This window comes from Harpia harpyja, chromosome 5, assembly GCF_026419915.1.
Source record: "Harpia harpyja isolate bHarHar1 chromosome 5, bHarHar1 primary haplotype, whole genome shotgun sequence".
NCBI lineage: Eukaryota > Metazoa > Chordata > Aves > Accipitriformes > Accipitridae > Harpia > Harpia harpyja.
The window spans coordinates 45,157,219-45,229,307 of record NC_068944.1 but is presented as its reverse complement, the minus strand read 5'-3'; the positions used below and the strand labels follow the sequence as shown (position 1 = coordinate 45,229,307).

General features: G+C 38.8%; 1 protein-coding gene across 1 annotated transcript; it reads right to left on the bottom strand.

Annotated features, from left to right (window-relative positions):
• Nucleotides 1-28,163: 28,163 nt before the first annotated feature.
• Nucleotides 28,164-70,168, bottom strand: HNF4G (hepatocyte nuclear factor 4 gamma). The gene is made up of 10 exons (XM_052788460.1): nucleotides 70,065-70,168; nucleotides 52,022-52,190; nucleotides 50,322-50,416; nucleotides 46,622-46,728; nucleotides 35,655-35,810; nucleotides 33,349-33,436; nucleotides 31,090-31,242; nucleotides 30,672-30,908; nucleotides 30,061-30,183; nucleotides 28,164-29,670 (listed from the first exon to the last, which is right to left on the bottom strand). Exons 2-10 carry the CDS (start codon nucleotides 52,165-52,167, stop codon nucleotides 29,552-29,554), a joined length of 1,224 nt encoding a protein of 407 aa, XP_052644420.1. The 5' UTR covers nucleotides 52,168-52,190; nucleotides 70,065-70,168; the 3' UTR covers nucleotides 28,164-29,551.
• Between the last annotated feature and the right edge of the window lie 1,921 nt (nucleotides 70,169-72,089).

Here is a 72,089-nt window from a genome sequence, read left to right as displayed (position 1 = left end):
GAATAATAGATGCCTGTCTAGACAACCCTAAAATTGTTTTAGTTACTGATGTATGGATGACTGATAAATGTCATCTTTTCTGCCTGCAGTGCATTTTGCATCCAGTCTAGTGACATTTGTCTATAGCTGACCTGAGTCTGCATTTTTCATTTGCATTAAGCATTTAAATTTTACAACTCTGGAGCTTGAGGATTCACTGTTTACCAGAAAATACAATACCATTCCCTCCTCCCCCCTCCACCCCAAAGGAGAGATGCTTTCTTTGCTTGTCACATGGCCATTTTTAATTAAACCAGCAGGGAAGATTCTAATCAGACAAAGGCAATGGAATTTGCTTCATACCTTTCCAAGTGAAATAATTATTAATTCCCTAGTTTCACATTTCTCATACAGATAAAATGAAATATGTAGCATGGGCAGTGAAAGGAGGTTTTTATTTAAATATGGACAGTTTTTTTGAAACAAAGCAAAAACATTTAAGTATTTCATGGTAAATGACAAACACATGGAGATGTAAGAAATTAATAGGTTTACGACTTGCTTTTAAAATATCCTTTATGCTATTAACATCTTTAGGCATGTAATTGCAAGATGGTAGAATTACCTCATATAGAGATTTCCATTGCAAAACAGATCACTGTATTTTTGCACGCTTCTACTGAGAAATGTTTGTTGCTGCCTACTTTGTAATACAGATGGTTCCAATATTTTACTGTGTGTGAACCGTATTCTCCAAGCCACCATTGCTCAAACAAGGCATGATTTTTGTGATATGTCACCTTAGAGGACTGAACTCAGTCGAAAATCTTTGCAACCTATAAGCAGTCCCCCCTGATTTTGACCATGGCTTGTTTTGTAAAGACCATGCAAATCTGGGATTGCAGCAAGCTTTTGCTGTTCACAGTTATTGCAGGCTTTTAAGCTCTGGGCTTCTTAAAAAGTCACCAAAAAATAATTCCACAGAAATTACAGTTTTCTATTAATGTTTTTTGGTGACAAAACTAGAACCTTTTTCATTATAAACATTCAATATCATTTTTTCGTTGCAGTACTTCCTACCAGTACTTTCACAAGTGTTACCAAGGTAAAAGCTGGAGGAACTGCTTTGCTTTTTTGTTAACTAACAACAGAATGGCTTGGGTGGAAGTAACAGAAACCTAAAGCATGTGTCAAACTTTACATACATGAATAGTGCCATAAAGGCCAATGGATTTGCATACTTTCCACTAAGGGTGTACATAAGTAGTCCACAATAGACTTTTTGTTCGACTGATAAAGCTACATGCGGGTATATGCCTTACTACAAAACCCTTGGGCAAACATTTTGCCCCGCTGACTGGGCACAGTTCCTCACAGCTTTGGGAAAGTCTCACTCCCATATACCATTTTCTTTGACAGGATTATGAAAACGTTTCTCTTTGGTGTAAACCTATCAGGACTGTTCAGCTAATATAAGGAAAGGCAACTATTTCTCCTATGCCTTCCCTACCTTTGACAGAAGTACATCAATGTAAGAGAGAAGCAGGGGCTTGTACAAGCACCTATGTTAGCCAAATCTCACCCTACCTGGTAGGAGACTCCCTATAGTTCCTTTGGTCTAGGCAAATTTTCTCTTGGCAGTTTTTGGTCAAGCTATACCTCATTTGCTCTCCATTCTACAGAGCTGGCTTTAATATTTTCACCTCTCCAGCACAAAGCAGCACAGAAAACCATCAACCATCAAGCACCCCCAGCAGTCAGTCACAGCTACAGTGGGAAGAAGCATTTGGGGCATGTATTTTTCTACTAACCACCCCTGCTAAAAATACAGCCAGATCCTAGAAAGCAGAGCAAGTGGAAAAGATTGCTGTACATTTTTAACAAGCATAGAAGGTACAATTTTAAAATGGGACTTTTCACCAGGTCTAGTCCAATAACGCCCCCCCAAAGGTTCTTTTGAAATAGTATCAAGAAAGCATATGCTCTGAGCTCAGAGGAAGTTGTAGCAAAAGGAAAACAGAAAGCAGTTAACCTCCACTTTGTATATAAATCAGTGCAACAGATGTAAAAGTAAGTGTACATTTGGCACCTACTGACCCAGAACACCAGCGCTGAACCTTTGTTTTCTCTCCTCTCCAGTATGACTCCATCCTGTGACTTTTGCTCACAAGGTACAGAAGACAGAGTAGTTTTGTTCTTTTGCAGGATTCACTGAGAGAAACATTTCTGCCTTGTCTTCTAATGCATCTCCTTTCCTCAGGAGAGGTGAGGAAAGGTGTCATCGTAGGACAACATCCAGCATTCAGGCAAGCTAAGCCACCTGCCTGGTATTCTTAAATGCAGGGATCAGGTACTGCCAGACCTGAAGAAAAAAAAAAAAAACAGTAACACAAAATCACTCTAGGATTGGCCTAAGTACTCCTCATCAACATTCAGCAGCAGTGCAATAGCAAAGAGGAGAAAAAAAAACACCCCACAGACACATGAGAAGGAGAAAAGATAAAAGGAGTCCTGAATGAAGAAAAATGTGTTATTTCTTAACTGAGCTGTGGATTAGGAGGAGGAAAGGGGCTCTGACATGGCCTGCAGCTCTTTGTTTATAAGAACATCCTTCCAGTGATCTGAACCAACATCAGATGGGAGCACAGAGGTACTCTTCATCTGTTTTCAGCACTCTGGCTCCTATGCAAACTTAGGGAGATACTAAGTGTAAATTTGTGTGAAAAGGCTTGTTATCAAAGGCTAGGAACAGATTTTATTTCAACGCTTCACGCAGAATCTTTAAATTCAGTGCTAGGAAACACACTAGAGGTTTGCAGGCTTCTCAAGAGTGAAGCTCTCTTACAAGAGCTCACACGTACTATACATCAAGGTCCCAATCCTGCAGTTAAGCCTCTGTGAGTAGTCCTTTGCAGCCCATCCCAACTTCAGGAAATCAGAGACCTATGGAAAGATGAACAGCACAGCAAGAACAGTTCAGACACTGATTTGATTTCTAAAGCAGGAGGTCTGCAGAAAGAATAATAATAATAATAATAATAAAAACTACTTATAAATGCATATATAATTTATTTTTATATATAAGTACTTATAAATACGTATACATTCTAGTCAACAGAAAATTGGAAAAGCTCTTACAAGCCTTCATTTATTTCCTTTCATTAGGAAGGCCTTCTCAAAATCTTATTTCCTTTTTAAAGGACTAAGTAGGCATTTTTCTTTGAGAGTCTGATACACTCTACATTGCAAACTAAAACTCTTTAATTTGCAAAAAAATTTCAAAATTGTCTTCTTGTGACATAAAAATTCTCTCTCCATAAGAGTAGATCCTTATCAGAAGGCTTAGGTTTTAGGATCCAGCTTGTACATGAAAATTTCTTAGAGACCAATTGTGCTAAAATGAAAGTGAATGCGCCTGTATTGCTTTAAGGATCTGGTTTTATATCACTGACACAAGCTGAAAATCATTCTTCTGAAACTGCTTGTGTTACATCAGTACAAAACTGATCCCAATTTGACCATGCAAGCTTTTTCAGGAGAAATGGAATAAATGTGTGTCCTTCTACAAGGGGCAGATTATTCTCTTTCCTTGGGCTTTTTTTGTTGTTGTTCTGACTGCTGAAGGAGACAATTATTAGGACTGTCCTCTATAAATCTCTCTGTTTATCATTTTTATTTGTTTATTTGTCTATTTTTAAGCCATCCTTCTATTTCACTTGCCTTTATAATAACAATAGGGTTTGCTTGACACCTACAGGGAGATTCTTCATGAATTTCTGCATACCATGCATCCATTTATGTATATAATGTGGCATTTAAATACAGAAATAGTGCCATGCTATATTGGAGAAGATTGCATCCACCAGATATTTGCCTGGGAGAGATAGGAGGCTAGATAGATGGAAGTTTGGAAATGACATTAAAGGAAGGACAGGTTGCAAATTGTTTGATCAATACAGTGGAGCAATGGAGAGAAGAACTGAAAAAGTCTATATCCTATAGGGATAAAGAGGAATATGGGTCAGTGATGAGAATTCAATTGCCATAATAAAAGAGATGGAAATGAAAAAGCACAACTTTCATGCAGGGGCAATAATTGCCTTTGCATCCAATGGCTAGTGCTCAAAATAAAAAACAAAGCTATAAAAGCAGAAAAATAATATGGAAAATAATAATGAACAGTTGGGTCCCACCGCGTGCAACTGCTCTCTCTGTGCCTGTTCTGCCTCTGCAAATCTCTGCCTGTGCCCAAACACATTTCTGGAGCTGGTCCACACAGGTTTTAAAACCTGCTTCTAACAGTGCTGATATTTGGTTGCTTATATTTGGGGATCTTCAAGGGCTGTGGAAGTGGCATGGATTAGATGTTCTCTGTTTGCAAATGGGGAAATTGAGAAAGCAGAATTTGCATATGGTCTCATGGGGACTCAGTGGCAGGGAGGAAAAGCTGCTGCAGGAGCCTCCTTAACAGCAGGCTATCTTCAAGCCCTCTCTCCAGTGACCAGCCAAGTCCGTATCACCAGATGTGAAGCTTGTAGGAGGGTTTTCTGCCATAAGATAGAAAGCAGCATGCAATGCAATTCCCGGGCAAGGAGGTACCGTAACCCTTGGCTCTGGTGGGCGAAGGGCTGCCCCTGCAAGCTATGAGGTTTCACACAGTCCCTCTCTACAGCTGAGTGTTCTCACCCTTCCCTGCCATTTGACTCCACTGTTAGCTGTGTCCTTTAACATAGGCTCTCACGTAGTGTGGTCTCTACAAGCAAAGCAGTGAAAACATGAGAGTTCTGGCTAGAAACACGACTTAGCTCTGTATCTTTTAACTCTTAGCTCCAGACACTGTTCTTTTCTCCCAGAGAAATTCCTATACATCCCCCATGCTCAACTGCATGACTGTAACACATCTCTGTCTTCAAGAGTGTGTCTTTCTTGCCATCGTATGAATCAGATGTATAAAACATGAGCCTTCCTTCTCAGCATGGGAGACTGTTGGTACAGACACCATTACAATACAGCATCAGTTGCAACCCTTTTCACGTTCATCATATCAAATTCAGACCTTCATAACGTCCTGACATACCTATCTTGTGGGCTGAAATTACATGAGTGTAGGTTCTTCCTAAAATGAAATTATTTAGGCTGTAAAAGTTTTCCAGCTATTTCCAAGTGTTAGTAGAAAGACACATAAAAAGGAAAAAAAAGTCCTGTAAATCTAAATGTTGAAGAGATTGAGAAACAAAATAGCTCTTGATAAAAGTTGAATTTTGGCCTAAGTGACAAACAGCATATAGATTAGTCCCCAAACTGCATATTAAAAAAAAAAAAAAATTGTTAGCCTTTTAAAATTGTAAATTGGTCATACTGGGGTGGGGGGGTGTGTGTGCGCATTTTAAAAAAGCCTATAATGCATAAGCTTTTCACACTAATGAATCTTCTATCTTACCTTATAAAAGACGATAAAGGGTGCTTTACCATATAAAAGATGATAAAGGATGCCATCCTGAATGAGATTCACCAATCTCACGTGAGATCATGATAGTAATTTTTTTCCTTACTATAAATCTCCTCCTTTCCAAAGGATGTAGTTAAGGTCTTCCACAAAGTTTTAAAATGTAATTTTTATGTGAAACTAGCAACACTGGAGTTCCTAATTTCAAAAATTCTGCCTGCTAGCAGCACATTCCAGTTTGTAGCAGACCAGAAGACCTAAATGCCTAATTACAGGTGACTCCACAATCCCTCATGTATTATTTTCATCACCAACACATGCTCAGTTCTGTTGTGTTGGGGAGGTTTTATTTCTGATGGGGTTTTTATGGGATAATACCAACCTTGTTTCTCTCCCCTCAGTTTAACAGGACAGTCAAGGAGCTCTACTTTCACCTCCCCAGAATACAGGAAAATCAAGTTGCTTGCTCCCAGAAAAGGAGGATGTGTTAGTGTCATGGCAGTAAAGTCAATGGGAAGCTGTACCCCAGCTCCAGTGGGGTCTGGATCCCACATCTTAACCAATCTGCATTTTACCCCTCTCTAGATTCTTAAATATCCTTGACAGCATTGCATGGTAACTAGCAAAGCCCTCGAGTAGCATTTAAAAGAAGTAAGATTTGATTATATTTTGTTCAGTGAGAACTCTGCAGCCTTCTTACAACTCAAATACGAGTTAATGTCACTTCATGGAAAAAGAAAGAAACCAGATCATTCGAATTACAAGATTGTTGATGGATTAATTTGTGACAGAAGAAAGTGAAAGTGAGGTGGTGACAAGGGGATTAGTTAACAAGATGCAGTAAGAATGCTAGGAGAGCTGCTCTTGCTTTACAAATACACTAGACTTTTTGAAGATATTGCTAGCATGACAGATAAAGGGAATGTAGCTGCATTATATATTTAAATTTTCCAAAGGCATTTGTAAAGATACTGCACAAATGGCTTATTTTGAAAATAAAAGCCCATGTGATGCAAAATGAATTAAAAGGTAAGAAGAAAGGAGGGGAAGGAAAGGAATAATGAATATAATACATTTAAAATGGAAGGTATTCTCCTGAGAAGTATCACAGAGCTCTGCAGGCTTAAACCAGGGCACCTGCACCTTGTTATTTAATCTATGTAATGCTTTGCTTATAAACTCTTATTTGTCTGAATTGATGAAAATAGTTTATGGGAATGCTGATGTAAAAATATTTTTTTCCCTTATTTGTAGTATTTATACTATATTTAAAGTATTAAGCTCCTTTCTTGCTATCACAGAGGTGGAAGAAGAGATTAGCAAAAGCCTTATCCTTACAAAACTCACATGTTACGGGCTTAATTGTTACAGAAATCCTTTCCCCCTTCAGATATAGAAATGACTTTTCTGTAGTACCTCTGTTACAGCTCATCTTATACTGAATACCTGGAACCTCTAGAAAAGAAGTGCCTAGTGGACTCCATAACCCAGAGGTGTTTCTTCTTAACTAGTTTCTCGTTTCAGCCTTTGTGAATCACTGGCTCATTATCTTCATGCACTATTGTGTTCTTAGATATCAATGCACAGAATTTACATGGTCCCATTAACCTTGTTCCTACAATTTTATAATTATACTCATAGGATGTGAGAAGCACCAATATCCCATTTTTATGGACGAGGAAAAAGAGACAGGGAGAAACTTAAAGGGTTGGGCCCTTAAAAGTAACAACATGCAGTACTGCAAAATTTAAGCCATCACCTAATGGAATCCTCAGTCATTAACCCTCTGTGAGATTCATGAATCTAACCCTGTTTTGCCCTTTTGAAAAGAAAATGACACAAAGAGCATAGAGTAAACTCAAGTCTAAAGCACTCACACAGAGGTAGGAGATCTGCATTCAAGTTCTGCCTCTGCTGGAGCTAGACCAAGAATTTTCAGCATAGCTCTGCCAGCTTCCATGTCAGTACCATGTGTGAGACTGTCTCTTTAATCCAGCAATTTTCATCTATCACATGGAAGGTCTTGTGTTAGCTCACTATCATGAAAAAAGCAGAACGGGGATCTGAATCCGGTTTTCCCCACCCCAAGGAAAGTGATCTTAGCACATAGTCTTGTGTTGGACGCACAAGTGAAAAATATTGTTCGAGAAACATCTATTTCAGATGCATGTTTCATTAGCTCTAATTCTAAGCCATGTGTCTGTTCTGGGCAAGTATTAGCTCTTATGCACCTCTGTCCATATTCTACATGGCCTTGGACAGTGATACTGAGTATGGTACCTAAGAATTATTTAAAGCCTATTTTGAGGAACCCAAGAATTGCCAGGGCCAAGACATTTGCCAAAAGACACACAGGGGAAAAAATGGAGAAACTGAACCCATTGCTCATAAGTCCACTGCCTATCTATGAGACCTTCTTTTGCTAAAATGGAAAAAGGGAGAGCATGTTATGGCATTGGTCACAATGCAATTTGTCTCCTGCCACCTCAAAATTTTGGTATTGTACCATCTTTTCACATTTGCTAGGTAATTTGGTCTCCTTCGTAGCCATAGTTTTGAATAAAATGCTGTAATTTGCCTAACAACATAGTGAAGTTGTTGTTTTAGTGATGGTACTTGTAGAGAAGGACATTTCAGAGGCCATTGAATCAGGTTTAGCAGTTTAGAACTTCCAACCTGCATGCCATCTTCTCCTTCCAAGCCATGTTGCTGCAGGTTAGATCAGCAGAGGTGATTAAATTCTCTGGGCCCTGATCCAATAGAAAAACTCCATTGACTTGAACAAAGCTGGGGCAGACATATAAATAAGAAAAACACCCGCTGTCAAGGATGTTCTTGCCAGCCCAGTTCAGGATAAATCATTCTACACATGCTCAAATTTAAACTCCTGCTTAATTATTCTCAAATCAAATATTGCATGCAGATATGAAGAAATTTCTCGGAAGGAAAGTTGTATCTACAGTAAATTTTGACTATGTCTAATATTAAGTTTTACTGCTTGCTTAGGGCATCTGGACTTCAGTTCTTCTCCAACATGAATCATATAACCTCTTTATTGTTGATATCCAGGCATCTGCAAAATCCTTTGGAGGACAGGAAATTATGGAAGTACTTTGACTCAGAAATTATGAAGAGAGAATTTGCCATGAGAGATTGTGACTTCTAATACATTTTGGAATGGGTTTTATTTTATAATTGGGACAGGATATGCTGTTACTTTGGGTTCTTAAAAATTTTGGAGTTTTAGCTTGGAAAGTCATGAATCGAAGTACATAGGCCCCACTAAGGCATGCTTAAATTTGTACTCTACCTCCAAATAAATGTGCCCGTACCTGAGAGAAAGAGAAAACATACATATAGTCCACAGTGAGTTTTTGACATGTCTTTAAATGGCTGTTTACTGTGACCTTTAGCAATTGGAAGAAATGGTTCTAGTCTGCTATGGACAGCTATATTAAAACCAATAATACTCATTTGGCCATGAATTAAATAGGAAAATAAACTGTGCAAAAACCCAACAGCAATTGGAAGGAAAAAAAATATCAGGAAATGAAGAGATATGAAGTGAATTCTAGGGACGACAGGATAATTCAGAAGATATTTCTGATGTGTTCTGCTCTCCTTAAATTTCCTGATCTGTCTTCAAGGTCATTTATGTATAATGTCAAACATATTGCACTTGGTTTAATGAAGGCTATCATGTTCATCAGCACGGTTTGAAGAAGAGTCACAGCCTCACTGCAAACTAAAGATGGAAAACATTGTTGACTACTACTTCTGCCTAGAAATTCAGAAGGAACAAATACTCCAAGACTCAAAATCTAACTAGCAGAATAACAAACCGCAGGCTGTATGTCTGTTTGATAGCACATGTTGTATTTTGATTCTTTCCTTGTCTCTCTCCCCTTTCCAACTCAAGAAAGCCTGAAGGTGGTATGATTCCCATGAACCTGTTCTACTGTGCACTGAGGATAGGTTCAGGAGTAAAGTAGCACGGCCTTTGCATAGATCTCTTGCACAGAAATTCACTGAGGGAAGACTGAAAACTTGTGGGAAGGCAGAGCAAGCCCTCAGTGGAAGAACTGGCAGGAAACTATCCACCCATAGGCTTTACCATTAAAGCATCATTAATGAAAGAATAAAACAAAAAGCTGGTGTTGGTTGGGGGGGGAGGGGTCCCATTCTGGGTTGCTGGCTCTGCCTTTGATGCTCTTGGTCATAACATGCATTTTAATTGCCTGTTAGAGTCCACTGGCATCTTAGGAAAGAGAACCCAAACATCAGGCCTATCAAAGCTCTTTCATAACAAACTGCAAATGTGCATTACAAGGCAGAAGGTGTATCAGTTTCATCAGGTTTTATTTTGGAATGTGGGGAGTATAGTAGGCATGGAATGGCTTTGTTGTTAGGGAAGATGTTAATTACTGAATAGAAATAGAAATAGGATTGGCTAATTTTCACATCAGTATAGATGCAAAATTGTTGATGCTGGCTTATAGCTACAGGGAGGTGTTAGCTGTCAGATCCTATTGATTTCAGCTTAGATGTCTTAATTAGTCAATCCTATTGATTTCAATGAGGATGTCATGAAAAGTAATTACTCTACATTCAGCATAGTCATTTTTCTATTTTAACTTCTCTTCTCTTTCAAAAAGCAGACTTTTTAAATTGCTAACAGCACTAATACCAAGAAGGCAGCCAGATTATTTGGTTTAAGAATCAAACCAGACTCCTAAGACCACTTATCATCGTTTTGACAGTTTTTGAAACAGACCACCAGAGCTACACTCAAAACTGTCAAAAAAAGTTGTGTTTCAATACTGGTTCTTCCCCAAGGCCTGACTACAGTTTGGTATTTAACTTACTTATTGAATTTTCCCTCAAGTAGTCTTTGTGCCTGAAAATTGTTGAGCTGTTCCATCATATTAGCAAGAAGTGCTTGTTCTAGTATAGTACAGCAAGGACAACAAAGCTCAACCAGTGTTATGTCACTTCATTCATTTTTCACCTCTTTTCACTTCTGTATTTCATCTCTGACAAGATCTTCTCTATGTCTTTGTATGATCAAAGTCAGGAAAGTTCGTTTTTTGGTACACTGAAAATGGATCAAAGAGTCCTTTTATCTAAAAAGCTTGCATTTGGTTAAAATCAATATACATATTTTATAAAACATTTCAGTTTAATCTCAAGTGCTGTTTGGGTCATTCTTTAATTTAAAATTAATCACATTTTACATACAGAAGAGCCCAAGTAAAAGTATTAATTCATGGAAAAATACTAACCACACTTGCATATGAGTATATTTATACAAACTGTAAGAAAAGTTCTCCAGAACTAGGACAGCAGAAAACATTTCTTCTGCTGCTCTGATTTAAATAATACAAAAAGAATAAAGCCAGCAACTCCTTGTGAAAGGTACCAAAGATCGCTAGGAAGTCTTTTTAACGTACAGAAGTAGAGCACAAAATTTTGACCACACAATGCTGTGTGACTCTGACTGCCTGTGCAAGTAAGGTTAACACGTCCTTTCAGTTTTTCTCTTTTACTGAGCCTTCCCCAAAGTATTCCAATTAAGGCCAGTTGTATATCAGTGGCTTTGCAATGTGAATATCAAAAGCAGACCCTGAGTTTTAGAGTTGGGTAGATTATTTTAGGGGTTAGGAATACTAGTTTTGGAAGAAGAACTACAAAGAGATTATGAATATATATTACAAATAAAAAGCAGCAGCCTGATGTCATGAAGTTTGATGACAAACAATGGAATCCAGTTTCAGAGGAAATTTTAGACTTAAAAAGGAAAAGTTCCATACTACCTTGCCCATTCCTAAATTGCTTTTCCCTTCATAATGATAGGATTGGGGAAAGTAAAACAGAATATAAAATGGGCATGCAAGAATCAGAGAAATTTTTTCTCAACAGGTTGGCTCACTGTAACAGACTGCTCTCTGCATAACCTTAAGGCTCCTTGGTTGTCATCTGATCAGTCCTTAGAGGCTCATTGAAATAAAACCTCATCCCTTCCTATTAGTCCAGAAGTAACACTGATGAGCTGCAAGGCTGTTTCATGTACTCTTCTTGCAGTGTAACGTGGTTGTTTTGAGAAGTAAGTGGTGAAACAGTCTAAGGAGAGTCCCTGTAGCTTATATCCAGGACATTGTGATCTTGTGCACATGCCGTGCTTTCACGCATTTTTAGGCATAATTTTTCAAATTATTTATTCAGAAGACTAATTAGTTGATGATAGTTCATGGACTGATTTCCAACACTAGAAGAAGAAACATTATTTTAAAACCTTCTTCATTTAGACTAGATGCTGGTACTTAAGAGGATAACACTTCATTCACATAGTGGTCCTGAATGCATATCAAAGATTCTGGGAATCACAGAGTCTACAATAACTGCCAAGACAATGAACATCCTGTAAAGTATGTTGGACCAGTTTTATATCAGCAGTAATTGTCTGACTATGTAAACCTGTGCCACATCTATTATATTAAATACTGGCTTATCATAGAACTGGTATTGATTTCCTAAAGTATAAACTTTTATAAATTCACTGTTCAAGCATCATTCATTTCAATGTTTGAATGTGATGTGTTATGTAATTGTATTACTGTTTTATTTTATTATGAAATCATCAATTGGCATATTCTGCTTGCTTAAGTATGTATGTTTCCCTCTTGAAATCAGATGGCTTTTGTTTTTCAGACCTTCTGAGCATCTGCTGCTTTCATTGGGATGGGCAGGACTGGTACAAGAAGTACCAGTACCTCAGTATCTCAGAAGATAAGGGAAAAAAAAAACCAAAAAACCCCAACCCTGAGAATACCTATAGGAATTAAGTTCTGATAGAAATCTATAGGAACTTGTTTTGTTTGGGATTTTACATTTTGATAATCTACAAGTTTATTTTGTGGCACTTTTTCTGAAAGCCATTTTTGAATCTTGCTATATTTGTATTCTATTTCTGTATCAGCTTTTTCTTCCTTGAGATGTCAAATCTTCCCCTTTCTCTCTGTGCCTTAAATGTTCAGATTTCTCCCCAAAGTCTAAGTTGTGGAAACTGGCCATGAAGTTCAATGATACAGTAAAGCAATTCTCAGCGAGCTTTGTGGCTACCATTTTAATACACTTTATATCTATTTTTTATTCTAGTGCACAAGTTCAGTGTAATATGGTCACTTAGATCTTTACAGATATTGTGACTATTGTATTTATAGTGTGCAAGTTCTAATAAGCAATAGAAGACTTTTTGCATTTTAATACACTCTCCTGATTAACAAGAGTATTTGTTTATATCTGTGTCTGCAATGAACAGTGCTACAGAAATGGAAGATCTCTTATTGCAAAATGAGTAGGCCAGAAATAGCTTTCTGTCTATTACCTCCTGAGTTCCTTTAGGATCATCCTCACAAATTTGAGTCTAGTTCAGTGTGCAAATTAGGGTGATTGTCTATAATGTGCTAAACTTTTATGATTATGAGGGGAAAAAAACAGTGTCTTCAGATGGTATAGTAAGCTGGAGTTTCCATGGAAGAAAGAAGAGACACATTTATCTTATGCTGAATATCTAAGTTTGGGTATACATAAGACATAAAATGATACTGGTCCATGCAGGGACCAGTTTCTTCCTAAAGCTGCTGAAACAGTTGGAATAATTCAATGTTCATTGTATAATTGGCAGCGAACTAGGAAGTTGAATCTGCTAAGAATTCCTAAAACATTGTGCCAGTCTTTATGTGCATATGACAGTTGATCAATGTAATATAAAAATAGATATAAATATAATTCATATGTGTATGCACCATTATATGCATACTTTATTTAAATAAAGTCACAAATATGCACATTTAAAATAAATAAATATCTAAAAATGTTGCAATGGAACCTTTTCTATAAAACATAATTCTGAAGGGTCTGAACATCAATATACATCAGAGTTCAATTTTTTCTAGTAATATGAAGTTGTTTTTATTTCTCTTTTAGATTGCTTTTGCCCCACTAAAGTGAATTGGAGCTCTGGGTTATTTTGTGTGTTGATGTGTATGAGGGCTACATGTTAGAAATACGGCATCTCAATTTCTTATTCATCTTCTATACAAATCTCTGGCCTGTGGAGTTCTTATGAAACATTTGGGTCGTAACATAAAAAATTAGGTTGCTAATATCCATCTGATGCCTTTTAATGAACAAGTCAAAGATCAAAAGCAGCAACTTTTAAAATCTCCATTTTATCTTTGGTCAGAAAGATACTATAAAAAATAGGGACTGTCAAAGGTGACACTGAGCTAATGAGCAAAGTCAGAGGCAAAATAATGTAGGACTGGAGGCAGGGGCTGTATGCATCCCGCCGGTCCTGGACTTCCCTAATTATTGCAATTGCATGAAATTTTTAGGAATATATTAAACAAAGTTTGAAGTAAGGAAGACTATGTCTTACATTAGGGTTTTGCTGTGTGCTGGGCTCCAGCATGGTTCGACACTCCATGGCCACTGCACCGCTACAGCCCTCCCCAGGCTGTGGGATCCCCCATAGCTGCTGACCTGCAAGGCAGGTGACTAACAAGTGTGCTGAGTCCTGGAGATGAAAAGTGGCCATCACATGGAGGTGAGATGGGAGACAAATAGGTTTAGAGAAAAAATTTCCTGCTCTCATGGGCGGTTCCTCTTTTCCCTCAGGGAAAACTTTTTTCATTTTACTACCATAGGTTCCAAAGATAATAATTACAGTCGTCTTCCTCTCCTCTGCTCCCATTTTCACATCACCAGTAAACATGAGCAGTGGTTTCTTACTTGTCCTTTTAACTGTGCTGATATTCACTTGTTCATTCCGATTTCTCTTTTTTGTCTCTAACTGAGAGAAAGACTGTGTGTTACCTTCACCCTTATAACTTTTAAGTTACTTAATAGACTAAAAAGGTTTTTGGAAGACCAAATATATTTCTACTTTCCTTTTCTAGTATTTTGTTAGTATGCTCAGGAGAACTCTAGTATATAAAGCTCTGATTTGTCAGATCACTTAATCCCAGGTTTAAATCTTTTTGAAACACACAATTAGGTGGGTGTTCTACTGAGTCAGTTCTTCAAGATGCGATTTTCTTTTATGAAAGCAATGTGGGTTATAATAAAATGAAGGGACCATCGAACTGGTTCAAAATTGTGCATTTAATTTCTGTGGTGGTTTTTTTTACTTCACTGTGCCTGATAAGATTAATATACCTGTAAGTCTCAATATCATTTTATACAGTTTATTCAGGAGAAGGACATATATTTTCTTTTTGTCAATTATGTAAGACCTAATACAAAGAACAACAGATTTTCTTCATTATAGTTCAAGTATCTGCATGTCAGTGCATTAAGCGGATTGACCTCAATGTGTCTATCTTTCAGTTTGTGTAATCCTTATTTTGCCTTGATCACCTTTCTGAGCAACACATATAGACTAGGGTTGTGCAGTCTTTTGGCGTTTAAGGCCAGATGATCTCCTGATCTCTATTGTCTAGAAGAGGCATGAATGATCTGTGGCCTATGCTGTTCCCCAACGCATGTCCAGCTCCCATGAACCCTGAAGGGTCAGACGGACTTTTCCATTGGGAGAGGGAGGGCCAAGATCCGGAGCTCAGTCTCACATTGAAACCCACAGGCTCACACTGAAGCTCACATTGAAGCTGGCAGAATGCATGAGGCCAAACACAGTATCACAGACATCTAGCTCTATTGCACCAGCCCTTGAAGATCTGGCTGGAAATAAAAATATTTCCCAGGCATAGAGAAGCTGGCCAAGCCTGTAAGGCTCAGGAGATTAGAGTAAGTCAGTTATTGGTACTGAGGTGATATTAGTTTGTCAGTGTACCTGCCCTGGAGACAAATTGGCTCCAGATAACTCCCTCTCCTGATGCTTTTGTATCGCCACAAGTGACAGAATCACAATGATGCTCTGCTTCCACTGAGCACTTGCTCTTTCAGCTTTTTCATGGAAAAATTTGCCTCACATAAGTCATATCAACTAACCCAACTCTACTTTATATAGTAAATAAAGGAATAAGCAACCCCCACCCCCCATCCACCTCAAAGATAAGTCCAGAATAGCTCAGTGTTCATGAAGCTTCAAGTCAGCTCTTGACTAGGGCTTCACATATCCGATCAGTCCTTTCTTCAAGGCTAAAAATTGACCTTTCTGAAGAAAGTGTAGGGGAAGGTGCCAGGCCATTATGGAAATGCATTTCTAGATAGTCCCTTGAGGCCTTCTGTCTAGGTATTTCAACATGTGTCCCCTTAGTTCTTCTGGATGCCACTGTGGACATCTCCCTTCGATCTGAGGTTTTATAGAAAGCTAGTTTGGTTGTACCACACTTTATCACCCTTTGGGGCACCAATACAAACCTATCATCTGGAAAAAGGTAAATAAGTACTGGAAAGAAAAGGATCTGTGCCAAACATTTTGTCGCACAGATGAATACTTGTAAAGATGCAGTGCCCAAATATAAAGAAGTGTTTTAAGATGCCTTAACTACTACAGAAAAAAAAAAGAATGGAGGGAAAGAAGGGGTTCTTTTAGTCAGTATATACTTACTGGAAACACAGGCCCACCAGTCAACTGAATATTTGTTGGAGTGATTCTGGCAGAGACCCTTTAAATCACCTTCCTGTTCCTTTGTTACCTCATCTTTCAAGTATTCTGGGTTTTAGTAAATAATTATGAAGAAGATCATATACTGTTGTCCACTATTTTTCTATTACTACCATGAGCTAGGGCATTTGAACAAGTAATTCACAGGGGAGTATTGTTCCCAGTTTGTGCTAGGTTCTGCTTTCTGCCCATTTGCATTGGTGCCCTGAAGCATTTCGTAGTTTTGTTGCTTGAAAAAATCAGCTGCAGCACTATATCTACCTGATCACTCTCACACAGCGAATTCAATTAGCAGAATTTGTTCTGCAGCCACTCATTGGTCAATTACACAATGACGATTGTCAGGACACTGGAACAAGACTGCATTCCCTAACATGGAGGTCAAATGATATTTCAGCTGGTGAGTAATAGAAGCTCAATTAGTACATGAATCATTTAAAACCAAACTGAACACAGCAGTCAATAACATTCTTTTGGGAGTAATCTTGCACTTGTGGAGGGATCTATCTACTCAGCAAGGTAGCCTCAGGGCTGCTCTAAATTGTGCCTGAGGGCTGGCCCTGCACACAGCAGCCCCAGGACAAGGGGAGGGCTTAGGAAAGAGTTCCTCTTCCTGTGCATTCCCTCCCTCCCTCCCCAAATTAGACCATGCACTTAGCCATCATACCTGGAGATCTGGCCCATGTATCAGCACTTTGTTCCTTAGCCACTTCTTCACTATCCAGCTGCTTAAATTGAATGCCATGGGAACGTGAAACTGAAACTGTTCATTTTAATATCATTGCAAAGGCTTCCTTTTTTTTTCTCTTTTATTCCCCCCACAACTTTTGAACTGGCAGAACATGTGCAATTGGGATGTTAACAGCAAGCTGGGACCAATTGCAGATATCAGCCTTAGGCACCTACTTCCTACTTCTAAGCATTTAGGATGAAACCACATCCCCCCTTAAGTCTCACAGATTCCACCACACCATTTCCAGGTAAAATTATTGGTGCCATCATGTATTGTATTCTATATCAGCTTGACAATAAATTTCTATAACAGTTATCATATTCAATTATATTTAATTTTTAAATTTACTTACTTCTCCACCATGTCTTCATCTGTAGGTGTAATCATCTGGATCAATTAAGAAGTCAGACTCAGAGAAGTGGCAAAGAATCCTCTGAAGAAAGCACTGAAAACTAGGTCTACAAAGGGATCCAACAGAAATACATGCTTGCCTTGCACAGTGCAGCATAGGTGAAGAATACCAAGTTAGCACAGACATACCTGGAAATGCTAGCTTGGGTCTGGAGGCAGTTTAGCCATATCAGTGCATTATATCTTCAAGCTTAATGTTGTACTGACACAGCTGTAATGCTTGCAGTATGACAGCTGGCATGGCAGTGAGAGCCCAGAGGTGGCTCAGAGGCTGCAGTATCATCCTGCATCATTAAATATACATAGGACCAAGAAGGGCTGAGGTCCCTGCTGCCATCCTCAAAATTGTTCTCAGCCTAACACCAAGATCCCATAAAAAAAGCTCCTAAATTTTAACTTGTATACACAACCAGAAGCATCTTAGCCTCAATAGCTTTGAACCTGATCAAGTTTCCTCATGGAGATCCACAGCCTGGTCAAGAAAAAGGATGAAGAAGGAGGCAACATCCTGTTCTGCCTTTTAGTTGCTAGCTCAGTGGTTAGCACACATGTGAATTTCCACATGGGAGATACCTGGACTAGGAATGTTTAACTTTCTGGCTCACTGCCCACTGGTCAAATTCTCACTCGTGATTTAGGGGGTCTGTCCTTACCCTGCTTGGGGACATAATTTAAACAATAACCACAGAAGCTAGTAGGCTAAATGATGAGTTCCCTGTGTTATCCAGTAGTAAATGAAGACAAGGTTTCATCCTTGTTCCTCAATGGGTGGTTGCTCAGAGAGACTGAGTGCTTCCACTGAGGATGCATCTCTCCCCAGCACTGTGTGTTTGAGATAGGTCAGCCCCTTGAGCCAGAGAGAGATTCTGTAGGTACAAAATTGGGCTAGGGCTTCTACAAGGGAAAATATATCACTGCTACCATAAAGATCTCAGCTTACTCTTTTCAGTGATTTATATACTGCTAGTGTATAAACCTTTTTGTCCCTATATGAACTGTAAATGGTAGCCACATTTTTTTCAGATATGACAGTCTCACACAGTAGGTTATTTTTTTTCCATTAGAACACATGCCATTAAATCCATTATCCTTTCTAGTTTCTCTGTCAGTGCAATCTGTCTCGTTGCTTTGCTACAGTTAATGCCACTATTAATTAATCTTATCCTTAATTCATACCTCATATATTTTTTAAAGGAAATGTGGAGCTTGCAATGAGCTGGACTGACGATTTTTGAGATCAAAGGCACAGATCCTCAGAGATACATGGGCACTTAATTACTATTTAGGTACCCAACTTCCATTGATTTCAGTAGTAGTTAGGTGCCAAAATATCTTTGAAGATTGGTGCCAAAGTTTAGATTCACATATTAGCTATAGCGCAAAGTTCCCATCACTAGATTCATTTTGAGGCGGACTGTGTCTAAAGGTATTAGAACATAGCAGCATCCCTCATAGCCCATTCAGTCACCGAGCTTGCTGCAAGGATGCAAGTGTAACTCTACTTGCAAACATAGCTTTGTGATAGGACAAAAGTTTCTACCCAGCTGATGGCTGAGCAATCAGTTCCACCAACACTTCACATGCAGGTGGAAAGAGTTACTCGCTCCCTTCAAAACTCTCACCAATGTCCAGGGATAAAAAATCAGAATTTTCCATCTATGATTAATTTTGTATTCAAAATGATGAGGAGGTGGGGGAGCCTTTGCAATTTATAGAGAACACTTAGGTCGGTCTTGTCTTCTTACATTTTTTCCTGTGGATAGGAGAGAGCATCCATTCTGCTGAAAGTGGTTGTGCTTTTTAAAATACAGTGGCTGAAGCAGCAATAATTTGTATGTTGGGCTGCAGCACTGCAGTATTTTCCGTTCCATGGAGTGGCATGCAGTGGTATGTCACTTGTCCCTACACAGCACAGCATGCCAGAGTGCACTTGCCTTTAAACTGATAAGCAGCTCCAATGAAGTCAGCCATGACTGAAGTTAAGCATTGCTTAAGTGCTCTGTTGGATTGGGTCAGAGTGCTAAGCGCTTTTTCAGATTGTATCTCAAACGTCTTAGCAGGCTGAAGAGCTCTACCTCATGACCTGAGGGCGGCTGCTTACTCCTATACACTAGGTTACATTAGTGAGGGATACCCAGATAGTCCTAATTTCTGTATGAACAGAGATGATAAGACCCCTGCTATCTTTCTTCAAGTTTGCTTATTTACACAACAGAGTTTGATCAAACTCCAAGGTCGGCTTGCTATGCTCTTTAGCAAAATTTTTCTTCCAATAATCCTGTAATAATATTGTGCTGTAATATTTTTCATATAAAAAAGCAAAATGCCTAATTCATGAATAAGAATCGTTCCCATGGAGCAGCAGCTTTAGTGCAGGCTGAGCTGTCTATTCCACAGAAAAAGAAGCAGAATGTAACTCCCTTCCAGTTACAGGGTGATGTAGCCCCACAGACACGCTGGAGTAGGCACTCTGCTGCTCCCTTCTTACATTAGGGGTCATCTGCACCACTTAGCCTCATTACCACAGAGGACATGAGTCACGTGGGACTGACTGAGCACTCTCAGTTGTATTCCTCATCATCTGAAATGAAAGAATATTAAAGGAGCTTGACACTCTACTTCAAAGGTCAACAAATAACTCTCAGTGTCTCCATATATAAAGCAAATGACAGTGGACAATGGGCACAGCTTTGTCTCCTGTGCTGGCTGTAGTTTAAAGCAAAGTGACAGGAAATAATGAGGTTTAAATTGGTGAATTGGTTTGTGTGTACTGGGGATTAACCTGTAATACACATTGCACCCAAATTACAGAACTTCAGAGAAGAGCAGCTTTAAAGCATTGCGGCACATACTCTGACTGCAACGATACCTCGTTTACAGAAATACTGGTATTCTGCATTACCGTCCCACAGTCGCATGTCATAAACTTAGATTAAAATCTTAAACTACCTTGCAATAAAATTGAGTGGTATTAGAAAATGAACACTGCTTAAAACTGATTTTAGTAAGGTGAGTGGTAGAGAAAGTGAAATGCATCAGTTAAGATCTGGTCCAAATGTTACATTTTTATTAATACTTCAGCATCAGTATTTATGAATGAAATAAAGTGCAAAGAGGCAAAGGATGACTCATGCATTTATGCTTTTTAAACAAAAGAATGGGATGAAACAACTGTGCTGCTTACATCCTTCCAAACACTCCCCATAACAATCCAGATGTAGATTGCACAGAGAAAATGAGTGGCAGCATACAGACCTTTGTGTCACCATATGTCTCCCTGTGACATGAGGAACTACCGTGCAGTCGCTAACATGTTCAGAGGTCACAAACAGTAGGTAGTGAGTTCAACAGCAGTGTGTAACAGAAATGACAGGATGCTCTGCATCTTTCTAAATCTGCTGCAGTTTTCTCTTGCCCTTTCTAGTTATTCTAGTAGGTGCTTTTTTTTTGCCCCAGGAAACTCCGCCTGAGCTCACATGAAACGGGGCTAGCAGTGTGACAACACAAGTGCTGTAAGCTTGATGGGTTCAAGGATTCTCAGTCACAGGATTCAATACAAATTAAGCTGTAAATAAATAAGGACTCTTACTCTGGCAAATATAAGGTTCAGGTGAGAGAGAGGACAGAGCAATGCAATTCATAGTTATTATACTAAAGAACCTTTATCACCAGCAAATGATATTATTAGGGTTGAAGACAGTAATTTGAGCAAATAGTTCCATTCACATGCTTTAGTTGAAGTAGGTCCCATGAGTCTATTTAGTGCGCTGATGGAGGCGTATTCTTTGGGTCTGAGAGTTCTCACTGCTTTGGCTTTTTTTTTGGCCTTTTAATATCTTCATTCACCGCCCCCACTGTCCCCCACCAGGCAGAACACAAAGATGACATCTGACATAACATGGTCAATTCCAAGCATTAAAATCTGAAAAGAGCCCTCAAAATACCAGAAAGATTGACTTCTATAAAAAATCAATAAGCTGAATTATTTCCAAATCAAAATAATATTCCTTCTGATTTTTCTGCGTGTAAATTTCATTGTTTGAGGAGGTTCTCTGTTAACCATGATACCTTGAAGCTTGCTCTGACCATAACAAAAGAAAGATTCCTTTTCACATACTCATACACCTCCAGAAGCTGAGGCATTGTAAAAGGCAATAGTGCTGTGCAAAAGGCAATAGTGCTGTGTTAGTTCCTTGGCTGACGGCCCTTCTGTGCTCATCAAGCCTTCTTGAATCTGTCGTCTCTAACTGGGTACCCTTGAGACTAACAACACTTTTTTTTTTTAAAAGGGATTTTTTTCCCACTATTACCCCTATCTTCAAAGTGCAAATTTCTCCCTAAGCAGGTGTTTCCTTCTGTAAGTCAAAAGCTGAAAGCTCCAACAGTGCCTTCCTCACGATCAGGGAGATGTGGATTCCTCTCCTGCCCTCCAGAAGGACTCCATCCCTATTTTCATTGTCAAATTATTTGTTGGTTAATGAGCAGCACCTCAGGCTGTCAATCTCTGAAGAGGCACAGTGTCACAGGGGTGGAATATCTGCCTCTATGTATTTAATGACACGATGCAATTTTAATCAACCTGCAAAAAAACCCCCACATTAAAATAGAGGACAGATCATGCTACAGTTAAATTGTGATTTTGCTGTTGAGATAAAAAATGGATATTAATGTTCATGTTGCAAAAGAAAAGTGTACTTCACAGTACATAAATTAAATATATAAACTTTGTTATTTTATAATGCATCTGTCTGCATATTTTAGAGTATTGTTCCATTTTATTACATTTCTGATCAAGACTAATGCTCATTAAAAAATCTAATATGACAATGAAAAATTTTATATGGAAAATTTTTGCCCTCTATTACAATTGCTATCTGCTCCACTTTTTGGAAACCACAGCAAATTAGTCTTGGGCCGTGGTAATCTTAATTATATCTTGGAATAGATGATGTTGGAAATATATTGAATAAACTCTTTTGGTGAGATTGCTTTTGCCTCTCAATGCAAAATCTCTATGTTCATATGCTTGCATTATTTAAATTACAAAAGGCAGGCATCTGAAAAACGGGATGCTTTGTTGGGCAGTCACATTCATGAAAATTCATTCAATTGTGAGGGGGGTAAAAAAAACGGGGAGGGGAAAACTGCTTGCTGATCAAAATGTAACATAAGCTGCACCATTTCATTTAAGCAGCAAAATGCATAGACTAAAAAAGAAAGTTTTATATGACCTCAAAACTGTGTTTCTATGAACTTGGCATACTTTTAGCTAGATAGCAGTTGTAACCCAATCTATTTAGCTGTTTTATTTCAAAAAGACAGGAATAGGGGCCATTCTAATAGGTGACACAAGCACTCTGCAGATCGAGTGGTTGATGTGAAGGTGACAGATGAGAACATCACCAGCTCCAATGCTTTTTTTTTTCTCCAAAGTTGTATCAAATTGAAACATTGCCTCTGTACACAACTAAAAACTTGAACAAGCTTTTCTCTCATCTCAGTTGGCCTGTGAGAGGTATGAAATAAACATGACTTAGCATAACGGATCAGCTGCTGCCATGATCACTTTGCAAGGCGACTCTGACTGCTGGCATTGTAGCATCAGCTGGGTACTCGCTGTCTTGCAGTGTTCCCAGAATAGGGGAACTTGCAGAGCTGCTCCAGGAAAAGTGGTCAGGACATGTGCACATGTAGCGCAGGTGATGCAACTGGCCGGTTCAGCTGTGCCACGTGCAACAAGATGCGATGATAAACAGAGAATGGTGACAGTAAGCACTGCCGTGGGCTACATAAAGGGTCCCGTTTCACTCCCATGGCATTACTGCCCATTGCCAAGGAATATGTTTAAATAACATTTAGAGGAAGGGTCTTGGAGCAGTGATGCAGAATGTGCCCAGGCCTCCCTGCACAGCAGCCCTGTGAAGAGCCAACAAGCTGTCTGTGGGCATGCTAAGCTGCTGGGATATGTTTCATGAACTGCTCAAGAAAAATTAGAAATGAATCAGCTGTTCCAGCTTAATCTGGTGTTTGCAATGTACAGGTGATATACTGGACCACAAACCAAACTGTCTAATCTTATGCCTCCACTGTAGAGGTTCTCATAATCTCTTCGTGGAATTGATGGTGTTATCAGATTTTTGCAGTTCTTCTTTCCTTCCTCCTTTCACTAAATTCCCTTGAAAGACTGTAGTACACCTTATTCTATACTCTATTAAAATATTTTTCTCTAACCAGTCACTATCTCCTTTAACTTCTTAAGGTAATTTCACTCCCAGAGACACATCTCCCTGTGCAATCTTTGTCACTACTTTTCTTTGAAGACCTTCAGGATTCTAAAATTGAAACAGCAACTGCTGTCTCTTTGGTCAACCTACGAACAAACCAGCAGACAAGGTTATGTGGGAGGCCAAAACCCACAAAGCCACTGAGCCTAATCAGACACATGAGGTTCTCAACTGTTCAACTCTTGCTGCAATAAGACTCAAAGAGACCAGCCAGTGCTATTCAGATCCAAGTCAAAGAAATTTTAAAAGTGTGGATTTTTAGGCTTTCTACTCTAATCTCAGAGCACAGTGTCTAAGCTTTAGATGAAACTACCCCTTGATCAAACTGGCTAAAGGAAAATCTTAAACACTTGCTGCTGTTCACCCAGTGAAGCACATCTCATCATCTTAGACATCAGTGACATTCGCCCTTGCAAAAGGAAAAAGTGATGTCAGGCCCAAAATCATTGGGTAATTAAGAGCTCTCTGCTGGTGCAAGGCTGTACCGCCATGATGTGACCTGGAGCAGCTGTCACATCAGACACTGTTAGTGAGGAGGTGACAACCCTCTCAGCTCCACCAGTAAATCTAGTGTTGATGTGGTATCTTTGACTGACACTTGACTCAGATGAACTTACCAGATAATGTCAGTAGCAATCGTAGCTCCACCACAACATTAAGGAATAGAGATCATTGTCATGAGAACATTTTTTAGGCGTAACATGCTTGCTCCTCCAACTTGATAAGATTTTGCCCATCCTGTTTAGAGGCTCTTTAGATATTCAAAGAGAATGATTTGCTTATTTCCATCTTGTGACAGAAAATGGAAGTTCTCTTTCACTGTGTAAATCATTATATTTCATTTCTGTCTTCAAGTTTCTTACCCTTTGTCATGGTTTAACCCCAGCCAGCAACTAAACACCACGCAGCCGCTCACTCACTCCCCCCCCACCCAGTGGGATGGGGGAGAAAATCGGGAAAAGAAGCAAAACCCGTGGGTTGAGATAAGAACGGTTTAATAGGACAGAAAAGAAGAAACTAATAATGATAATGATAACACTAATAAAATGACAACAGCAATAATGAAAGGATTGGAATGTACAAATGATGCGCAGTGCAATTGCTCACCACCCGCCGACCGACACCCAGCCAGTCCCCGAGCGGCGATTCCCCCGCCCCCACTTCCCCAGTTCCTATACTAGATGGGACGTCACATGGTATGGAATACACCGTTGGCCAGTTTGGGTCAGGTGCCCTGGCTGTGTCCTGTGCCAACTTCTGCCCCTCCAGCTTTCTTGCTGGCTGGGCATGAGAAGCTGAAAAATCCTTGACATTAGCCTAAACACTACTGAGCAACAACTGAAGACATCAGTGTTATCAACATTCTTCGCATACTGAACTCAAAACATAGCACTGTACCAGCTACTAGGAAGACAGTTAACTCTATCCCAGCTGAAACCAGGACACCCTTTAATAGAAATATTTATTATTTTGATTAGAAATCAGGCATGCATTTTAATTTTTATAGAAGAAATTTTTGAAAATATATTTCCTGCAGATCAGCAACTTTACTCCTCTCTGTAATCAAATTTAGATTTTGACCTCATAGAGGGCTCTTTATTTACAAGTAGACTTTCCAATTAATGAAAATATTTGGATTTGCCACAAGACAATAAGGAACCAGAAGGAAGAAGTGACTGATGCCAGCCTTGATGACAACTATGTTCTCTTTCTTTTTGTATTACAAAAACAACAGAAGAGAGGGAAACGCAATTGTATTGTTAACACAATGACTTTAAATTTGGGGTAAATAATTTTTTTTTTCCATTTCTTGTTTTTTCCTAGAGAGAATAAAAGGAAAGAAGAAAGCTAATGGGTCTACATCAGGGACAATATGAAAAATGTAGGCATTTGCAAACCAATACAGAAGACTTATGAAAGACTTACTGTAAAATGTGGAGCTAAATACTTGCTTACTGTGTACTTTACCATATGTTACACAAATATTGGAGGTGCACAACTGGAAATAGTCTGTTGGAAAGACATAAAAAAATTTAGTGAGGCAGAAACTGAAAGACGTCCTTGAGGTGAAAACAGAACTGCCAAGTATACAATTATTAACCAAGAATTTTCTTATATTCTGAGAATGTTAAATTTTCTGTCACAGAAGGTTCCTGGAACTCAGCAAATACCTTCACTCACATTCAAAATTCCTTAGTTGGGAGGAATTTTGTACAGTGATTAGAACTGAAAGTTAATACATCCATCTCCCTCTATAAAATATACACTCCTGATTCACCTATTGGACCTGTTTGTAAAGTTGATTTATGGAAATCCTTAAAGAAGAGTCTGTTAGGACTTCATGGCGTTGAAGATGTAGGGGGTTTTCCATGTTTTCTCCATTGTAGGCTGAAAAAACATATCTTCTGTTCCCTAAAATCATAAACTTCTTTCACCCATGTCAGCATTTACAAGTAAAGGGCAGAGAAATTCTTCATCTGGAGCAATCAGCCACAGACACAAGTTCCTCAGAGGGACCTGAAGATCTCCAGCATTCACAAGTGGAGTCTTTTCTTCCTCCCACAGCAGCTTTGCCCTGCAGCTCTGCGCTCCAGAGTAGAGCACATGTGAGCAAAAGCAAACAGCCCAGTTCAATGTGTTACTACCACCACCCAATCAAAAAAACCCCCACCTCTATTCAAAATCTACTCAAAGGAGACATACGACTGAACATACTTTCCAAGGCTGAGGAGATACCGGTTATCTAAAAAAATATATCTTAAAGAGTCTTTCTAAAGTTTTCAAAGTCTTTATCTACAAAATAAATAACTGCTTAGTTGCAACTAAATTAGCCTAAATAACAATGCACTAGAGCAAGGAAAGGGAGTGATTTGTTAAGTTATCCCTGTCCAGAAAATAAAAAAGGCTGTTGAACATATGCTTCATTTTAAACACAGATGGAATTAAGCATGTGCTTCAGTTCTCTTCTGAGTCAGAACTAAAAATTGAAAACCATAGCTATGTAATACTTTGCTATGTTACAGTAGAATCAACTAAAATTTTGCCATCATATTCTTTCATATGATTTCAATATCCTGCTTGAGCAGGGGGCTTGCATAAGATGACCTCCAGAGGTTCCTTCCAACCTCAGCCATTCTGTGATGCTGTGAATACTGTAGAGATGAAAGCATGTTAGTTTTATACTTATTTATAACATAAGCAATATAAAGCACTGTCATTGTTTATATAAATAGTAAGAAAATTACCAAAAGGCAAATGTGTCATTTGGATCATTCATTTTTCTTTATTGAGCTTTGATGAAAAACAGTCCATTTGAAATATTTCCAGCAACCATTTCAATTGCAAATGCTCAACACAAAAACTTGGTATCAGAGTTCAAACATATAAAGTTACATCTCATTATAATTTAATATTTAACAAAGCTAATCATTTCTGATTTTTCATAATTAAGTTTACAAAAATAATGTTACATTTATAAAATAAATCAGCTTTTCCCAATAAATTACAGTGGTGTTCTTATTCAAAAATGTAATATATCATACAAAATAGATAACAACTTTTTGTCAGATAAAATACTAAAGTGTATTTTTCATCCAGTACCTTTTGGCAGTGTGTGAAAACATTTTATTGTACACTTGATATCTAAAGTACCATGTGAAAACTAAACCCATTAAACTATTATGCACATCGCTTATATAAGGCAAGGGTGGCCAACTTGGGGACTACTTTTTATTTCCAGTTAAATGTTTTTAGTCAGACCAATACTGCCATGTTTAGGCAACTGACTTAATTAATCTGAACCAGTAAAGTCATGCAGATCCAACTTGAGCCCAACACTCTTTCTATGACAAGTACACAAAAGTGACCCCCATCAGTCAACTTTTGGGCTGTTCAGTATCTCTCACGCATGCTTTAACTTTGTGTTGCCCCACAAAGTGTTGGTAGCCAACTTGTAAAAATAGGACAGTCTGGATTCCCCTAAAGTTAATGGCAAAACTTCAGTACTTTATTCTGTCATAAAAATTCATACTAAAAGGGAGTTGTAAAAAGAGCAATGCATTGATAAAAAGTAAACAGTAGCCAGCAAAAAGAAAAACACTCTAAAAAGCAAAAGGTCAACATAAAGAGCTACTGTATGCAGACTTACTTTACAAAAGCAACTACTTTAAAATAACATAAAGAAACACAACATTTACCTGGTGGTAAGTGTATTCTCATTAAAGCCTTTTGAATGTTCAGATCAGCTCAGCATTTACTGTGTTACATTTCCTGCCTGCAAAATGTATCTGAAGAATCATACCAGTTTGTTTGAGCAACTTTTAAAAGCCAGAGGTTTAACTACATCATCTTTGGATGCTGTGATTAATGCAGGTGTCTGGTTCAGGATGATCATCACCTTGCCTTGCGGAATTTCTGACTCCACTATGTTTCCTCATTGCAATAGTTCAGCAAACTGCAATATTTTATTCTCTCTGTTTCTCTATTACACAGCTTCTGGGAAGAAAGTCTACTTTAAAGTACTAAAGGAAAATCATTGCTGTCTGGAATAAATAAAATGTGCAAAGTGGTGATTTTCTTATGACGTCAGTATTGTATGAACAACAGATTACTTTATATATCATAATAGATTATTTTCACAAATTGTAACTGAGTATATGCCCAAGTGAGTATATCCCCCTTTGTGCAAATCCACAGAGGGTTCAAATTCAGATGGGTTATTATAGACTCCAGACACAAAACTTAGTGAATGTTGGATCCCTCCAGACTGGAAGGGGAGGAAGAGGAGGAGAAGGGGGCTCGTCACAGTAAATCAATTCATCCCAAGGTTCTGAAAACTCTTAAAAATCCAGAGGACAAGTATTTGGTGTGCTGGCTGTCTTCTGGCTTGAAATACCATGACTCAAACCAGAAACATGTGGAGCTGAACTCAGGCACGTTTGCCGCTTGAGTTAGTAAGCCATACCTCTCCAGACACAGAGCTACTACATAGGTGAAGTTTAGAGTGATTGCTGAAACATGCATTCATCAGCCAGTTAGGCAAATAAATACAATGGCTACATTTACACTGGTAAATCAAACAGTACAAAGTCTACACTCCATCCCTGAGGTCAAGTGGCATGGTCTGGCCATGTTCCTATTTATACTCTCTGTGCCCCTGAAGAGAGGTGGCCATATCCAAAGCACCTGGTGAAAAGTGTCCCTAGACAAGCCTAATTCCCAAAGTGTGCCCAGAAATCATTTGGGAGAGTACTAGTTAGTCCTGACCAAAAAGCATACCAGTCCTTGCTCTAACAATTTAGCAATATAAATGCTAGCACCCATGCCTCGGCACTGTCCAATTGACTGATGTAGACATTACTGTGTGTACAGATTTTTAAAAGTCCTCAAACATATTTGCCCATGGCAGGCCCTCTGATTCATACAAATAGGTAAGCAGGGAGGATTCAACTCTTTTGTTGAAATTTTACTTGAAATACACAGTTCTTTCAAAGCAAGAATTTTTTAAAATGAGTTGGGTATTTCTGTCCATTAAGTATTTTCTCCTTTTTATTTAATGCATGTGCTTTGTTTGGTGGCCTCCTGTTTTACTGTTAATGGAATCTTGGCTTTTGTCTGATTAATCCGTTTTTTCATGTCTACAATTCACAGCTAAACAAGCACTAACCAGTTCCATCACAATGAAAAAATTATATACACATCTAAAACAATAATACTAAGACGACAACTAAACAGGAAATAAAAAATGAATCTGTGCAGTTACAAGATCTAAAAATAATATCAACCTCTATACATATTTGTCAGACTGCAGTGTCCACAGTTACAGTTGTATGCAGCAGTCAGAACAGTGAGTATTACTTTCCAAATCGCAAGGTGTTTTAAGAAACACCCACAGTAGTGGCTGCTGAGGAAATAATTTCCTTTATCATCCTGAGATTTTAAATGTGCAAGTGTCCTACCAATTTATCTAGTGCATAAAAAGGAAGGAAGGAAGGAAGGAAGGAGGGAGGGAGGGAGGGAAGGGGGGAAGAAAGGAAGGACGGACAAGTAAGACAGAGACAGAAACATTATCACAATGGTTTTTGTTTCAAAATAGACTGCTGTGCAATGACTGAAGCCTGATTTGTAGACATTTTGTATTCTTGCCCAGAGCCTTGAGGAGGGGAAGGTAATGGAGTTTCTGGAGTTGCTGAAAAAGAATATAGAAAGAATTATGTATTTTTATATACTGGCCTACTCTATATACACATATACACACTACTGCATTGAAAGGAAGTTGTTACATTTGGCATGCTAGGAAAATAGGATATTTTAGTTATCAGAATTGTTAGTTTATTAAAAATTATGTATGTGAAAAAGATGTATCAGAATGGTGCTGAATTTTTAAAATTATATTAAATTCAGGTCAAAGTCTCTTACTTAACACTGCTTATATACATACATTTTTAATGTACAATTATTTTAATTTAAGAGTGCTGATGAAATAACTCTATAAGCACTGACAGGCTACCATTCTAATTAATATTTTTAAATGTAACAGTGAAAAGTTATGACAGAAGGCTAACTTGCAATTACTTACAAATCTGTTCTGTATGTACGGGAGCAGACATTGAACTTATGAGGATAGTTTGGCCAGTTAATGGATCTTGGGCTAAGTGAGGATGCACTGGGTGATGCAGATGACTGGCATCATTAGAAGTACCTGCAAAAATAGCATAAGCATATATCCATTCAAAAGAGCATGTTGTTGCCAGTGACTTATACTTTGATAATTACATTTCCGCAGAGCAAATATTTTGACTGGCAATTTGAATAATTGCCTCTAGGTATTCATTAAACAATTTAACCAGACTTTAACCATATTAATCACTGTGTTTATTTTCACTGTTTTGACTGCATTAACAGTGGATTTCATGAAATATTTGTAAGGATTCTTGCATCTGACTAGGGGATTGTATGTCTAGATACCAGCAATGACTGAGAAGTTCACAGCACGTTCTGAGGTTGTAGGACTGAGTTAACAAGATGAGCAGCCAAGACAAGAAGGCTTTAGCTAACAATCATACCACCCAAAGCTCAGCCAGTGAGGCCGTGGTCAAAGTGCTTCCTTACATCATGATTCCCTCAACATCGCAGTATGCTAAATTCAACATAATACAACACGGTAAATTTAACAAGTTGTTAACTTACCTCCCAGTAACATTTCCTGAAGCAAGCTGTCAATTTTAACAATTCCAAATAGTTTAACCAATTGTATTTGCTCAATCATTTGCCAAGTGATGCTCTGGAGTGTAGGCAGTAAAAGCAGAAGTTCTCCAAATCTTCCTCGGGAGTCATACTGACGGTCATTAATATAATCCTCTAAACTGATTTGGACTTGGAATCGCATATTCTTAATCTTCATTGGATTACTCAGGCCTTTTGCATCTTAAAAAATGACAAAAACTTGAAGTCAAGGCAGATTATGATTTGGGAGGAGCATCTTACTTTTTTTCATTTTGTTCTTTTCCATCCAGCTAGATAACATGAGCAGATGCTACATTGACAAAAATTACTTTCAAAATAATCACGTGTAAAATAATTCTGAGACATATTTTCAAAAAGGTACCTGGATCAAAAAACACAATCGCTTTCAAGCAAGCGTACTCATTGTCGTCTATTTGAATTTCCTGGAAGGGTCGAACTAATTCATCTAGAATCCGATTTGCCACTCGGCTGATCTCTACTTCAGTACTGTTGCGATGGATTATGTAATTGTTGCCTTAGAGAGAAAGAATACCAACATGTGGGTTCACATAAAGACTTTGATGTAACTTACTAGATGAAGCCTATTTTCAAAAGCACATTTCATTTTGCTTAAATTAATTTTTTTAAAGTAATAACTCTCCTTTGTATCATACAAAACTGTTCTTTGCAAACAAAGTATATGTGCAAAATATAGCTGTCACCCAGTAAATAATCTGTGCATGTAAATATGCCAACATGTACAGTTATTGATTAGTCCACAGCACTGAGGTCCATATTTGAATGCACAAATATGGAGCAAGTAGGCCTTTATCTTTATATAGTAGATAAATATAATGGTAAATTGATCTTAAAATTTCTTCTTCCCCCATTAAAATAATACATCTCAAGCTGAATGATCAGGATTTGTCAACAAAGAAGCCTTCTTCCAGAGGAGACACCAAGAATGCTTCTTTTTCTAACAGATGCTTCTGTTACTCTTAATAAAATTTAGAAGCATCATAAAATTTTCAGTAAAGAATTAATTTTTCCTGCTTTTTTAATTTTAAATTTCCGTTTTGGAGAAGTCTCCATCACGGCATCTTAATTCACCTTCTGTCCAGAAATCATCTAACATAAGTGGTGAGAACACTGGGAAAGCCCCAGAGCTTCCAGAAGCCACCAAGCAGTTTTTGAAAGAAAAGCTGATGATTATATCACAAGAGATCCATGCCAAAATGACTCATAAGCTTTACGGATATCAACCTCCAAGTATCACAAATAAGCCTGGGAGCCTCAAATAGTTTCTTCTTTTGGTATATATGCTGATGCTGGTAATACTGACTATAATTTTCTGCTTATTGTTTTATCATTAGTTTCCTTATTACCCACTAATCCCAATAAAACTGCAAATATTTCCTTTTTATTTATGTTAATTTTGTCAGTAAAACGGTATCTAGATAAAGAACTAGGTTAAGAAAGTAATTTGTATAGTTTTTAACTTGCAAGGATTGCTGGTGAGAGTAATACCTCCAGAACAAGCCCTTCTTGTCCTTTCAATGTTATTATATGTGTAAAAATAAACTCAAGCTGATTTAGAGCTATGAAAAGACAGGCCCAAAGTGGATGGAGAACAAGTAGTGGAAAACCTCTTTGTACCCCACCACCAGTGAAGAAACTAGTTTGAATCCATATTCCGCATAGTCTTGCCTCACGTACAAAATCCTGTGCAAGAAGACCTACACACTTTCTCACAAAACAGCCCAAGTGCTCCACACGTTTAATGAGACTGGTTTTGGCAGGATGCACTTCAGACTCGCAGAGTGCTGTGTCAAACAATGCTGACAAGTACCTCATCACATCACTATACACACAGGCACACATCTCATCACATCACTGCACCTCTCCGTTGTGTGAACGAAGGGAAAACGTGCTTCCACCACGTGACGACATCCCCTTCCCTAACAGCCATGCTCTCTTCATATAACCCAGTGAAGGATCCATTTCAAGTGACCAAGAACGTGCTTGTGCAGGCAAGGCTCCTCACAGTGCCACGGACGCACACCCCTCGCACACAGCAGGGAACAACAGGCATGCTGTTTACGTGATGGCCACGTGGCGACTATCAAGGCAGCAGTGAGAAGGCTCTTGGGAAAGCAAGTTGCAGGGAACAGGCTATCCAATTTTCGAGCCTGTAGGGTTTTCTCTGACTACATCTGAAGGGCTCCTGAGAAAGCTCCAGATAAATGGTTTTCGTGAAGACTGAAATTAGTACCTGGGCCACAGGCTGACTGCTCGTCTTTCAGGCAAAGGTTTTTTATGGGTTTTTTTGTTGTTTTGTTCTCGTTTTTTTATGGGACAAAGGTGCAGAAAGGATGCTAATGTAAGGAGACATTTTGCCAGGAACTCCCTTAAGTTGTGGTTTCTGGTATCCAATCAACCTTTAGCCATATTAACTCACAGGAAACTGTCCATCTGCTTTTGCTGGAACAGGGCACGTGACATTTTATCATTAATAGCTATTTAGCATTCACAGAATGCATTGCTTTGATTGTGCCAGAACAGTTGTCCCACTTAAGTGATTACATGGTTGCTAATGTACTATAACATCTTCATCATTAATTAAAACCCCCCCAATATTTACCCAGAAGTAAAATGTCCTTATATGCCATGGACCGTTTTGCTGCTCCAAGCAACAGGTGTTCCCCAGCATGTGCTCTTAGCAGGGCAACCTCACGAAAAAAACAGCAAACTGATTAGAAGATAAAGCAGTAAGTTCCAATAAGGGCAAAAGAAATGAGGATGCATATTACTGTGAGTGTACTCAGCTATAGATACATGTTTACAACTGTTAAGATTCTAACGTAAAATGTAAAGTGAATGTAAAAACCTTAACACTGTACTAACAGCACACTATAATTAAATCGTCACCCTCTGTCACTTCTAGCATTTGGTCTAGATTTTAAACATACGGCTCGGCAAAATACTTCTCAATAAATACAATACTTGCATTTATTTCTGAGTGCCTATTCCCTTAACAAAGTTTTCTCTGGAATTTTAAGATTACACTAAAGACTCTGGTGGGCTGGAATGAACTGTTACAGTAAATTTGGCACTATCAGTGTTTCATTTTTCTCACCTTGAACTAAACATTTCTGTTGGCTTTTTCCCCAACAAAACCAGATATGCTAAAATATGCACTACTGTCAACAAAGAAGAAACCTGATTCATAACAGTAAGGCACTTAAAAACGTGGTCATTAGTTTGCTCTTTTGTCGCCTGTTTACTTCCCTTTGTTTTTAATGTCTGCTTGAAACTTCAGCATTGGCCTCTATTTTCTCAAGGAACGTCTCTCTTGGCAAGTAATTCTTTTCTTACAAATCCAAGTCAATACTTTATGAGTGATGTAAAGGTACACAGCACCTAGGAATACTTAGTGTCTTAAGACTTTTCAGGTTCTCAGTAGGGTTAACTTACCTGCTCTGGCCTGCTCTATGGTTTGTAAATCAAGCTGATTCCCAGATCAGGAATCATTTGTTCAAAACCCGATGGTTTATTATATAACTAAATGCACAATGCCCCTTAGAAAGAGGCAATCACAAACGCAAAAGGGGCATTTGTTTTAATTCCCAATACCTTTGTCACTACACTTCTAAGGTACTTAAGGTTCTGGAGTATTTCCCAACACGCACTCTTCAAGCACTGCAGGGGTGTTTTCAGCCTATCTTTCTAAGCTGATATATTTTTATTTTTTTAAAATACAGGCAGGAACTTTTTAATGAGGTCTGATCCCTTCTCTTTTCCTTCATGCCATCTTAACAATAAAAACAGCAATATTTTTGCTTGCTTTTGTTGCCCTTGTGTAACCAATCCATTTAAAATTGTCCTTCTTTCACATGAACAGATTTTTAACTTATTCCAGTATGTTGAGTTTGTGCACACATATCATATTCTGTGGGTCTGCAAAGACATCATTAAGCTCCTGTTTTGGGGGATCTCCTCTGACCTGGAACACCTCCATACTCCTAAGGAAGACTATAAGAGGGAATGAGATCAGTTTGAATCTCAAACCCAAGGATGATCTAACCCTCCTTGCAGGATTTTGTTAAAAACTGAGAGCTTGAAGAGGCAAAAAGGAGGAATTACACAATTCTACTTCAAAGAGTCATTTTCAAGCTGAATCACTTTTTGGTGGATTGGGATCAAGAGATCCTGAGCCGTGAATTAACCTCCGGCCCAGGTGACCAGTGAGACAACTGCATACCACAACACGGAGACACTGGTTCTGAGTGTGCCAGCACAACTTACTCTGAAACCCAGTGAGATATTAGGATATATTACAGATATGATGATAGATCAGACCTCTGTCATAAAAACCCTTAAGAATTTTCAAGGTTTGATGCTTTTTTTCCCCCACACTCATTATATACAATAAAGTTTTAGTACATCGTATTATATGAAAGATGATTTGCCATGGACTGATATCAGTATGTTTGGCATGTGTTTGAGATTCTAATGGCTTTTATTTTTTGCAAGTAGAGAAGACCTGCTTCAAATTAAATAACACACTGTCTTAAACCATATTATAATGAAAGGTGAACATAAAATAAATACTTTGCAAGGTCAGAAAAAAGCATGGCTTTTTTTACAAGATTTTTTTCATTTTTGCATGCAGCTTGGTATCTCTGCTTCCAAAAGAATACAGAAAGCACAAAACACTGAAAGACATACTGGGTTGCTGCTTCTTTTTGTTAACGTGCTAGAGCCTTACCAATTTCCTCTGGTTTTTTGTGGTGGTGTTATTTCAAAACTTTAAAAATTTTAAGATGGTGGGTCTAGCACCCAGCTCTATTTGATCAGACAAAAAAATAAGTGTTTACTCATAACATTTAAATATCACACAAATAACAGGACAGTAATTAAAGTTATCTCTTTGGTCTCCTCTTATACCTGGTCATCCAGTGGTAATTCACAGAAGCCTGGAATATATTTAGCCCATTCCACCAGGACCAGAAGTTGTTGCTTCATAGATTCACAGACATCACTAATACCAGCAATTTTCTTAACATTTATGTCAGTGCTAGCACCAGGACTGGAGACTGAGATCTGGCCATAATGAGAGAAAAAATTAACAATGTTAAATTTCATATAATTGCATTTTCACTGGTTAACAACAAATTTAACAAAAAATTGCAGCAATAATCATGCATACTCTTGAGAAATTCCTCTACCAGACGGACCATTAGTCTGCACATAAATTATAAAATTTTATTTCTCATTATTACCAGTGTGTATTAGAGTATGTTAAAAATTATGCTATTCATACCATGATACAATATTTTCTCATTCCAAAATACTATTTTTAAATATATGAGAGCCCTTATCATTTGGAGACATGGGGTTTTTTTAGTCCTTTAAAATGGTTGACATTTACTTCACTTCAGAAAAAAAAAGAGCTCATAGGGGCATGCAGTAACATTAAGGGCAAAGAAAGAGAGAGATAAAGGGGCAGCATGTTCTTCTAGCGAAAAGATAAGTATCATTAACTTTAGAAGGTACAATGGGGGTTTTTTAGCGCCTGGAGGTGAATAGTTTGTAATGATGAAGCAGCAGTATAGGCAGAGGCCTGAGATGTTTCAGAGCAAATGTAAAGGATATGAGTGTGCATTAGACCACCTGCAGTGAACAGTGTTCTGTGAAATAAGAAGAGAGCAGTATCTTTCTGGGCCTGAAGCTGGGGCACTTTCACATAATCACTGAGCCAAATCCTGAAATTCTTAATGACTTTTCAAGGAAAGGAACAAAACCAGGCTTGCTTTTAAGCCAGGCAGGAAAGACAACTTAAGATAAAACCAAGCCTGAGAAGAGAACGTCAGTTTATAGCTGCTATCATACCAGGGAAAAAAAAAAAAGAAGAAGGAAAAAGAAGAGAGAAAAAGAAGAAGAAGAAGAAGAAGAAAGAGAAAAAGAAAAAGAGAAAAAGAAAAAGAAGAAAAAGAAAAAAAGAAAAACGAAAAAGAAAGAAAAAAGAAAAAGAAAACAGAAAAAGAAAAAGAAAAAGAAAAAAGATAAAGAAAAAGAAAAAGAAAAAGAAAAAGAAAAAGAAAAAGGAAAAGGAAAAGGAAAAGGAAAAAAATAAAAAAGAAAAAGAAAAAAGAAAGAGAAAAAGAAAAAGAGAAAAAGAAGAAAAAAAAGAAAAAGAAGAAGAAAAAAGAAAAAGAAGAAAAAGAAAAAGAAGAAAAAGAAAAAAAAAGAAAAAAAAAGAAAAAAAAAGAAAAAGAAAAAGAAAAAAAAAAAGATCCCACCACAACACCACCACCACCCCACCACTGTACAAGGCCTATGAAACTGACTTTCACCTTTCATTTTATTAGAAAGCATACTCAGGAAATTCTGTAGTTTATCTTCCCCACCTCTCCCACTGCCACAAAAAAACCCCAAACATTGTTTACTCTTCCAATACTGTGTACCTACAAATTTCAGGATGGTGGATGCTATTTAGGTTGACTCCTACCAGATTCCCTTCATTCCCAGATCCATGTTAAATCCCCCAGTGGGATCTGTGGTGAAATCCCATTATCCCTGGGTAGTCAAAAGGAGTTACACTTCTGAACTAAAGCTCAGTGCTTCCTACGTAATTCAGTAGTCTAAACCACTGAAAACAGCTTAGATATTAACGGCAGTTAACCAGCTGAACATTAGTTCTCAGAGAAATACAGGATCTAGGCAGGTGATAAAATCCTCAGATACATAATTCAAAGGCTACCATGTAGGAAAAAGGTTAGAGTTGTTGTCTTTTTGTAGACAGAGCATTTGTGAAATCCCTGCTGTAATCATGAGTCCATTTCCGGCATTTCTTCTAGGAAAACAAGTTGAAAATACTGAATATTATTCAGGTGAGAGCTTCCGGAATGATTTAGGCTAGAAAACCTTCAATACAGAAAGAGAGTAAAGAAATTCAAAATATTTCATTTTTTCCAGAATAGTAAGAGGAGTCTTGATCATGATTTGAAAATACCTACAGAAAGAAGAAAGTTCTGATAGCAGGAGGCACTCTGATCTACCAGAAAAAGATACCACCATGCACCAACTAGAAGTTAATTCAAGAAGGTAAAGAACAGGCAGCTCGTTTAACCATTAGACTTACTGACTCATGAACTAAATAGACTGTCCTTCCTTTAATATCTTTTAATCAAAGCTATGCATCTTTATAAATTACACCTTATTGGACAAACTATAGACTCTGTGTTGAAATTACTTGGTGAGCTTCTGCTGGGGATTCATGGGATGACTCCCATGGAGTTCATTATGAACTCCTAGGGTTGCATCTCTTCACAAGGGTAGGAAGCTGTGAACTTTCCTCTTTCTATTTCTCCATTGCTTTAACCTGCTTCTCATTTCTAGGGTGCAACACGGGAGTCGCTGACTTCATAGAATCATAGACTAGCCCAGGTTGAAAGGGACCTCGAAAGATCATCTCATCCAACCTTTTGTGGGAAAGGGAACCTAGATAAGATTATCTAGTACCCTGTCCAATCGCATCTTGAAAACCTCCAGTGATGGGGACTCCACCATGTCCCTGGGAAGGTTGTTCCAGTGATTGATTGTTCTCACTGTAAAAAATCACTTTCTTATATTGAGATGAAACCTCTCCCAGTGCAACTTGTACCCATCAATGACTTGACAAACATGACAATATAGCACTATATCCCTGTTGTCCTGAGAACCATCAGAGACACGTCTTTATTCCTGTCGTGGTTTCAGCCCATCCGGTAACAAAGGACCACGCAGCCGCTCGCTCACTCCTCCCGCCCCCCTCCGGTGGGACAGGGAGGAGACGGAGGAGAGAAAAGAAAAAAAACAAAACGGAACCTCGAGGGTTGAGATAAGGGCAGTTTACTGGGACAACACACAAAAAAAGAGAAGTTACAACAACAACAACGGTACTAATGGAAGAATATACAAAAAGAGCGATGCACAGTGCAACTGCTCACCACCCAGAACCCAACGCTCTGCCACTTCCCCCACCGAAAGTCGAGAGAGCTCCCCCCAGCCCGCTCCCCATTTATATACTGAGCATGATCTCACATGGTATGGAATAGCTCCTTGCCAGTTCAGGTCAGCTGCCCCGGCTATGCCCCCCCACCTCCCAGGTTCCTGTGAAAATTAACTCTATCCCAGCTGAACCCAGGACATTATCCACCCCTTATTCTATACCATCTACATCATGCCCAGATCTTACATTTTCCAATCAACCACTACCACTTTCCTTGTCATATATATATATATTTATATGGACACCCCACCCACACACACACACACAAATAGTATTCCCTTAGTCAATGGGCTATCCCTCTAATGTGTCCATCAATTTTATTTAGTCCATGACTTTGGGGCTCCATCTGTTGTAACAGTTTTTCAGGATAAGAAAGATGGTGTGAGGTGTTAGGTTGTTGTATGCTGCCTCTGGAACTTGTGGCTGGTACATTTGGTGCAACCCACAACCTTGGCCTGCAGGTCGAAGAGGTTGATCTTGAGGAAATTGCTGGGCTCCAGTTCAAGTTCTATTACTGTTGTACTTGGCTCAGTTTCAAAGTCCATCCTTCAGTCATTTGGGTAATTCTTACAGTAATACCCTTGATATGGCATATAGACACTACAGATACAATGACATACATTGGCAGGTTATTTAGCAGTTAAATATCATACAGCCTAGTTTACTGGCTATTCTCTCCCAAAATCAAATCTCCCTGAGGTACACATCGAACTTCCCCATCCTTCTGCATCACCCACCAGGTGTACCCAGGTCCCTGAGCAAAAACAACCCCTTGGATGGGTTTGTCTCTGCTTGAGGGAGGACTAACCCAGACTGTCTTTCCTAATATACTCCTCATGCGCACTACAGGGACTTTATCCCCTTCTACAGTATGTGGAAGTCTTGGTTGGCGGGGCCAGCCCGATTGGTGGATCCTCTAGTATTAACTAACCAGGTGGCTTTGTTAAATGTGTATCCCAATGTTTGAAAGTTCCACCCCCCATTGCTCTCAATGTAGTTTTCAGCAGTCCATTGTATCATTCGATTTTTCCAGAGGCCGGTGCGTGATAAGGGATGTGATATACCCACTCAATGCCATGTTCTTTGGCCCAGGTGTCTATGAGGTTGTTTCGGAAGTGAGTCCCGTTGTCCGACTCGATTCTTTCTGGGGTGCCGTGTTGCCATAAAACTTTCTCTTCAAGGCCCAGGATAGCGTTCTGGGCAGTGGAGTGGGACACAGGATATGTTTCCAGCCATCCAGTGGTTGCTTCCACCATTGTAAGCACATGGCACTTCCTTGGCGGGTTTGTGGGAGTGTAATATAGTCAATCTGCCAGGCCTCCCACTGTTTATATTTCAGCTATCGCCCTCCATGCGACAGGGGTTTTAGCCGCTTGGCTTGCTTAATTGCAGCACGTTTCACATTCATGGATAACCTGTGCGATAGTGTCCATGGGCAAGTCCACCCCTCGATCACGAGCCCATCTATATGTTGCATCTCTTCCCTGAGGGCCCGAGGTATCATGGGCCCACCGAGCCATAAATACCTCACCCCTATGTTGCCAGTCCAGGTCCACCTGAGCCACTTCAATCTTGGCAGCCTGATCTGCCTGCTGGTTGTTTTGATGTTCTTCAGTGGCCCAACGCTTGGGTACATGAGCATCTACGTGACGTACTTTTACCACTAGCTTCTCTAGCTGAACAGCAATATCTTGCTACAGTGCGGCAGCCCAGATGGGTTTACCTCTGCGCTGCCAGTTGCTCTGCTTCCATTGCTGTAGCCACCCCCACAGGGCATTTGCCACCATCCATGACTCAGTATAGAGATAGAGCAGTGGCCACTTCTCTCTTTCAGCAATGTCTAACGCTAGCTGGATGGCTTTCACTTCTGCAAACTGACTCGATTCACCTTCTCCTTCAGCAGTTTCTGCAACTTGTCATGTAGGACTCCATACAGCAGCCTTCCACCTCCGATGTTTTCCCACAATGCAACAGGACCCGTCAGTGAACAGGGCATATTGCCTCTCATTTTTCTGGCAGTTTATTATACAGCGGGGCCTCTTCAGCCCGTGTCACCTCCTCCTCTGGCGACATTCCAAAATCTTTGCCTTCTGGCCAGTCCATGATCACTTCCACTATTCCTGGGCGACTGGGGTTTCCTATGCGAGCTCGTTGCGTGATCAGTGTGGCCCACTTACTCCACGTGGCATCAGTCGCATGATGTGTAGAGGAGACCCTCCCTTTGAACATCCAGCCCAGCACTGGCAGTCGGGGTGCTAATAGGAGCTGTGTTTCAGTACCAACCACTTCTGAGGCAGCTCAAACTCCTTCATATGCTGCCAATATCTCTTTTTCAGTTGGAGTATAGCAAGCCTCGGATCCTCTGTATCCCCGACTCCAAAACCCCAGGGGTCGGCCTCGGGTCTCCCCAGGTGCTTTCTGCCAGAGGCTCCAGGTAGGGCCATTCTCCCCAGCTGCAGTGTAGAGCACATTTTTAACATCTTGTCCTGCCCGGACTGGCCCAAGAGCTACTGCATGAACAATCTCCTGCTTAATTTGTTCAAAGGCCTGTCGTTGCTCAGGGCCCCATTTAAAATCATTCTTCTTCCGGGTAACTTGGTAGAGAGGACTTACAATTTGTCTGTAATTTGGAATATGCATTCTCCAAAAGCCCACAACACCTAAGAAAGCCTGTGTTTCCTTTTTATTAGTCGGTGGGGACATAGCTGCTATTTTGTTGATGACATCCATAGGGATCTGACGACGCCTGTCTTGCCATTTTACTCCTAAGAACTGGATCTCCTGTGCAGGTCCCTTGACCTTACTTTCTTTTATGGCAAAACCAGCCTTCAAAAGGGTTTGGATTATTTTCTTCCCTTTCTCAAAAACTTCTTCTGCTGTGTTGCCCCATACGATGATGTCATCAATGTACTGCAGGTGCTCCGGAGCTTCACCTTTTTCCAGTGCAGCCTGGATCAGTCCATGGCAAATAGTGGGGCTGTGTTTCCACCCCTGGGGCAGTCAATTCCAGGTGTACTGGACGCCCCTCCAAGTGAAAGCAAACTGTGGCCTGCACTCCGCTGCCAAAGGAATGCAGAAAAATGCATTAGCAAAGTCAATTGTGGCATACCACTTAGCTGCCTTTGATTCCAGTTCATATTGAAGCTCTAACATACCTGGCACTGCAGCGCTCAGCGGTGGCGTGACTTCATTCAGCCCACGATAATCTACTGTTAGTCTCCATTCCCCATTAGATTTCCGCACGGGCCATATGGGACTATTAAAGGGTGAGTGAGTCTTGCTGATCACTCCTTGGCTCTCCAATTGGCAAATCAGCTTATGGATGGGGATCAGAGAGTCTCGGTTGGTGCAATATTGCCGCCGGTGCACTGTCGTGGTAGAAATTGGCACGTGTTGTTCTTCAACCTTCAGCAACCCCACAACCGAGGGGTCTTGAGAGAGACCAGGCAGGGTAGACAGCTGTTCAATCTCCTCCGTCTCCAATGCAGCTATACCAAAGGCCCAACGGTACCCTTTTGGGTCCTTGAAATACCCCCTCCTGAGATAATCTATACCAAGGATGCACGGGGCCTCTGGGCCAGTTGCAATGGGGTGTTTATGCCACTCATTCCCGGTTAGACTCATTTCAGCTTCCAATACGGTTAGCTCTTGGGATCCCCCTGTCACACCAGAGATACAGATGAGTTCCGCCCCTTTATAACTTGATGGCATTAGGGTGCATTGTGCACCAGTGTCTACTAGAGACTTATATTCCTGTGGGTCGGACGTGCCAGGCCATTGAATCCACACTGTCCAGTAGACTCAGTTGTCCCTCTCCTCCACCTGGCTGGAGGCAGGGCCCCTCTAATCCTGGTTAGAATATCCGTCACTCACTTTTCGCACACGTGAATCAGAAGTCCCTTGAAGAGGATCAGAAATGGGATCAGCCCATCTGCTGCGTCTGGGGGACTGCTCACGGGAAACTGGAGCAGCAGTTTTCCAAGAAGAATCCTCTTTTCTGGTTGCTTTTTCTCGCAACTCCCGTACCCGTGCATCCAGGACTGAAGTAGGTTTTCCATCCCACTTCCTCACGTTGTCTCCATGGTCACGCAAGTAAAACCACAGGTTAGCCCGTCGTGTGTACTTTCTCCCTCCTCTCTCTTGGGCAGAGGAATGCTTACTCCCAATAGCTGCGATGCGGGCCTGTACAGGTGGGGAGGAGGACATATCCACTTTGAATTGCTGGAACTCTCGGGACAATTCCTCTACAGCCAAGACACAGGCCCATAGGGAGGAAGAGAGACTTCCTTCGTATTGCCGGAGTTGGACAGCCAATTCATCCACCGTTTGTCCATAGCCTTCCTTCCAGGACATTACTGCCAATGAGTTGGCATAGGTTGGTGGTGCACTTTGTAGAAACTTCCGCCACATCGGTTGTGTGCATTGGACTTCATCTGGATCTGTGGGTGACTGCGCATTTTCTGGATCATTATAAATCACCTCCAGCACGGCTAATTCCCTCAGGTACTGGATACCTCTCTCCATGGTGGTCCACTTGCCTTGGTGACATGTAACTTCATCCTTGAAGGGGTATCTTTACACCTAACAGAAGTCGCCTCCAGAGGCTGAGGACTTGTGTTTTTCTCCCAATCGCCTTGTCGATGCCCCCTTCCCTAGACAGAGATCCCAACTGCTTGGCTTCCTTATCCTCTAATTCCACACTACTAGCCCCATTATCCCAGCATCAGAGCAGCCAGGTAACAATGTGCTCACCTGGGTGGCGGCTAAAATCTTTTTGCATGTCATGCAACTCACTCAGGGATAGAGATCGGGTAATTATTTCAGGTTCTGTCTCTTCCTCCTGTTCTCGCGATGACCCTGGTTCATCTTCATCTCTCACTAAGCGAACTGATTTCTTTGTGTGTTTCTTTTTCTGTACAGGGGCGACTGATACTGGCACAGGTTGGTTCTCTGGTTTAGCTGCAGTATCTGTCACCGGGGTTGGGGTAGCCACGCTGCCTGTTGCTGGGGTAGGGGTAGCCATGGTGCCTGTTGTCGAGGTAGGGGTAGCCATGGTGCCTGTTGCCCTGTTTTCCATCTTTTTCCCCTTTTCCCCCTGAGGGTGCTGCCTAATATCAAGCAGTGTTTGGTAGATACTGGCCAGGGCCCAGCACAGTGCAGTGAGTTGTGCGTCTCTGGAATAGCCACAGCATTTTCCTTTCAAATATTCTACCACTTCATAAGGGTTCTGTAGTTGTTCGGGAGTGAACTTCCAAGCCACTGGAGGTGAGAAGTTCTCTAGATACCTGCCCATATCCTCCCACATGCCGTGCCACCCATGAATAGCCAGCTTTGGGGCAGATCTCTGGGTGGTACTCTTAAAGAGCCTTTTTGTAGCCCTAAACAAGACCTGAAACATATTCAGGAGGCATAGCACTAACAGCACACTGGCTTGCGCATCCCAAGGATATTCAAAATTCTTAAAAGCTGTTGTAATTAGTGGGAATGAGAGAAGGGAGGTGAATGGACGGGGGGAAGTATCCCCCCCTGACTTCCCCATGGATTGGGTGTAATTACCAATAAAATCCGATAGAAGGTGCCTGAAGTATGGAAATGATAACACCCTCATACAGATACCAGCTTAACCTCATGACCAGTGACGTAATCATTTCACAAGTCGACATTGCCCAGTACAGCAAAATGATAATCCCAATCACTCTTCCCAGAGAAACGTAACTACAGGCAAAACATAGAGCATATAACAACTTACAAAACGCCACCATGTAAACAAATGAACCAACATTGTGACTAACATCTATTTATCTAATATAAGAAATGCATATGACAAATTTGTTTCAACACGCTCTGGCCAGATCTGTCGTTATCTCAACCCTTCGTGCCCCACGTTGGGCACCAAAAAGGACTGTCGTGGTTTCAGCCCAGCCGGTAACAAAGGACCACGCAGCCGCTCGCTCACTCCTCCCGCCCCCCTCCGGTGGGATAGGGAGGAGACAGAGGAGAGAAAAGAAAAAAAACAAAACGGAACCTCGAGGGTTGAGATAAGGGCAGTTTACTGGGACAACACACAAAAAAAGAGAAGTTACAACAACAACAACGGTACTAATGGAAGAATATACAAAAAGAGCGATGCACAGTGCAACTGCTCACCACCCGGAACCCAACGCTCTGCCACTTCCCCCACCGAAAGTCGAGAGAGCTCCCCCCAGCCCACTCCCCATTTATATACTGAGCATGATCTCACATGGTATGGAATAGCTCCTTGGCCAGTTCAGGTCAGCTGCCCCGGCTATGCCCCCCCCACCTCCCAGGTTCTTGTAAAAATTAACTCTATCCCAGCTGAACCCAGGACAACTCCTATGAGAGTCCAGCATGCCCCTTTCATTTTTACATAATCCTGAAAGCCTCTCCTGTGTCTGCAGGACAAAAACTGTACTTGGATAATTTCCCCCTGTAAGGGATCTTCAGGGAAAAATAATTCATTTTCCCTATTATAGTATGAAAATTTTAAAAGGGATGAATGACACCTTCTTCCTCATTTCACAGCTGAAGGACTTGGCCAATGATTTGTGACACTGCCACCTCCTCCAAGTATCTCCCCAGGACTGAACTCATCTTACAGACCCATTCGATTGAGGGAGAAACAAGGACTTTTAGAGACTTTACTTTTCCATCATGTTTATGTGACCTCTTGGTCTTTGAGACCAAGAGTGTATCTTCATATAGGCTTGGCATAGTGGGAGCAGTTCTCTCCTACTACAACATACCAAATAATAAGTAGAATACATTTGTGTGTATACACAAGGTGATGTTTTAGGCCAGGAACCTACCATCTGAAAAGAACTTTGTGGCAGGAAAGGCTGAGGATGTGATTCTGTTTAAGACAGCTCTTATTCCTGAATTGCATATGCCAGTTGGAAATGATTAAGGGAGTAACACAAAAAAAGCACAATAAGCAAGTTCAAAGAATTACTAAGGAGGTAAAAACAGGTATATTTTTCATACTGTATAGGTATGAAAGGTAGGAAAGTCCATTATGTTCATCTAGTCTGCACAGACATGCAATATGTGCCAAAGACTATCACCCAGTAATTCCTGCATCAATTCTTTACAGACAGTTCCACCCTAAGAGAGATGCTGATAAAGGATGAGATTACAAAACATTTGGGGATGTATAAATCAGTCAGCATGAAATCATAAAGGTGGCAGTTAAATTCTAAGTAAGTTAGCAAGAGGTGCAAGAATGCAGAATCAATGACCATGATTTATCTGAGGTGCAGAAAAGGACTGGAGACTGTTCCATTCAGCAATTGATTGGATAGGGGAAAAAAAAAAAAAAAGAAAATGAAGTTCAGATGAGACAAAGAAAATTTAAAAGCGAGATGTGAATAGACTCTGCAGTTGGAACACTTCTGTTTGCCTTATTTATAATGTCTAAGGATATTAAAAATGGGATTTTCAAAAGAATGTAAGGAAATGAGTGTCCACATCCCTTTGCATGTAATGGCTTTGGACAATTTTTTCCCTAATGTTTCATGGGAAAGCCGGCCTCAAGGATAGATAGATGCCACCAGCTGCCTGAGACAGCAACTGATTTAAAAGCAGTAAGAACCATAAAGCTTTATTAAGAAAGGTGCCTAGGACATATTGTCCTGGACAAAGTAGAATTTTTTTTACTGACTTTGCTTTAAGAATGTATTCTATTACTGGTTCTTTCATTGGGAAGAGGAAGCTGGGTGCATTTCAGAAGTAGAAAAAAGTAATCTCAATAACTCTATTTAATACAGTAAGAAACTGAAAAGTATTTAACTTTAGAAAAAATAGTCTTAAAGTCATCAAATAAATTTGTGGTAGATCTCAGTACCTGACGGGAGAGTGCCTCAGCTTGTGACAACGTGCTAATAGAGGGAATGTTGCAGCCATCAAAAGTGTTTCTTCTTGTACTTATCCTGTCCCGTTCATTTTGTACAGCTGGAAAACAATAATCATCTCATTTATTGACTTGTAGACATTGCAACACAATATCATTTCAGAAGTTTACTAGATAACTATAAGAATCAAAAGGTATGACATTTAAAAAAGAGCCTGTGCTTTTAGCTCTGAGTAATGAGGAAGGATGACAATACATGTTTATGGTCTTTATCTGTATGCTATTTGTAAAAACTATATATAACTACTTGTAGATAGATACTGAATGATCAGCATTTTTGTGACTGGCTTTATTACAGTAAAACCTCTTTCCTCCTTTGAACTTGAACACATGCTGTCGTTTTGTTATTTTAACCAATTTAATAAGTGAGGCTTTATGATAGTGGTAGAAATGGACATCTCCAGACTGCTGAACAGGTCAAGACGTACAGCACCACCACTGACAAAATGTCTGTCAGAGGAAGTCTGAAAGCCCTACTCCTGCTCTCCTGTGAGAAACCCTGGAACAGGAATGAATCACGAACTTAATCCACTAGTAAGATAATTTTGAAACTTAAATCTTATGCTCCTTCTCAGTGACATTGCACTCCTAGCCAGTTTACAGAACATTAAGTTAAAAAAAAAACAAAACAAACAAAAAACAGGAAAAATGTTTCAGGCCAGTAAGTTTTGTCTCATGGGGTCCAAAAGAAGGCAGGTGAAAGGGCTTTGGATAAGGAATCCTTAATCAGCACATGTAAGGCTTATGAAGCAAGAAGGCTTACTTTTGAATTGAAGGAAGAAGAAAAAATAAAACTATCAATCAGATTTTTCTAAAACCTAGATCATGTCCAAGGTTAGGCCAAGGAGAAAAGAAAAAAAAAAGAATTGTGCTGATCAAAATCTTTTTATTGCACAACGAATCTCATCATCTTTTAAGAGTAGCAGCTTTATTTCCAAAGATATGTTTGCTATTTTGTGGGAAACAATCTGCATTACAGAATTTAGGAGTAGTACCAAAGGCTTCAATAAAAAAACCAAAATATTCTATACACTGAATAGTTTTCAGGGTTTATCTGAACAATGCACATAGTTTATTCCAGAGGTGTACTAACTTTTTGCCAAGGACACCCACTGATGGGCCTTTTATTAAGGTCACAGTAAGAAATGTTGTGCAGTGATAAACACAAAGTGCTAAATGTTCATGTAGACAGAAAACAAAAAATATAACCTTTTTTAAAAGAATGGAGAAAAACCCACTGAATCTCAGCAGCTTAAGAGCTACATAGATAATTAAAATAAGGTCAGTGCTGATTAGTATTAGAAAAATATTAAGCTATTCTGACAATTGCTAGTGAAAGTCACTGGTGGAACACTTTGAGAATCATAGGAAAACGCTTCAATTTTCTCCTGCATATGCATAATTTTGGATTATTAGACTGGATTGTCTGTCTTGCTAAACCCTTTTTGTCAGCTCAGGCTAAAATTGCCTAAAACAGGACTCCATGAGAAAGGGGGAATAGTTGCTCAAAGAGGGCTTGTATAGGTTTTACCAGCTGAAGCCTTTCTCACCTTCACCCTAAAGAAAAGAAAACTATTTGCTAGAAACAAGCTGAGAAACTATCATATAGACTATGCTACACTTACGCTATGAGACATCCCCTGATGGTGTAGAGAGGTATATAACAACACACAAGCAGTGAAATGTACAGTTCAGTGTTTTGAATTATTTTAGCACTGGGAAGCCTTGAATAAACATGGCTCGGACACAATGAAAAATCAAAGTTTTATAGGTAGTGGGATCAGAGGAGGCACAGTGGTGTAAATTAGGTTAAAACTTCCATGCAGGATATATCTTCACTTCATAAACATGAGTCAGCAGCGTGCCTCATGGTGAGGTCAGCTAGGCATGCACTGGGCTGCATTAGAATCTTGAGGGAAGTGAGTATTTGTCCATTTTGGGCTCCCCAGTGCATGAAAGATGCTGGAAAACTGGGCAGTGTCCAGCGGAGGGCTGTGGAGATGTAACCCACAAGACGCACATGGTGAAACAGAGAGAGGCATCTTTGTTTATGTGGAAAAAAGACGACCAAGGTGGAGGTGGAGGTCTTAATTTCAGTAGTTTACAGAAAATGGAGCCAGATTCTTCTCAGATGCACAGTGAAAGGCCAAGAGGCAATGGACACTACCCTAACTGCAGTAAGACACATTCCAATTAGTTATAAGGAAAAAACTCTTCCCAATGAGGGTGGTCAAGCACTGGAAGAAGTTGCTGAGAGAGGTTGTGGAACGTCCCCTCGCAGGGACTGTATAAACCTGGCTGGACAGGGTCCCAAGCAACCTGACTGAACCTAGAAGTTAGCCTTGCTTTAAATGGGCGCCTGGACTCAATGACTTCCAGATGTCCCTTCTAAGCTAAACTATTCTTTAATTCCAGGTTTTGAAAGTCTGTGAAGCTCTGCCTTTTGCAAAACTTTTAGGGCTGCTGTGGACACACAGGTCTTCCCTTTTCTTCACGTCAGATTGATAATACGTATACCATATGTTACTGATTTTAATGGCTCAAATTCCAAAAGGCTAAACTGTGTTCAAGGAGATGCGCAAGAATTAGCAAACCGATTTCATACATACACAGTGTAACACTATTTAGAATATCCCCATCCAGCTGCAAGGAGAAAATCATACCTCATACCAAAACTTGATCACTTGCAAAGCAGTACTATAGTATAGATATATAAGAGCATAAAGAAACAGCTTCTTAGGAAAGTTACAGCACAGGAGAACTGTGCACATCACGTTGCAGACTGGCCTTCAGGCAGATACACCATGCTCCAAACAAAACAGGCAGCAAAGTTTGTGATGAACCATTTCTGAGTGCTTATTTGAACCACATCAGGATGTCTTTTGCCTCTACATCGTAATTGCCAGTGAAGCAACAGCCCCAACAACCCAACACAAAATCCTCTGATATTCCCACTGCCTTTCTTTCCCTATTGCTCTGCCCCTGTGGTTGTCTGGTCCCTCCGCTTTGACAGAAGGATCATTGTGACACCCATGCTCCTTCAGGTCTGTCAGATGTGTAAGTAACAATCTACCCATATTAAGCCCTAATAAGATTAGAATTTTTTTTAATTAATGTGGACACTCCACTGAGAGCTACCACTACTGTTCCCGCCACTATTTTGTTCAACTTCACACTCCCTCCTCTGGCTTCAAACATTTAAATTTAAGGGAAGTACCAGTAAATTGTCACTGTCGTTACTTAGACAGGGTAGAAACAAAGTCCCAGATAGAGATTTTATGACTCAAATTTGGTAAAAATTAAAATTAAAATCTCACACTTTGAACTCTTCCAGGATATGGATCAACACTTAGAAATCAACGAATTTTGGTGCCAGGATTCATGGATTAAACAGTTGCAAAGTCACTCTAAGCCCACAGATTTGCTAATGCTCCAAGTGTTAGAACTGCTTACCCACCTGAAAATTAGATGATGCATATTTCACCTCAATATAAAAGCATTTCTCCATCATGAAGGCATTATAGCAGACTTTCCACTGAATTATTCTGCTGGAGTTTTTTAGAATTTTTATTATATTTTAAAACTAATTCAGATTATTTCTCTCTGTATATCAAATAATAAATTACTCCATTACCTTCTTTTTTCATTCCTGCTCGAAAACACTTTTTTAAACGACAATATCTGCATTGGTTCCTTTTGTCCTTGTCAACAACACATTGCCGGTTGAATCTATCAGAGACAAGAAAAGGTAAATGTATAAAGCATTAATAAAGCAGCACCCTGATTATGAAAAAGAAAACCAGCTAATCCAGCCTGTCAGAATAAAGTCTATGACCACCGGGTTTCTTCTGTTGTTTTGACTTTTTTTTTAATTAATCAGTCTTGAGAGGTGTTTCACACCTGCCTGGTTTGCAGGAAAATATGTGTGTGTATGGACACATCTATGCATTGGAATGGGCAAGTGTGGAAAATTTCGGAGTTATGTGCATCATTTACACCTCAGTTTGTTTGTGAGGTACGTCAGTAACTGGCTGCATCAAGTGGCAGTGGGGGAAAAAAAGAAGAAAAGCTACAAATAGAAAAAGGAAAGGACAATCGAGGAAAATGCCAACTGCCACTGGCATGGAGCAGCCCTTAGCTGCACAACCAATACCCTTGACTGGCCAAGTTTACTCCTTCTGGGAGACAGCAATGAACAAGCTACATGTTGTACCATTACAGATGACAACTTAAGCAGGAAATGGGAGGAAAATTTTCTAACAACAAAATGAAATAAAGACATGAGGAAACACACAGACTGTGACACTAAAAGAAGGCTTACCCAAGCTCTCATGCACATCTATCAGGGTGCCTAAGGGGAATGTATGAGCCATCCCCCACTCTCCCTGTTTGCTTCTGCCTTTTTGCTGTGCATGTGTTAGATTAATAGATCTATGTTTTGCAGACCTCTTCTTGAAATCACTTGTATCAGTTCGTGTCACACCACTTAGGGGTATGTCTATGCTATATCACTGTGGTATGTCTATAAGGGAGAGATTTCCTTGTAAGAGTATTAAGCAACCAAGGAGGATCATAACAAACAACATTTTCAGTAACAAGCCATTCTTACAAAAAGTTTTCTCCTTTAGTGATTTGTCTAAGCTCACAGAGGTTTCCATATATTCTGTGCACTGCTTAAAACTGACATTTTATATACTTGTGCATGCACAGAGCAATTCGTCAAACACGGTGCACAGACCTGCAGTGTGATAATCTGGGCAGCCAGATATCCGGAAATTAGCAGATTGCCATTCAGACTGACGGGGGGGAAATGGTCACTCAAGAGCAGTGTGTCACCCAAAGTGGGAAGATGTGCAGATGTGCTTGTACAGGCCTTAAAATAAGACTCATAAATCTTAGACTTTCTATTCAGAAACTGCCTTCATAAGATAAAAAATTGAAAAGAATTTTTAGAAAACAGTTAAGAAATACACCTTTTATATTACCAGTGAAAATATGAGAATTTTTCCTTTTTTTTTTTTTTCAGGCGATGACCTCTGTAATCATAAATAAAAGAGTGAAACAGCTCGAGTGGTGTAATGATATCAACAATATCAACAGACATCTGGAATGTAGTATCTGGAATGTGTAATAACAAGTAGTCTTGAATAAAATACATTTTTTCCAATCATAAGAATATACCACGAACTACATGCTCATCAAAAATGCTGGTTAGAATTCCTTAAGAAAAAGCTGAAAATACCCTGACATAGTTCTGAAAAGCCTGAAAAGGTCTGAATGTAATTTTTGCTTAAATTCATTAATTTAGTGCCACTAGATGAACTTTTGAAATACCTGCATGTATAGACATGATTCTTCCGTATACTGCGTCTAAAGAATCCCTTGCATCCATCACAGCTGGAAGCACCATAATGTTTTCCAGTCGCTCGGTCTCCACATATTGCACAGAGACTACTGACCCCATTGTCAGCAGCGTTCATGTTGACAGCTTCTCCTGAACTGTCTGAGGAGAGGCAAGAACAACATACGTAATTATGGACAAGACTTTCAACAACCACCCCTTGAACAATCTGTACTTAAATGGAGGCTTTTTTCTGGCCTTTTCTCTTTTAATTGCCACTTACTACTTATATAACATGGTGTATGTGATTACACCTGTTTCTTATTCAGATGAACACTTTCAAAGTCATAGAGATGTTAACAGAATTTATGAAGTTCGCAACAACAAATAGTTTTATTCTAAAGTCTTTCCAGCTGAAAGGGGTTAAAAATTTAAGTGTATAATTACATATACATTCTTACTAACATGAAGAGGAACTTTGGCACAAAGCAATGTTGCCTAGTCAGCTGGCAAAGTTCTCCTATATCAGTCTCATAGGAGCTGGCAATAACTGGCAACTATCATACAAAGATACAACTGCATACGTGACATTAAAAAAAAAAAAGACAAGTCAGTTTTTGCACAATATTTAATGAAAAAAAATGCGTGCTAAGAGGACTATCTAAGTGTTATTTCCTTGAACATATTTTCCAAAGGAACATTGGTGCAGACTTTACTTGCACAAAAGAATATTAGCTATGTGGTTAACAATTAGTCACTGAATATGGTAAACAATACTGAAGAAATTAACTCGAAATCAAAACAGACATATTTATTCTTCTTTGAGTCACAATGTTTAACAGACATGTTCAAAGAAATAATTGCAAAATAGCTTTTCTGTTATGCTTCTGGTTTTACGAAAGGAAGGCTGTTTGCAATATGCCCTAAACATTTGTAGTTGTTCAGTCAGGAAGAGGAAAGAATGCCACATTAATTAGTTATTCAAACATGCATTCAAAAGTCAAGTACATGTGTTCATGAACAGTGGACAGGTTGAAACGTAAAACTGTTAATATTGATACATATTGTTATTCATATTCTACTAGATCCAACCAAAATGTATTACACAAATATATTTTAAAATTTTCATTGTGTCCCAAAAAGCTTACAATTTAAAGAGTTCTTTAGACAAAGTGAGAAGAAGCAATACTTTTTTCTGTTTTACAGAGACATAATTGATAGGAATTATACTAAAACCTGATTAAATACAAATGGAATCTTAAGAGTAAAAATTCAGTTCTGTAAAGATTTTATTTTAAAACTAAGTCTGTCATGACTGGAAAATTATTTTTAAAAATGGGTTACAGAATTACTTCAGCTAGAAAAATAAAAAAACTTTCTTTTGGAGTTTTGTAATTTTGCATCACAGTGATACAATAGAATAATTATACCCACAATATCTAATGATGTAATATTTCATAGCAATATAAGTTTTTTATATACATAAGGATATACTTATTTTCTTTGGTATTATTCTGAAACAAAATGTCTGGGAAATTGACCTGATTTTGCAAAATTCTTTGATTTCCAGAGAACTGCATAATCTGCCTGAATGTGTCTTGTTAAACTTCTCTGAATGTTTCTGATTAATTTACACAGCTAGAAAAGACACATAGGAAGGTTCATAAGAGGCAGCTTTCAGTTCCAGACTAGCACTGTAGCTACAAGGCAATGTTTTTATAAATTCTATAAGAAAGTACTTAGGCTAAACTCAAAGCAAACTCTAAACAGAAAAAGGCTACACCTAATAACTAATAATTATCAAACTAATCACTTACAGTGAATAATTTAACTAGCTCTATCACCAACACAGCATAATCTCCCTAATCTGTTTTCCCGTTTTATGTAACATTAACAGATCTGAAAGGGTGCTATTCAGCAAAAAAACAAATGACCAATGAAATCACCCATATTAGAATAAAAAGCAGAGAAATCATCTAAAAGTTACATAATCATTGTTGGTATCTTCAAAATCACTTAGGGCATAAAGGTCTGTTTTTTCTTCCTAAATCAATAACCAAATCTACCTTTCTGTTTACTAAGCTTGCTGTAAAGTAACATCAGAAATTCAGATAAAACTTCAAGCCCAACAATAAAAACTAACTTAGGTTCTATATGGCAGGGATATGTGGAAATGCAGGTGCTAAGTATTTTTCCTGCAAATCACTAAATATTTGTTCTGCCTTTTAAAATTACAATAGATCTATGAATTATACTTTATGATACAATAAAACAATTTTTAAAGTATATTAGAAGATTTGGAAAGCCATTTTAGAGTAGCGTAATTTGACTGATACTTTTCTTCACTTTAATAGACTGAGATTTCCCTTTTTTTTTTTGGTCAGTACTCAATGATGGCAGAATAAAATGGTGTGCTTCCTATTTCAAGCGTAACTTATTGATACAATTTCTCAAAATTTATTGCATTAAAAATTCCACCTAAAGTTAAAATGTTACATTAACCAAATGCAAATAGTTTTTCTCAGCTAAGAAAGCTGATACGATTTTTTTAAAAAATCACTCCATTTCATATATACACATACCTAGAAAGGCTAGATTAACATTCAAATAAATAAAATATTAGTCCAACAATTAGAAACTAAGAATCAAGAAACAGTAGCTAATTTTTTTCACAAGCCTCTGGATAATTTTGTCCTGTCCTTCCCAATGTTATATACAAAATATACTTTCATGTCCAAACTGTCAATACTAGTTATTCATTTGTCTTACAGTAAATAAAACAACTGCTGAATACACCATTTTCTTCCTTTGATTAACTGACTGGTGACAGTACAGTTCAGTTACTTTATTACATATAACCTCTCTTTTATTTTCCTTAATGTTAAAGAATTATAAGGTTATTAATTTAGAGTTAGTGATGAAGTGTAAAAGAGCAGATTTGTAGTTTCAAAACAACCCCCAAATGCTCCATTAATAAGACATTTAGCTAAAACTTCATAGCATTACGAAACTTCACTTTTTCTGTTAACTGGCTTGATTTTGCATCACGGAGCAGAACTCACCATTGCCATTATACAGAATCTGCATAGTTTCAAACTCCAGTGCCGTATACGCCGGATCTAAAACTTCACTGTAGTTTGCCATTTCCATGTCTAGCATTGGTTCTGAGAGCCTCATCATTGAATGCAAAACCAGTGAAAAAGCTGCTCAAATGCACAACCTTCCCATTCTGTTTCACAGTGACTGATAATCCAAAGTTAACTATAACTCTGTCACTTACGTGCTGCAATGGGAGGAGCTGGAAAACTGCTTCTGCATGCTATATTCTACCTGTTTGGTTTTTTTTCTTTTATGATACAGTGCAACCCTGCTGATAATCTTGGAATGCTTTATGGAATAACCTTATCAGGAGTTGTACTGGTTCCAGTTCTTGAGTGAACCCAAGGACATGCAGGAAGTTTCCTCTCTCCTATGCCCTGCTACCCGTTTTGTTGTCAATGTCTGGTATAAACAGTCCTAAACAAAGTTCTCTGGTTGTTCTGTGTAAAGAGACTGTAGGTTCATATGCCGTTTTGTTCTCTCTCTTCAGAACAATAAGGAAGTGTGATATGATTACAGACTATCCTCATACCCAAAACATCCATCATCATATTTTAAAAGACAGCTGCAAAACCTCCCATTTTTACAACTGTTGGCATTCTTTAACAGCGGCAAAGAGCTTAACCAAGGCCTCAAGCAACACAAGCTCTGCAGCAAGGCCAGTTTATAGATCCCCTCCATCACACACTGTGTTGCTGCGATGGCCCTAGGCAGTGGACTTTGCACGCTCTCAGAGGGTGGCTTCCTGCTCTAACTCTTCTTCATACAAGATGTGATGGCAGCATGTTGTTTTCAAGCACCAGATGCACAGGGAAAAAACATCATTCACCTTCACTGAAAAGAAGAATTTCTGGGTAGGGCCACTCCTCATCGGTTGGTACACATGGCCTGTACAAACCCACCTAAATCCCTCCCGGTAAAGCTGCTTGAATCTGTGCAAAAGATAGCTGAATTTCACTTGCTAATCAGGTGCTTTTAAATGTTGGATAGCAGAATTTCAAATGTTATTACTTTTCAATAAATTCTATACAGAAAACTACCCTTTACACTGCTGCACAACAGTTACATTAAAGATTACATATGTTGGAAAACTGCCCGGTTTACTTTTAATTAACAAGAGCCAGTAACTATATATACAACATTTAAATGCTTATTTGAATGGAAGGAGTGCCTGCAGTTGCTGTTCAGTAAAAGGAGCTGCAAAATGGCACCATAAAACAACTCTTTGATTAAAAAAATAAAAGGAAAGCAACTGATGACACACAAGCTACCAATGAAGAAGGAAAATTTACAGGAAAAGACCTAGAAAAAAAGCCTTTCAAAATTCATCCTTCTAATTTCCAATTCCCCAGTGTTACCCGAGAGGCACAAATTATCCTGTCTCCTTGTGGACACACAGATGCAGTCTCAGGCCAGTTCTCCTCCTGACTGCAGTGGAGTCCAGTGACATAATTATGACAACAGGATTCTTGTATAAGTCACTGAGCTATCCCCAAACTGAAGAGCATTTACGATCCTGTTACTGCTTGCACAAATTCTCCACAGATTTTGGAAGGTCTTCACAGGGGCTGTCCTTTTCAGCCTACTGCTATTCCTTTTCCTTTAAACCACTCATCTATTATTATATTCAATGAGATATCAAAAAACTGCAAAAGTTACTACCTAAAAAAGGGCAAACCTATAATGTTTTGCCTTCATATAAATAGCATGTTTATTAACAACCACTGTATACTTCCTATACACTACAGAAGACAAATAATATATGGGAATTTTATAAGATATTTAAGTTTATGACTGAAAAGTTAGAAAATTTCATGCTTACAATCTTGGAAGAAATTCTACTCAGAAAGTATCATTTCACAGTACTGGAAGTGTATAAAGTTTCACTGTCTTTAACCATAGCTAATATTGTGTTCTTTTTCTTAAAGAAGCATATTAAATTAAGAGCGATGAAAAGCTATTTGTTGACAGCCCATAATCGTTTAGGAAATCACAGTGGTTTCATCACAAGATGGAATAATTTTATACTACCTGACGGCTCAGTTTGAAAAGTTTCTTCAGTAGCAGAATTTGTTGTATTTGCTACAACAATTTGTTGTATTTGTGTAGTATTTGCTACAAAACTAGTTACTAGTTACATGACAAATGATTCATTGCATTAAATATGCTACTTAAAATAATATACAGAGCTTTACATGTTAACTAGAACTATCTTTTGTTCCTTAGTGCATACATTTTGGTAAGATTTTCTATAAATAACCTCTGGCTTCTTCATACCAAAATTGTATTTTGCACAAACACGAACCTATCTAAGACAAGCTGAGTTTTATTTCAAAACTCCAGTCCTGAAAACATTCTGGCATGTGAGTAAATTTAAAATAAGGGGATGAATGTAAGATGGAAGATATCATGTATGACATGATCAAATCCTGCTATTCCCTCTGCTGTTAGCAGAACTTCTTCAGTGCTGCCAAAATAGGCCCCTCAGTGACTACTAAAGAGAGGGAATGAATTGACCCTTCATACTTCTGTCATATAAAAACACATTTCAATTGATTTTTTAATATGGAAAAATGTACACTATAGGAAAGACATTCTTTATACTATTTTTTTCATGTTTTGCTAAGGAAACTTCTTACAGTCAAATCTTTCATTCATAAAAATCTGCTTTCTGGGGAATTTTTGGCATCATGAAGTAGATCATGAACAATTAATCTATACTAAATGACTACTGTAAAATATTAATATGTTTTCTTTCTGCCCTAGGTGGATCCAAACGCAGTCCTGCAATTAGAGCAGCTGAGGAAAGAAGCTAATGATGAACAGCTTTTGGTCCTACGTCAGTCCAAACTTTATAATGTTCACTAGTATTCAGACCCCCACACAGCAGATTTCTCCTCATACTGGACACCTGCACTGTTTTTCAAATTCTGAATGACCTTGCAGCTTGTAGTATGAGATGTTCTTTCAAATTCTAAGTGAAGTCATCTACCACGACAGCCAAGAAATATTACCCTTAGGTAAGCAGAAGTTTTAAAATTGTATAATTAGTCAAACTGTGAAACACTCCTTTGAGATAAGTGATACTGTAAACTGAGTGAGAAATGATTTTTCAAAATAAATTTTGCAGTTATTGTGAAGAAAGAGAAGGCTACACAATAATGGGTTTGTTCATGTGGTTTTGTTGGGTTTTTTCTTTAAATCTGATGACCTCACAATCACATACAGAAAGCATTCCCATCTTATCTCTAAGACTATTAACTCTGTTAATTTTTCAGCTCTCCATATTAAATGTAATTATTCTTTCTGACTGTGGTACAAAATATAACACAAGCTAATAAAATCAAGGTTATTTCCATAAAAGTCTTCCTGAAAATAAAAACAAATCTCAAACTACTATCACTACTGAAAACAGTTTTAGTTTTCTTTTTTCTTTAATAATAGCAATATGTCCTTTTATCGTTCTAGCTTAGTAAGAAATGTGCATCCCCAGAAGAAAATCTTAATTTAAAGGGTTTTTTTTCTTGCTTCCCATGCGTTCTGAGTAAGGAACACATCTTCACGGTATTTCTTGTTTTACGGATACAGTGAGTTCTGGTGGACATACTCAGAAGGCATCCTATTTTTGTCAAGAAGCTGGCATACTTATCCAGTATGTTGATAAAAACGCACATTTTGATATGTCTCTCCTCCCCACATGTGAGACAGGGTACGCAGGGAGTCTGTACTAACCAACCCTAATGAAACCATATGAGCTGAGCCAGAACATCTCCGTACTACGGTAAATTCAGACAGATCTCCAAGCTAGACAGTTTATTTGCCAAAAGCTTTCTACCCAGGAAGCAGTGTGCAAATTTCCACATGCAAGTGGGGAATCTCATCTTTGGCTTACAAAGACACACGCCCGTGTAATACCAGAGACTGAGTGTCCCTCTCCCGTAACACACCCTCAGCGCCAGGGAGAACACTGCCAGTCACCGTCACATCACCTCTGCTGCCACCCACCCCCAAGTATTTCATAAATGGTCCATGAGTAATGACTGGAAATGTTTGCTTGTATTCTAAAAGATATAAAATTATGATTTGTTTGGCATGAAAAGATTTGTAACACTGTAGTATTACTTTATTTCATAGAGATCCCTGGCTTTTTATTTTTTAAATAAAAATGTTAGGATTGGATCAGATCTAAAAAATAGGGATAAAATCTAAATGTGTATTACCAAAATTCTTAGACTTCTTGGAAAATAAATAGCCTTTTCTGCTTAAGACCTAAATACCATGATGAAAACACAGCTACAGTCCTCTACAACTCTAAAACATCACAGCAAGTCTCTTAACATTGTCATGTCTCCCTCCCCCCCAATAAAAAGCTCAAAGCCAAACAAGGACAAAGTTGCCTTTGAGCTGGTTAATGTTAAAGGATTTTTCAGGACAATTTGTGAATCATGACAGTAAATGCACAGCACAACAACTGCTTCCAGTAAGATGATCAAAAGCACCATCTCATATGCACTTCTCAAACCTAGCATCAACTATTGGCTTTACCAAGTAAATTTATGGCACTTAGATGCTTCTGTGCCTTTCCATTTTGCATCTGCCCTTTGACTTTGTCCTGCAAATATAGTGGTTAAATAAAACACTAGAAAAGCAAAGCCAGTACCAGAATTGAATAACAGGTTTTCACAGCACACTTATTAGGCAAGGTGGTAAGATTAGCTGCAACAAATCATGCCAGGTGAAACATAAGTACAAATCTTTGTGGGAAATCTAGGCTAAGCCTGTTTCCATTACACACATTTTTAGACACTTAGACCACCCCAGGCATTCTATAAAAACGAGATTCTTGCACGTATTGAATCTGCCTCTTTTTTCATTTGAACTGGTGATTCATTATGTTGAGCTCCACTGTATCATACAGCAAAAATACATAGCTTTCTTTAATAAGTTATGATGAGGGTTGTTTTTTCTTTTTTTAATTTTGGCATAACAGGGAACAGACCATTATTGCGAGGTCTGAATTGTCTTTATATTTATGCTTCTGGCTTCATAAAGTACCCGTCTTTCGGAACACCCAACTACAACTTCAGCAGCCATGAATATGAATAAACACAGAAAACAAAGAACATGCCTGGCTTCTGACTTGTCAAACACTATGGATCGACCCTATTTAGCAAGTTTTTCAAGTTGGAAATAATCCCAAAATAGTTATGAAGATGTCAGTGAGTAGTCTACATCAGAGTTTCAAAGCTGAGTAAGAGATTTAATACTCCAAATTCTATGAAGTCTAATTTACAATTTTAATCTTGCATCCACTGGAGTATTTGCCCTGTCTGTATTTGGGGGGAAATATCCAAGGAATATGAAAGCTCTAAAATATTTTGAGCCTGAAAAATAATTGCTGCAGGATAATTCTGAAGATAATTTACACTGGCTGAGGATATAGCCCACTTTCAGATCCTCCCTCCTTATTCCAAATATCATTCTCTGCAGCTTGTTCTAAAAGGATAAATGATTTATTCACTTTATATACCATATTATCATTGAGGGGATATGCTACTAGCATAGCAACAGTAATATAATGGTGTCATATGCAAAGGGAAGATGTTACATCCACTACTTCAGGTCAAGGTAAACAAAGCTATTTAGTTTATCTGATTTTATTTATCACTTACACATGCTTACATATATCAGTGAGTGCCTTGGGTAGCATCTCACAAAGTACAAGATACATTCCAGTTTGCAAACCCTTAGCTGTGCGCTCTCTTTAACAGAAACGTGTGTTTTGAGGATGATTCTCATATTGCATTCACCCACAATCTGCACAGATCAAAATTATTAAGATAGTATCTTCTGCAATTTCCAGATGTCCTGTGCTACTTTCTGTCAATGGTTTAGTGAAAACAGTGGTATATCTGTGTATGGTGGTCCTGCAGCTGCACTCTCCAGCCCTTGATTACCTACCAGGTTCACAAAGATTTTTGCTATTGTTATTATTTCACTTCTCTATTATTCTCATGTTGCAATGAATTTCTTCAACCAAGGAGAGCTGTATGCAGGCAGCTAATAACTTAAAAACTTTCTTCTGAGATTTCTCAGTCTTCAACTTAGTATAGGACAGCCTTTCGCCAAATAATACCACTGCTGAAGAGCAGGAAATAGTCCAGGAAAAACCATCTCATAGCCAAGAGGTGATACATGGACCACTGCATATAGGCCACCACCAAATGTCAAGTAGTAGCTGTGCAACTGCACTGATGGAGAGCAGTGTGTCTGGGTGATGGAAGAGTCGAGGCCATGATGGTGTCTGTTAAAGCAGCACATTTCCAAGGGAAGATATAGAGGGATAGCTAATGGTGAAGTGGAAGCCCGATGACAGTCAGTGGAAAAGGAGACTGAGGGGTGACCTCATTGCTCTCTACAGCTTCCTGAGGAGTCTACAGCTTCCTGAGGAGGGAAAGTGGAGATAAAGGGAGGTGCTGATCTCTTCACCCTGGTACGCAGTGACAGGACGCATGGGAATGGTTCAAAGCTGTACCAGAGGAGGTTTAGACTGGACACTAGGAAGCATTTCTTTACCAAGAGGGTTGGTCAAACACTGGAACAGGCTTCCTAGAGAGGTGGTCGATGCCCCAAGACTGTCAGTGTTTAAGAGGCATTTGGACAATGCCCTTAATAACATGCTTTAACTTTTGGCCAGCCCTGACTTGGTCAGGCTGTTGGGCTAGATGATCATTGTAGGACCTTTCCAACTGAAATAGTCTATTCTATTCTATTCTATTCTATTCTATTCTATTCTATTCTATTCTATTCTGTCAGAACACAGTATGCCAGGTACAGGGGTTAGGAGGTAAAGACTGAGGACACAGAGTAGTTATATTCCTTTATCGAGCTGTTCCAGGAGGCTGTCCACAGTAGACTGCAACATATGTAGATATCAAATGTTATGCAGATTTAAAATCTTAGTTTATGTATACATATGTATGTGTATAAGTATGTGTAGATGTATATATGTACACATAGGAATTTATTTTCTGTGTTTTTGTGACAGCTGGATTTGCCTCCTGAATTATCATTGAGTATACCTACAAAAATGGATCTGGCAGGGTGAAGCTCTCCCTCCTACATACTGGGTCCTAGTAATTCTTGACATTGTGTTGTCCATGTGCAGATTCTCTCCATGAGCTAGTAGTAAATCTGTATTTTGCCACTTCAATCCATTTGCTAACCCTATCTGGGGTTAGCAGGCATTATAAGAAAATTGTGCATTTTTATGGGGAGGAAGGATAAAAGATAGGATACTTTTGCTTTTTACATAGCAAAGGATAAGGTTTACTGTCAGGTATGCAAATTACTATTAAGTAGACGTTAGTGTTTAATATTGCTATTTTAATTTAAAAATCTTTAGTTCATTTTATTCTTGAAAACTCAAAATAGCCATGAAGTGTTGCGAGTTTAGAGGGCTTGAAGGATTTTTGTAGCATAGAGTTTTGTGGTGAGATCTGCTCAGTTGCAGTTAAATGACTGGAGTCACTTGTTAGTTATTTCCTTAAATCAGGTAACTTATTATTTTCTGGTACACACAGGAAAATTAATCAGAGACTTGTCCTAGAGAGCAGAATGAAATGAGAAGAAAAGAGGAAAGAGTTAAGGCATAAGATAAAACCAAACCATCGTGATATTGATAAGCAAGACTAAACAGTCTTGTTCAGTCATCCCCAGGTGATTAGTAATTTCTTAATAAGCCTCCTTGGCAGGTTTTTATGCAAACTTGCTCATAAACAATGTTTTATGTAGCCAGTTAGATAAATTTTACTTACAATTTATCATATTTATCTTGAGAAATACCATATAATGAGTTTGGTTTTTTTTTTTTTTTTACAGATAAACACCCTTACCTTTGTCATGCACAATAAACGAGTTCAAAAAAAGGTTAACCAGTATCAAGGCAAGGTTGGTTTGGTTTTTTTTTCAGCTTGCCTAGAATCTTTCTTTTCTGTGTGATGAATTAACTGCAGCAAGTCTTCTAACTTCTATACTCTATCCCCTGCTGAATGAGTTATATATTCTACATAATGTTTCAAAACCAATTCAGTACACTTCTGCCCATGCTAGTGACTATATAACTCTTGGTCCTACGTAAAAGGCTAATTAAATAACTGAATAGTCAGACAAGTCCCATTATTTTCAGTTACTCTGTCTAAAATTAAAATTTTTAACTAGAGTCTAAACTGAGTCATCACATTCTTGTAGAAAGAACTTTGTCAATACACTTGACTTAACTCTTCCAAGACACTAGCATAGTTATGCTTAGCTTGACAACTTCTCTCATTTTTATTGTTACAAAAATCTGTTAATGAGAAGTTCAGAGCATGTTAAAGACTATGAGTTTAAACTGAAAGTACGACAAAGGGACAGAAAATTCAAAATACTAGCTGAATAAAGGAACAACACAAAAGCATAAAGGCGTATATTCTGTTTCAATGATATTTTGGATCAGCTTTTTAAAGTATCAAAATAACTCGATTTTATGCATCAAATAAATATGAAGATTTTTAGAACAGCTCATCTCCTGGGGAGGCATGCATGTAAAATATCCTGATTTTCAAAGGGATACATTTCCCTCTGAGAACAATAATATATGATGGAATTGAATACTGCTGAAAATATAGCTTGTAAAGCATATCAAAACCAACAATCCAAAGCTTCTAAAAATCCTAAATTGGGCCAAGGAAACCATTACACTAGGTCATAAACCAAGAAATTTCACATTAAAATTATTACATTATTTTCCTTAAGAGAACAAAGTCATTCTTGGTTTCAGCAAACATGAAATGACAACAGCACCTCCTTGAAAATTCAAACAACGGGGCTGTCCTAAGAATCAGGTCAGCCCTGGACACTTGGTATCTTTATGGGCAGAGGCATCTGCATTGTAAGTGCAGTAAATTCAGATCCCAGTGCACATAAAACAGAATCCTCTGGAAAACGAGCTTAAGTCTATTCTTTGCTGTACACATACAGAGCCACTCTGCAATTGGCCAGCGGTTATCTCTTGATTTTAACACATGCTAGGTGTGTTCCCAGGTAGGAATAAAACATTAACTACTGTGACTTCTAAAAAATACAGATATATCTGCTCCCAACAGATTTTTTAACAGTGATTTTAAAAAGCTCAAAATCAGTAAAAGTCCCTTTTAAAAGCTGATGATAAATATTAGAAGAATAAGGTGGTCTACATGTCTCTGATTAATAAAGCCACAATACTGATCAAGCTGAGCAGGAAAAAATTCACTGGCATGGAAACTATGAGAGAAGCAGTCCTGCAAAGTTGTGCTTAGTCTCTATCTTAAGAGCAGGTAAGAGGAAACTTTGAGAAATACTCGTAGGTGAAGTTACGAGTAAAAATACAATGCAAATCATCAAGATACAATCTGAAAAGTTATGTGCAGCTGCAATAATGTAGGTTACATGATCAGGTCTACCTTAAATATTATAGATAACAGCTGCGTCTGAGTGGGTTTTCTGGACATCAGCAATATTCATGTGGCCATATTCCTTGCTTTTAATGTATTCATGTAGGTAGTCTCCAACACTTTATCTGAGAACTTTGCAGTCAGTAACATTATTTCCGTATCTGTGAGAGAGGGACAAACTATATTCCCCTTTTTATGAACAGAGAACTGAGGCAAAGGATAACTAAAGACAGTGTTTATGACACTTGAGTCCACGTGTCTACAATAGTCATCTGCATGCAAACTAGATACCTAACTCCCTTTGTATACAATGATCAGAAACAGGAACATCGAAACAGATTCATCAAAACTATCCTTAACAGTAGGTTGAACTGAATCACCCCTCAAAACACCTATTTATTCCTACAGGCTGTCTAACCAAAGTGCTCACACAAATGTAAGACACCTAGAGTTAGGTGAGGTGAATCTGTGCAAATGACTCCCCAAAATCTGAGAAGGGAGCTGAAAGTGGAGACCCTGTATGGAGACCCACCTCCTGCACTACCCACCCAAGCACCTTCTCAAAACTTAAAGTATATCATATAGCCCACCTGCTACAGGTTATGAATGCCAGAAAAAAACATCCTTTGTCACATTTTAAAACAAATTCAAATATTGTTATACTCCTAGTTCACATAATGAATGTTTGCTCCAACTTAAGATATGTTTCAGAGGGCCTGAGCTTCAGGAAGAGAGTCAGGCAATTTAACAAGAATGGCCATGTGTGCAATCATAAATGACAGACACTATACCAAGTGAGGATTAACAGAATCAGACCCAAGTATCTCTGTGTTTGATAAAAATGGAGATATATGTAATATAATCCAAAAATAAGCTAGGTGAAGAACGTTCCCCATAACAGAATGCAACAAAGCAAATGTTAAGTTACTGTACCTAAATGTGGGACAGCTGTCCTGCATGGTCTTGCTTGCAGTCCTGATTTGCCAATGTGTACCCAAAATCCCGGTGACTGCGGGACAGACCTCTGTAATTTTCTTTGGAAGGTTCACCAAGCACACAGGCTCAGAGCCTAGCTGATACCTCCTCTGGCCTGGGGAACCACAAATACAAGGCATGCGGAGGACACAGGTCACGTCCCCACCTTGCTGGGACACTATTCAGGTGCATCTCCTGGGGCCAGGACTGTGATGTGCTTACCCCACAGCGTAGATACAGCTGCAGGAACAGTTTTCCACTCAAAGTTAAGCTGCCTTATCAATGCTACACTCTACACTGAAAAAAAGGAGAAATCACAACTAATCTGTTAAATTTCTCTCAGGAGACACACAAAAGTTGTTGCACTCCAAGGTTTTGGTGATTTTTCAAAACAATGCACTAAAGATATACATATTTTCATCTGATTAAGGAGAAAAAGCAGCTGTGAACTGTACTCTTTACTGATTAAATGCCCTGACAACACCTAAAACTGATTCATCTGCCAGATACCATTGCTTTAATTAGACACATGAGAAAACATCTAAGGTGACAGTCCACTTTTGATCAGTAAGTTCTGTAAATACATCAGCATTAGCATTTGAATACCCCTAGCTGATTTGTGAGAATGGCACGGGAAGTTATCCTGTGAAAACTTAGTCTTTCAACTTCCAAAAAGAAGCAAAATCACAGTAGAAAAGAATGTCCCAATCAGAAAGAACTGCAAAACAAATTTGTTTAGGAATCAGGAAGGCTGAGTCAGTAGTGGTGGTGTGCAAGGAAACAAAGATGATTTCACTTCGACAGGTGATGAAAAGGTCACTACTGGGTGTATCCTAACCATATATGTTAAGGTTTTATTACAGATACAACGAATTAGTGATTTGAAAACTTTCAGAATCTGCAGGTGAGTGGGAAAAATAGGAGTAACAGGATTTTCTTTTTTAGGTGATGTAAGGTCTAGAGTTGGACACACTGTAGTAGCGACAACATAATCGCTCCACCAAAGAGAATATCAACATTGGCTGTTTGAAGTAGATACCCTGCTTGATCTAATAAGGATGCAACTTCTTGCTAAAATTTGGCCTTGCCTGGGCATTTGACTAAGTACAACTAAAACACTGAAACTTCTCTGCTACGCCTTTTTTTGAGATATAATAAATGTTAGGGATAGGAAACATGATAGATATTTCTAATTGAAGATTGATGTGACTTGTCTTATTTGATCTGCATAGCATTCTTGGGGAAAAAAAAAAGAAGGAAAACTACAGCACTGGTGTCTACTATTGTCTTGGAAGGAACAGTTAAAAAAAAAAATCTGAAATCCAACTGTTCCTAGGGAGTGTGGCAGAAATAATTACTTTGGGACCCCAAAGTCTTCAGAATCATTGACTCCTAAAAAGACATGAAGGCACAGCCTTTGTTGTAAGGAGTTTTATTTTACATAAATGAAGTTGTATTTTTCATTTGTTAGGAGAGAAAAACAAAGAGAAGACTCAGACATGAAACAGGACACCAGGTTCTTTGCTAATTTCCAAGACTGAAGAGAATTAAAATGACTAAAGTAGTATTGTAGCAGATTGCTGTGCTATATTGTTTTGAAAAAGAAAAAGAAAAAATAATTAAAAAAAATATTAATGTCTTGATGTTATTTCCTGAAGGGGATCTGAAAATAAAATTCAGTCAAGAAAGAGGAGATACAGAAGTGAACTAAAAGGCGAGGCATTTGTATGACACCCAATAATCAGTTTTAGGAGTCCAAAAGGAGGAACTATATGAAATACCACTATGGGTGTGAGGAATCCTGAATACATTCTTAATCCTTAATTTCAAGGACCTCAGGAGATCATCAAGTTCAACTTTCTCCTCAATGCTGGTCAGACCAGGTTGCTAAGGGCTTTATCCAGCCATATCTTGAAATACTTTGAAGGATGAAGACTGCCCAACCTCTCTGGGCACCCTCTTCCTCCACTGGACCTGGTCTCCACTGGTCCTCAGAGGGGGGATTTTTCTCCTTACATCCGGTCTGAAATTCTCCTCTTTCAACTTATGTCCATAGTCTCCTGTCCTCCCACCTGCACCATAGTGAAAAGCCTGGCTCCATCTTCTCACAAACCGCCTTGAGGTACCAGAGGCTGCTGTGAGGCCCCCTCCCCCAAAGCCATCTCATCTCCAGGCTGAAACAGCTCTGGTCTGTTAGCTTCTCCTCAACCGGACAGGTGGTCCAGACCCTGACCATCTTGGTGGCCCTCCACTGAACTTCCTCCAGTTTATCCATGTCTTTCCTGGATGAAAGAAGAGGGTTGGGCGGGGGGGGGAAGGGGCAAAACTGGATGCAGAATTTAGATAACATCTAGCAAATGCTGAGTAAAAGGGAATAATCACTTCCCTCGATCCTGCTAATACAGCCCAGGATGCTATTGGACCTCTGTTCCCGGGACACACTGCTGGCTCAGTCTCTGCTCACTGTCTACCAAGACCTCTTGGTTCTTCTCAGCAGAGCTCTCTCCAGCCAGTCCCTTACTTCTCCCCCAATACAGGATTGTTCCCCAATTGTCCTCCAATTTCTCAATTCTCAGTTCAATTTTTATTCTCTAAGAATCACAATACCTTTTCAGCCTCCCCTGGCTACATTACTACAGCATTCCCTATTTTTTAGATGTATACATTAATTAAGTTACCATCATGGACTTGGTTTGAAGATTGACTCAGCTGTCTCAAATAGTTTTAATTAAAATACTGCCGTATCTGTTCACTCAGAGTAACAAGTCAGCCAGTCGCTTCTACCAGTGCTTCTGGACACATTTCATAGAGCCAGCAGAACTCATCTACACCTCCTGCTATCTGTCATTCATTTGACATGAATGGCATTTCTGCTTCCATCTGCACAAGGGAGGGAGTTAAAAGCTGCCATTACAGCTGGAATTAAGGAGCACTAATGGCCTGCCAGCCATGTTCACGGCATGAGAATGTAGATCTTACAGAAGGAGACTAAAAGGAGTTGGTTTGCCCTTCTCAAGGAAGTGAAAAGTGAGAGGGAGTTTTTTCTACAAATAAATCATGCACAGTAAACATCATAGGGGAAAAAAATCATTTAGACAATAAAACAATGCTGCCATAATAACAAAGACATAAATTTGAGGCTGGCAAGTGGAAAGCTTCTAAACATGGCAGGGTCGCGGCACTGTAACAAACCTCCACTTAAGTGGTAGAGGTGAGGAACCTAACTGGTTTTAAGACATGGAGAGAAATTTATGAAAAGTATTATATGGGTTGGTGACATCAGCCATGTTGATGACTTGGGAGATCTCTTCTAGTCTTACGTTGCTGAACATTTGCATCATGAATATTTTTTTTTTTTAAAGTGGTCAGTGAACAATATCAAGTGTGTTATCCTAATTATGAATTAAACAAATATAAATGACAGAAAGTTAACCTTAGTGTGATAAGCAATGCTGTGACTGCAGCTGATACATAATTAACAACTGCTGCAAATGATGTTATCCATCTAATTTGCCCAGACTGGAGTAGCATTATTCTTAGGCATGTTTAGCAAGTTCTGTGGTAATGTGCACTTGAGTGAAGTGCTCTTTACTAATGTGTTCAAATTCACAAAGCTGTTATTAGAATTGCAAATAAGATATACACCAGCATCATTTTCTCTGCCCATCATTTTCTCTTCTTTGGAACTATGCTTGACAGAAAATCAAATTGTAACAAGTTCAAAGGATGTTTGCACAAATTGAGCAAAAGTGGCGTTATATAATTAAACAGGGAAAATGTGCAAAAAATCATCGTGATGAACCAAGTGGGACTGAATTCAAAACATGTGAGTTGCTGCTGAGTAGGAAGGAACAAGAACCATGGAGTCCACTGGGGGACAGAGGGAAACGTTCACGGTAGAATTCACTTAATAAAGTGGAAAGGGGAAAAATATTTTTTGAAGTGTTGTGTATTTAAGGCCCAGAACTGAAGAATATCTGATCAGTCAAAGTCTAATGAAATCAGTAGAAAAAATCATCACCTTTCAAGGACTGGGTCTTCAAGGTCAATACATGTGGGAGTTGCAAAGTCCTTAATTAGCTGATTAAAGCATTCCAATTAAAAAAACAAAGAAGAAACTAGTGGTTCACAGGTGTTCTGTTCATCTTTCCCAGAAGGATATTGGAAAATCTGGACAACTGGAGAAACTAATAAGATATGCTGAGGGAGCAATTGCCTGATAAGGAGCACACACAGCCTTGGGTGAACAACATAATGATATTACTTAGCAAAAATCTTTGGGGTGTGCACACCTTCCACCAACCTACCACCAATTTCTCTGTTTTCATAGGTATTTATGTGGCTTTCAGGAGCACATGATCTTTCCAATAGTTGCGTCTCCGAATGTTCATCATTTTTTCTGAGAGTGGCATGTTGAAATAGGACAGCTAATGATACAGTCTCCAGCAAGCAAGGAGGTTAGTGAATCATGCAGCAAAACTTTACTTACATTCAAAAAAGAAAACAACAGAGTACAGAAGCTTCAGTTCTCCACATACAGATGAGGGAAGGCTGGTTTCCTAGGCCGTGTTTCCATCCTCACCTCTAGGTAATACCTGCAGCCAATACGAGTAAAATAAATGCTAAGCTACCTGCAATGCAAACCAACTATGCTCCTAAAGAAAATTCTTATTTGGATTATAAAGGTTGAGAATACAGTGCTTTCACTCAAGGTACAAAGGCATTTCTGAAGATTAAGGAAACTTCACGAAAATGCTTAAGTCATCAGACAATGTTGATGCCAGATTTTCTTCCACGTAGAATAAAAAAGCATAGAATTTATACAATGTCTTGAAATACTATCTGGAAGGATTACATATAGGGAATAAGAGACAAAACGGTTTTTAAGACTGTGGAACTGTTGACATAGAAGCGTATGAATAAAAGATTCTCTGCTCTTTGGATGACTCTAATGTTAGGTACTGGGTAAACTACATAGTAAAACAGGATTTGTAGTAGAAAAGCCTGAAAGAAAAATAAGTTTAATTTAACAATGTGGAGAGGGTTTCAAGAATGATGAAGGCATGAAGGAAACGAAGGGACATTTTGTAGTAACCTTGAGAACTACTTTACAACTCTCGCAGCCTCGCTGACTTTTCTTGGGTGAACTGCACTTTTAAATGCTAAGCTTTAGCTGGGCAGTCACTATCTTTTCTTTTGGTTTATGTATATTTATGTCAATACTACCTATTAATTTTATACATCCTTGTGTATGTGTAGTCTGTACATTTAAGAGCAATTTTTAAATACAAACAAAATATACACCGGCCACTCGTAAAGTTCTGAAAGACAATTTTTTTTCTGCATCCCAAATGTAACTCTGTGCTATTAAGATCCAAATAACACCATGTCATTTTTAGGTTTTCCTATTAAAAAAAAAAAACACTGGCTTCAGCTAAGACACCATTCTTTTCTTTGCTTTTTATTTTACTAGAAACTTCATGGGTCATACATCGTTCTTTCCCTTGGAAGAAACTGACAACACAGAAAACCACTTCTGGACAGCAGGGATGAAACTAGCTCCCCTTATTTAGATACAACAGGACTTTAGTCAAGAACAGAGATTCTTACAGTCTAAATTGTAGGTCTGCTGAGGCACAACATTCTTTATTGATCTTGTAAACTGCCATGCATGCAAAATAGAAAGCAGTAAAATTATTAGCCCATCAGTACTTTCTGTCCTCAGAAGTGATACTGCTACGCCAGTATACCAGATTGATTCTGGCAATACCAGAAATGAGTGTTTTATTTAATAGTTAAATATATATAAAATTAATTCTTATCTGCATGTTTTCATGCATAGACCCTGGATCAGAAACATACCATTTGGCCAATTGTGGAGGAAAAAAGGTCCTTGTAATGACACAGCCTCTCCCACGGGGGTCACTATAAAGGCACATAGAAATCATCGGGTGTACTAATGTGAGGATGAAGCCTAGAAATGGATCTGTTCTTTAAGACCCTCTGTGCCGCTCTCCCTACCCTCGCTTATCTATGCAAGGTAAATTAGTCTATCCATCATCCATGGTGAGGAAAAGTTGGAATCTCTATAGGAAGCACACACTTTTTTATATACCTCTTTTAGTTCTACATTTTCAGAACTCCCTTACACACCTAATCCTATAGCCATTAGCAAGGCAATAAAATGACATAAAATGAGCAAAGAGCAATAAAGCAATCATATCCTAGCATGTTTATTTAGCCATGGTCCTTAATGACGGAGACCTTCGTACCCACTGATACCCAGAGCTGCTACTAATTCTCCTCTGTCTCAAATCCCTGGTTATCATTACCCTCAGACTTACGCCCAATGTTTTAAAGCCTGCTTCACACAAACCATGCCAAAAAAAAAAACCCTCACAGAAAGAAAGAATAGTTTTATGGGAAGAAGCAAAAAAAAAAAAAAGCTTTGCAAATCCAGCCCAAATCCATTTTATTTTACAGCAATACTGAAACAGTTGAGTGAGGGGAGGCA

Coding starts and splice junctions, on each gene's coding strand:
- HNF4G (XM_052788460.1), bottom strand. CDS start 52,167: ATGAACGCTGCTGACAATGGGGTCAGTAGTCTCTGTGCAATATGTGGA. Junction 50,417..52,021: donor AATCATGTCTATACATGCAG/GTATTTCAAAAG, acceptor TGTCTCTGATAG/ATTCAACCGGCAATGTGTTG. Junction 31,243..33,348: donor TAAGGACATTTTACTTCTGG/GTAAATATTGGG, acceptor TTTCTCTCTAAG/GCAACAATTACATAATCCAT.